The sequence below is a fragment of the Balaenoptera musculus genome, chromosome 17, assembly GCF_009873245.2.
Source record: "Balaenoptera musculus isolate JJ_BM4_2016_0621 chromosome 17, mBalMus1.pri.v3, whole genome shotgun sequence".
NCBI classification, from domain to species: domain Eukaryota; kingdom Metazoa; phylum Chordata; class Mammalia; order Artiodactyla; family Balaenopteridae; genus Balaenoptera; species Balaenoptera musculus.
The window spans coordinates 50,072,776-50,144,864 of NC_045801.1; positions in this window are offsets into that span (position 1 = coordinate 50,072,776).

Sequence of the window (72,089 nt, forward strand, 5' to 3'; positions counted from 1 at the left end):
AAAAGCCATGGACTTTTGTTTAATACAGCCCTCCCAACTGCCTTTTACCCTCTATAGACATGTTCTTCCCGTGCTGTGCAGGGACTTGCAGATGGTTTTCCATGTTTGCAAACCTCAAATTGCAATTTTCTGCTCATCCTGAATAAACCCATCTTTGCTAAAGAGATATCTAGCATGCTATTTGTTTCAGGTCAGCAAATGACAGTATGGTCCTTTCCAATATTTTTCCCACCATCTTTTTCCTCTTTCCTTCCTCCTTCATCACTGCAGGCTGTGCCTACAAGAAAGATAACAATAAGAAGCAAAAATAAAAAATAGAACTCAAAACCTCACAGTGATTTTGAGCAATAGCTCTTCCAATTTACTACAAAATCTTCCCTTGTTATCTGATGAAACTTAATCTTACAACTAGCAAGAGGGAACAGTACAAATCTATGATATATTTATACTTTAATTTAAAATTGTACAAACCCTTTAGTCTTTTCCTCCTAGATGAGATAAGATTTGAATTCCTCAGACTCTTTTTCTAAAGAACAGTTCTTACAAATCATGTATAAGATGTAAGGTGTCCTTTAACTGCAGTTAAATTTGTTCCCCAACCCTAACCCCCACATCCCCACCCCCAACCCCCGCCATGCACACGTATGTGTCCTGTGAAAGTCTCTTGATTATATGAGGCCTTGTGGAGACTGCAGATGCCTGGGAGTAATCAGGAATCTACATAGTCATATGGATAAATGTACATTTTAATGACTGAAAAATATGGATCAAGAAGGTTTTTTTTTACGAAGCAAATTTATTTGGTGACTTGTTTAATATTATTATTGAAGATCATGTAGGTTATTGGGTTAACACTGCTCTTTCAGATTTGTAGAAAATGTTGTCAGTGATATACTATGAGGCAACGGTCTCTACCTTAACTATATATATTAGAATCGCCTGGGGTGCTTTAAAAATGTACTGATGCCCACACTAGACCAATTAAGTCTGAATCTCTGCTGACGGTGAGACTTGTAAATTGCTACTTTAAAAAAAAAACAGGGGCTTCCCTGGTGGCGCAGTGGTTGAGAATGTGCCTGCCAAGGCAGGGGACACGGGTTCGAGCCCTGGTCTGGGAGGATCCCACATGCCGCGGAGCAACTAGGCCTGTGAGCCACAACTACTGAGCCTGCGCGTCTGGAGCCTATGCTCCACAACAAGAGAGGCCGCGATAGTGAGAGGCCTGCGTGCCGCGATGAAGAGTGGCCCCCACTTGCCGCAACTGGAGAAAGCCCTCGCACAGAAACGAAGACCCAACACAGCCAAAAATAAAAATAATAAATAAATAATAAATAAAAAATTTAAAAAACAAAAACAAAACACAAAAAAAAAAACAAACAGAAAAAAACAGGTGATTCTAATGTGTAATCAAAGCTGGAAGGTGTGGCCTTAAGAGAAAAAAGACCGGAAATGAGTATAATCCATGAAAGTACCAGCAATGTGTGGCAGTTCCAGAACTTTTAGGGTTCTTCTTTAAAAACACTTTATTTTGTTCCATTCTATTCTGTTTTTAGCCCATTTGTGGATAGCTTTTTTCTCTCTGTAGTAGGAAAATAACCCTGTTTTTTCAACGTCTTTCAGCATTCTGGTTTTAAACAGCTCCATAACTTAAAGTGAAGTATTTGAAGTAAGAAAGAGTGGCTTATGTTCATTGTAATGCATTGTACAAACTTGGAAGTACATAAATAACTGTGTGGCTTTCCCCATTACAGCCTCACACTGGTAAATCCAAATTTATGGAACACTTTTATCTAGTAGGTGACAACATCACTTTGCAATGATGGCCTTTTTTTCTGTTGAAAAAGAAACTGGTACAAATTGGGCAGCCTTAGGGGAGTTGGAAGCTCAGCTTCAGTTTATAGAGTTGGTGTATTCCTTAACATACCTATAGAATTGATCCCTATATAATTAATGCAAAACCCCAAAGCTAAAAGTTTTATTTATTCCATTTCCTTAAAAAAGCTCATATTCTTGATATATGGAAACTATAGAGAGTTTTCCTGAAGGCTTTTTGAGTATTCATTTTTATTTGAAAATAGAATCTTAATATAGTATATCAAACCAATGGAAAATTCCAGTTGTAACAGACATTATGAACTAACAGAGTTGAATTCTGGGTGCCCCCCATAGGAGACTGATTGATCAAAGAGCATCAATTTTGGCCATATATTGGCATCCTTAGCAAAAATAAGCTTTAACTTGACTGTCCTCTCTCAGTTCTTGGCTGATTTTGGTTGTGGATAATGGCTGCTCTTAGATGGATTCTCTCTTATTTTTTCCACAATCCCTGAATTACCAGATTCCAAGTTTATGAAGGAGTAAAATTATTATAACTAATTGAATATCTGTAATGCATTCAAGAAGAAGTATTTTATTACATTCTCAAGCTGTTCTTTAATATTATTATATTTTAAGCAAAAGTCACATTTTCATTTTAAATGATTAATGCAATAATTAGGTACAGAAATTTATTTAGTTTTTTATAAACAGTTATGTGCAGTATTAAATAATAATTTATTACTAATTAGTTTTTGCAGAAAAGTGTCATAGAGTTTTGCAGAATACACATCTAGGTAATACTAGGCAATCCTTAAAAATCTTGTTGAGGCCAGCCAGCAACTATTGTCTTAACATCTTTCTCCTTCTGAGTTGATATATAGATACTGTCATAGGTCTTTCTGGTGTTTTCTTAAATACTTTTAAGGGCAGTTGCCACTGTTAGAGTTATGAATAGTATTTCATTTTGAAGTTGCAAATTTATTTGTTATCAACAACAAATTGATGTTATTAACAACAGGTGTGTTAGTAACAACAGCAAATTTTATTGACTCATAAGCATTTTTGTAGGGTTGAGGTAGCTTGTTTAATGCTACAGTAGAGCAATAGGGTCTTTATAGTTGTTAGAGACCTTAGAAGTCCCAAGTAAAACCGTTTTTTTAAGAGATATTAACTGTAGGATATTTTTCAAAGTCACAGCTAATAAGAGTAATGGCTAGTGACCTCGGGTCTGCTGAATCAGGTCTCTGTTCACATTTCCTTTGGTAACAGTATTGAACTGATTCTCAGTTCAGACTGTACTTTAAAATTGCTGGAACAACTTTTAGAAAGAAGTTATGCCTGTGCCTAATCTCAACCAATAGAAATGGAATCATAGGACTGTGGCTTGGGACACATGTTTTCAAAAAATCTCCCAATTGATTTTAATGCACAGTGGTGATTGATACCTATATATTATAAACTTTTCACAGATAGGTAGATTGACTATCCACTAAATGAATGTATAATGAAAATGTAGTGTATATTTACAGTGGAATATTATTCAGCCATAAAAAGAAGGAAATCCCACCTTTAGTTACAATATGTATGGACCTTGAGGACATTATGCTAAGTGAAATAAGTCAGCAGAGAAAGACCAATACTGTATGATCTCACTTATACATATGTCAAATCCAAAAACAAAAAAACAAAAAACACCCAAATAATAGAAACAGAGAATAGAACAGCAGTTGCCAAGGGGACATGTTGGTCAAAGGGTACAAACTTTAAGGTATAAGTTCTAGGTATCTAAAATACAGCATGGTGACTATAGTTAAAAATACTGTATTATATACTTGAAGGTTGGAAAAAAGCAGAATATTAAATGTTCTCACCATACAAAAAAATGAGGTGATGGAAGTGCTAAGTAACTTACTGTGATAATTATTTTGCAATATATACATGTACCAAGTCATCACATTGTACAACTTAAACTTACATAACATCTCAGTATATCTCAATAAAGCTGGGAAAAATGAATAAGTTGATCAATGCTACCACCAAAAATCTTAAATGAAACTGAAGCTTCAGTGGTAAGGAAGTTGATGAGGGCATTTCTTTGCATACCATAGATGCCCAGGAGCACCACATACTTGTTTGTGGAGTACTCTGATTGGTTAACTTTAAGAGAGAGTAGAAGCATTTCAGCAAGAGAATCTTTCAGGAAACAGGATGACTGGTTTCAAGCTTGTCAGTATGCAGCAAAAAGTCATTTTAATATTAGGGTCTGTTTGATTCCAGAGTATAGGACACATTGATTGCTTAGGCATTTGCTTTGAGAGTGGTATTGAAAAGGTTTTAGTTAGTTTGTTTGTTTTAACAATGTCACTTCTCTGTCACCAGAAGATGTTGCAGATGGGTAGAACTTTCTAATGCAGGACATTTATTGCTTCAGAACCTATGATTTGATACCACCATCATAAATCACTGAAGTATGTAATTATGAGAACAAACAGAAAAGGAGCAGAGGGGAACACATAGGAAAAACCAACATCAACATTGCATCATGCTGAATCACAGCATCTCATAGCACACAGAAAAAACTTGTTTTTCTATAAAGAAATGGCTCCTCACCTTTATATTTCCAATAGATATTCTTCATTCTTAAGCAAGGTTTAATAATTCCAACTTCTGAGAATTTAGGCACTCTAAAAAGTAGCATTTTGAAATCTTACTTCTTGGTATTTTAGATTGCCAGCTCTCTTAAGAAAATTTCTCAATTTACTTTTTAATCCTCAAAAAGTTGAAATAAAGTATTAGTTTTGTAACTAGTAGTTTTGTAAATAATATAAATGAATGAACAATTTATGATTTAAAGTATTAAAAAAAACTCTTTAAAGTTTTTTTGCATCCTGAAATTCCTCAGTAGAATAGTCATTTATCTGGAGATCATTTCAAATATTAGAATATGATTTCTGGATTTCAAAATTAGTGAAATTTTTTTACCTCTGATAATTTTTATATACATTTGTCTCATATCTTTAAATAATATGTTCTATTCAGGGAATATTTACTGACCATCTATTACGTGTCAAAAATTATACTCTCTAGAAGGTGAAAGTACCTTCCAAAGTTCCCCATCTAGTGATAATAGTGAGCATATGTAGAAGGATGTGAAGTATAATGCCAACCATAATAAGTACTATTATTAGAAGTAGTAATAAACACTACAGAGTGGGGATGTCCTTTGAGGGCAGTATATTAGATTCTGATACCTCAAATTACCATTGACAAGTTGTGAGACAGAGATCAATATTTGCATTGAAAATATGTTCTTGTTTATTTGTTCATTCAAAAAACATTTGAGTTCTAAGCAATGTGTTAGGGATACAAATATGTGTAAGACATGTTACCTAATCTGAAATGGCTCAAAGTCCTTCTGGGAGAGGCAGACACTAAGGATATCTCTTACATGATATATTAATGGCAGCAACAGAGTTAGACATAAAGAATAAAGAGAATATTTAATTGTTGCAACTTTATGAGACAAAGCAAACTTCTTGGTTCTTTTTTAACTGAATTGCATGTTTACATTTTTATAAACTATATATAAACATATTTATAAAAGTAAATTGTGAGACCTTCAAGATGGTGGAGGAGTAAGATGTGGAGATCACCTTCCTCCCCACAAATACATCAGAAATACATCTACATGTGGAAAAACTCCTACAGAACACATACTGAACGCTGGCAGAAGACCACAGACTTCCCAAAAGGCAAGAAACTCCCCACATACCTGGGTAGGGCAAAAGAAAAAACAGAGGCAAAAGAATAAGGATGGGACCTGCTCCTCTGGGAGAGAGCTGTGATGGAAGAGAAGTTTCCACACACTAGGAAGCCCCTTCACTGGCAGAGACAGGGGGTGGGCAGGGGGAAATCTTCAGAGCCACGGAGGAGAGCATAGCAACAGGGGTGCAGAGGACAAAGAGGAGAGATTCCCACACAGAGGATCAGTGCCGACCAGCACTCACCAGCCTGAGTGGCTTGTCTGATCACCTGCAGGGGTGGGTGGGGGCTGGGAGCTGAGGCTCGGGCTTCAGAGGTCAGATCACAGGGAGAGGCTGCATGAACACAGCCTGAAGGGGGCTAGTGCACCAGAACTAGCCAGGAGGGAGTCCGGGAAAAAGTCTGGAACTGCCTAAGAGGGAAGAGACAATTGTTTTGGGGTGCATGAGGAGAGGAGATTCAGAACACCACCTAAACGAGCTCCAGAGACAGGCGTGAGCTGCAGCAATCAGCGCAGACACCAGAGACGGGCATGAGACACTAAGGCTGCTGCTGCACCACCAAGAAACCTGTGTGCAAGCACAGGTCACTATCCACACCTCCCCTCCTAGGAGCCTGTGCAGCCTGCCACTGCCAGGGTCCCATGATCCAGGGACAACTTCCTCATGGTGCACCTCATGCTGTTGCAACTTCACGCCAGCCTCTGCTGCCACAGGCTTACCCCGGACTCCATACCCCTCCCTCCCCTCGGCCTTAGTGAGCCAGAGCCCCCTAATCAGCTGCTCCTTTGACCCCCGTCCTGTCTGAACAAAGAACAGATGTCCTCAGGTGACTTACATGCAGAGGCAGGGCCAATCCAAAGCTGAACCCCAGGAGCTGTGTAAACAAGGAAGACAAAGGGAAATCTCTCCCAGCAGCCTCAGGAGCAGTGGATTAAATTTCCATAATCAATTTGTTGTACCCTTCATCTGTGGAATACCTGAATAGACAATGAATCATCCCAAAATTGAGGGGGTGGACTTTGGGAGTAACTGTAGACTTGGGGTTTTCATTCTGAATCTAATTTTTTTCTGATTTTATGTTTCACTTAGTTTAGTATTTAAAGTTTATTATCATTGATAGATTTCTTTATTGATTTGGTTGCTCTCTTTCTTTTTTTTTATATATAGATATGTGTGATTTTGTCTGTATAGCTTTCTTTTACCATTTGTCCTAAGGTTCGATCTGTCAATTTTTCTTTTCTTTTTTCTTTTTTTTTGTAGTATGGTTTTTAGTGCTTGTTAAAGTTGGTGGATTTAAGTTTTGGTTTGGTTGCTCTCTTCTTTCTTTCTTTTTATTACTTTTTAATTTTTTATTTTTAATGTATTTTTTTATATAAATCTTATTCTTTTTTTTAGTTAATTAATTTATTTTTATTTTTGTCTGTGCTGGGTCTTTGCTTCTGTGCGAGGGCTTTCTCTAGTTGTGGCGAGCGGGGGCCACTCTTCATTGCGGTGTGTGGGCCTCTCACTGTCACAGCCACTCTTGTTGTGGAGCACAGGCTCCAGACGCGCAGGCTCAGTAGTTGTGGCTCACGGGCTTTGTTGCTCCACGGCATGTGGGATCTTCCCAGACCAGGGCTCGAACCCGTGTCCCCTGCATTGGCAGTCAGATTCTCAACCACTGTGCCACCAGGGAAGCCCAATTTTTTTAAATTTTTAATAATGTTTTTTATTTGAATAAGTTTAATTTATTTTATTTTATTTTTCTTTCTTCATTCCTTTTTTTCTTACTTTTCATCTGAGCCGTGTGGCTGACAAGGTCTTGGTACTCAGGCTGGCTGTCAGGTTTGTACCTCTGAGGTGGGAGAGCCAAGTTCAGGACACTGGTCCACCAGAGACCTCCTGGCTCCACATAATATCAACTGATGAAAACTCTCCCAGAGATCACCATCTCAATGCTAAGACCCAGCTCCACTCAACAACAGCAAGCTACAGTTCTGGACACCCTATGCCAAATAACTAGCAAGACAGGAACACCACCCCACCCATTAGCAGAGAGGCTGCCTAAAATCATAATAAGGTCACAGATACCTCAAAACACAGCACAGATGTGGTCCTGCATACCAGAAAGGAAAGATCCAGCATTATCCACCAGAACACAGGCACTAGTCCCCTTCACCAGGAAGCCAACACAACCCACTGAACCAACCTTAGCCACTGGGGGCAGACACCAAAAAACAACGGGAACTACGAACCTGCAGTCTGCGAACAAGAGACCCCAAACACAGTAAATGAAGCAAAATGAGAAGACAGGGAAACACAAAGAAGATGAAGGAGCAAGGTAAAAACCCACCTGACCAAACAAATGAAGAGGAAATAGGCAGTCTACCTAAAAATGAATTCAGAGTAGTGATAGTAAAGAAGACCCAAAATCTTGGAAATAGAATGGAGAAAATACAAGAAACATTTAACAAGGACTTAGAAGAACTAAAGAGCAAACAAACAATGATGAACAACACAATAAATGAAATTAAAAATTCTCTAGAAGGAATTAATAGCAGAATAACTGAGGCAGAAGAATGGATAGATAACCTGGAAGAAAAAATAGTGAAAATAACTACTGTAGAGCAGAATAAAGAAAAAAGAATGAAAAGAATTGAGGACAGTATTAGAGACCTCTGGGGCATCATTAAATGTGACAACATTCAAATTATAGGGGTCCCAGAAGAAGAAGAGAAAAAGAAAGAGACTGAGAAAATATTTGAAGAGATTATAGTTGAAAACTTCCCTAACATGGTAAAGGAAATAGTCAATCAAGTCCAGGAAGCACAGAGAGTCCCATACAGGATAAATCCAAGGAGAAACATGATATGACACATATTAATCAAACTATCAAAATTTAAATACAAAGAAAAAATCTTAAAAGCAGCAAGGGAAAAACAGCAAATAACATACAAGGGAATCCCCTTAAAGTGATCTTTCAGCAGAAATTCTGCAAGCCAGAGAGAGTGGCAGGACATATTTAAAGTGATGAAAGGGAAAATTCTGCAGTCAAGATTACTCTACCCAGCAAGGATCTGATTCAGATTCAATGGATAAATGAAAACCTTTATAGACAAACAAAAGCTAAGAGAACTCAGCACTACAAAACCAGCTTTAAAACAGATCCTAAAAGAACTTCCCTAGGCAGGAAACACAAGAGAAGGAAAAGACCTACAAAAAGAAACCCAAAACAATTAAGGAAATGGTAATAGGAACATGCATATCAATAATTACCTTAAATATAAATGGATTAAATGCTCCAACCAAAAGACATAGACTGGTTGAATGGATACAAAAACAAGAACCATATATATGCTGCCTACAAGAGACCCACTTCAGACCTAGGGACACATACAGACTGAAAGTGAGGGGATGGAAAAAGATATTCCATGCAAATGGAAATTAAAAGAAAGCTGGAGTAGTGATTCTCATATCAGACAAAATAGACTTTAAAATAAAGACTATTACCAGAGACAAAGAAGGATGCTACATAAGATCAAGAGATCAATCCAAGAAGAAGATATAACAATTGTAAATATTTATGCACCCAACATAGGAGCACCTCAATACATAAGGTAAATGCTAACAGCCATAAAAGGGGAAATCGACAGTAACACGATCATAGTAGGGGACTTTAACATGCCACTTTCACCAATAGACAGATCATCCAAAATGAAAATAAAAAAGGGAACACAAGCTTTAAATGATACATTAAACAAAGTGGACTTAATTGATATTTATAGGGCATACCATCCAAAAACAACAGAATACACTTTCTTTTCAAGTGCTCATGGAACATTCTCCAGGATAGATCATATCTTGGGTCACAAATCAAGCCTTGGTAAATTTAAGAAAATTGAAATCGTATCAAGTATCTTTTCCGACGACAACACTATGAGACTAGATATCAATTACAGGAAAAGATCTGTAAAAAATACAAACACATGGAGGCTACACAATACACTACTTAATAACGAAGTGACCACTGAAGAAATCAAAGGGGAAATCAAAAAATACCTAGAAACAAATGACAATGGAGACACGACGACCCAAAACCTATGGGATGCAGCAAAAGCAGTGCTAAGAGGGAAGTTTATAGCAATACAAGCCTACATCAAGAAACAGGAAACATCTCGAATAAACAACCTAAACTTACACCTAAAGCAATTAAAGAAAGAAGAACAAAAAACCCCAAAGGTAGCAGAAAGAAAGAAATCATAAAGATCAAATCAGAAATAAATGAAAAAGAAATGAAGAAAACAATAGCAAAGATCAATAAAACTAAAAGCTTGTTCTTTGAGAAGATACACAAAATTGATAAACCATTAGCCAGACTCACCAAGAAAAAAGGGAGAAGACTCAAATCAATAGAATTAGAAATGAAAATGGAGAAGTAACAACTGACACTGCAGAAATATAAAGGATCATGAGAGATTACTACAAACAACTATATGCCAAAAAAATGGACAAACTGGAAGAAATGGACAAATCCTTACTAAAGCACAACCTTCTGAGACTGAACCAGGAATAAATAGAAAATATAAACAAACCAATCACAAGCACTGAAATTGAAACTGTGATTAAAAATCTTCCAACAAACAAAAGCCCAGGACCAGATGGCTTCACAGGCAAATTCTGTCAAACATTTAGAGAAGAATTAACACCTATCCTTCTCAAACTCTTCTAAAATTTTGCAGAGGGAGGAACACTCCCAAATTCATTCTAGGAAGCCACTAGCATCCTGATAGCAAAAGCAGACAAAGAGGTCACAAAGAAAGAAAACTGCAGGCCAATATCACCGATGAACAGAGATGCAAAAATCCTCAACAAAATAGTACCAAACAGAATCCAACAACACATTAAAAGGATCATACACCATGATCAAGTGGGGTTTATCCCAGGAATGCAAGGATTCTTCAATATATGCAAATCAGTCAATGTGATACACCGTATTAATAAATTGAAGAATAAAAACCATATGAGCATCTCAATAGATGCAGAAAAAATTTTCCACAAAAGTCAACACCGATTTATAATAAAAACCCTCCAGAAAGTAGGCATAGAGGGAACTTATCTCAACACAATAAAGGTCATATATGACAAACCCACAGCCAACATTGTTATCAATGGTGAAAAACTGAAATCATTTCCTCTAAGATCAGGAACAAGACAAGGTTGTTCACTCTTAGCAATATTATTCAACATAGTTTTGAAAGTTTTAGCCACAGCAATCAGAGAAGAAAAATAAATAAAAGGAATCCAAATCGGAAAAGAACAAGTAAAGCTGTCACTGTTTGCAGATGACGTGATGCTATACATAGAGAATCCTAAAGGTGATACCAGAAAACTACTAGAGCTACTCAATGAATTTGGTAAAGTAGCAGGATACAAAATTAATGCACAGAAATCTCTTGCATTCCTATACACTACTGATGAAAAATCTGAAAGAATAATTAAGGAAACACTCCCATTTACCGTTGCAAGATAAAGAATAAAATACCTAGGAAAAAAACTACCTAAGGAGACAAATGACCTGTATGCAGAAAACTATAAGACACTGATGAAAGAAATTAAAGATGATATAAACAGATGGAGAGATATATCAAGTTCTTGGATTGGAAGACTCAACATTGTGAAAATGACTGTATTACCCAAAGCAATCTACAGATTCAATGCAATCCCTATCAAACTACCACTGGTATTTTTCACAGAACCAGAACAAAAAATTTCACAATTTGTATGGAAACACAAAAGACCCCGAATATCCAAAGCAATCTTGAGAAAGATAAACAGAGCTGGAGGAATCAGGCTCCCTGATTTCAGACTCTACTACAAAGCTACAGTAATCAAGACAGTATGGTACTGGCACAAAATCAGAAATATAGATCAATGGAACAGGATAGAAAGCCCAGAGATAAACCTACACACATATGCCCACCTTAGTTTTGATAAAGGAGGCAAACATACACAATGTAGAAATGACAGCCACTTCAATAAGTGGTGGTGGGAAAACTGGGCAGCTACATGTAAAAGAATGAAATTAGAACATTCCCTAACCCCATACACAAAAATAAACTCAAAATGGACTAAAGATCTAAATGTAAAGTCAGACACTATAAAACTCTTGGGGAAAACATAGGCAGAACATTCTATGACATAAATCACAGCAAGATCCTTTTTGACTCACATCCTAGAGAAATGGAAATAAAAACAAAAATAAATAAATGGGACCTAATAAAACTTAAAAGCTTTTGCATAGCAAAGGAAAGCATAAACAAGTTGAAAAGAGAACCCTCAAAGTGGGAAGAAATAATTGCAAATAAAGCAACTGACAAAGGATTAATCTTCAAAATTTAGAAGCAGCACATGCAGCTCAATATCAAAAACACAAACAACCCAATCTAAAAATGGGCAGAAGATCTAAATAGACATTTCTCCAAGAACTTATACAGATAGCCAACAAACATATGAAAGGATGCTCAACATCACTAATCATTAGAGAAATGTAAATCAAAACTTCAGTGAGGTATCACCTCCCACCAGTCAGTATGGCCATCATCAAAAATTTGACAAACAATAAATGCTAGAGTGGGTGTGAAGAAAAGGGAACCCTCTTGCACTCTTGGTGGGAGTGTAAATTGATACAGCCACTATGGAGAACAGTATGGAGTTTCCTTAAAAAACTAAAAATAGAACTACTACATGACCCAGCAATCCCACCCTAGGCATATACCCTTAGAAATCCATAATTCAAAAAGAGTCATATACCACAATGTTCATTGCAGCTCTATTTACAATATCCAGGACATGGAAGCAACCTAAGTGTCCATTGACAGATGAATGGATAAAGAAGATGTGGCACATATATACAATGGAATATTGCTCAGCCATAAAAAGAAACGAAATTGAGTTATTTGTAGTGACGTGGATGGACATAGAATCTGTCATACAGAGTGAGGTAAAGCATAAAGAGAAAAGCGAATACCGTATGCTAACACATATATATGGAATCTAAAAAAAAAAAAAAAAAAAAAAATGGTTCTGAAGAACCTAAGGGTAGGACAGGAATAAAGATGCAGACATAGAGAATGGACCTGATGACACGCAGAGGGGGAAGGGTAAGCTGGGACAAAGTGAGAGAGTGACATGAACTTATATATACTACCAAATGATAAATAGATAGCTAGTGGGAAGAAGCCGCAAAGCAGAGGGAGATCAGCTCAGTGCTTTCTGACCACCTAGAGGGGTGGGATATGGAGGATGGGAGGGAGACACCAAGAGGGAGGAGATATGGGGATATATGTTATGTATAGCTGATTCACTTTACTATAAAGCAGAAATTAACACACTATTGTAAAACAATTATACTCCAATAAAGATGTTAAAAACAAAGTAAATTGGCATTTCTCACTTATATTTCTTTAAAAACTGGATTGAATATTAGACCACATTTTAATGCCTAAAGGTGGCCTTACTTCACAATCTTCAAAACCTTGGCTGCTTTGTGAATGTTTATAACCTTTGAATATTGATTAAACTGAGTGTGACCTATTTAGTTAACATAACAAGATCTATTTTAGCCCCATCATGTATTTTAGACCCTGGGTATCTGGAACAGCTTTTACTCACTGTCTCTCTTTCTCTCTACCTCTATTTCTATCTCTGTCTCTGTCTCTCTGTCGTTCCATCTCTCTCTCTCTCTGTTTCATACACATACACCTACACACACTCACACACACACACACACACACATTAAAAATATCAGAGACTTATCAGAGGAATGTGGAAACCCTGACATTCCTGCCCATTTCTTGCAAATAAGGCTCAGATAGGAGGGAGTGTTCTAAGGGTAGCAAGTGATTTTTTTTCTCTCTCTAGTGTTCCAGCTTATGTACCTGAATATTATTACAGACACTTTGTTATATTGCAATACATATATTTTTTAAAAATAAACATGTATTCTGTAAAATCATACACTGAAATTAATAGAACTTATGGGAAAAATAAAGTTAAGGACAGACCATTCAGAACCTGTGTGATGTTCTAACCAGAGCCCCAACTGACATAATACTTTGATGAAAATACTAGCACAATTAAAAAGACAAATTTCTAATAAATAAATACAAGTTTAGGAATTTATCTTTTTTTATAAAAAGATGAAAGTAGCTCATTAGAAAGGAGTATAAGGAAGGGTTGAGGCTGTTGAGTTATGGAAACAAAGGAAAAATGCCCAAAATTGGAGAGTAGCACAAAATAAAGCATTTCTGGACAGAGCACATGCCTGAATCAAGCCAAGAAAACTGGAGGTGAATGGGCATCTGTGGACATATTTCTCCTTGTGGCCTATTAGGTTTAGCTCAGTGTGAATTCTTCCTGTTCATCTGCAGTTATTTAATGGGACAAAATCCTAACTAGAAAAACAAATGCATGTGAAACTAGGCAATTTCCACTTTACTTTGACATCACACCTAAATTTATTATGGGGTATGAGTTGATTTGTAAATCAAAACCTATTGTACCAGAAGGTCTATTTTTGCACTATTACTCTTGCCTGGACACTTAAGTTACACTGACCTTTTTCACTCTGCTTTTTTACAGGTTTGATTAGATCTTGAGTACTTCCTAGCAATCTGATCCTGCCTGGTTCTTGACAACGCCCTTTTGGGTGGTTCAACTTTTATAAGTGAGACTGTATGTGTATAAATCAGATGAAGCCTTTAGAAATATGGTTGTAAGTCCTTTCTTAATTTTGATAATTCGATTTAATTTAAAGAAAGCAAGGGGAGGTTTCTTTCCTTTTCTCCCTTGCAAAGAAAACAGATTTTAAAATATTTCTATAGCATAAAGATCAGAGTATTAACAAGTTCTCAGAGGCATCAAAATTATACATTCTGCCTTTAGCATTTAATTTGTTAGAAAACCTCCCGATATTGGAATAGATATTTGCCACTAGTTGAACACAATATGTTTTTGTTCTGGTGTACTGAGTGCCCTGTGCCTAACTTTTTATTTATTTTTTTTAAAAAAGGGACTGGAACTGGAAGCTGGTGGTAGTTCATAGATGGTTAACATTGAGGAGTATTAAGCAACATAGTAACTATTAGCCCAAAGATCATGAGAGTTAAATAAAGCACAGTTTAACTCAATGACCTGGATATTTTGGGAGATAATAGACTTTTGGTGGCCTTAAGTATTAAAATGTTTTCCGTCATGGTCTTCTTCAATCTGCAAGTGTATGAGAAGTTACTGTCAGCATTCTGTGTTGTCATGCTTATGTGTCCAAAGGAACCAGAATTGCATGATGATAAAAGTGCTGAATACTTAGTTAAGCTCAGCTAATCTATATTATCATCTTCACTGTAAAATGCTACTGCTCCATAATGCTTCAGTCCCCTGAATAATTCTGACTATTCTTTTCTTCCTTGGCCTTGGATTACCTCAGGCAAGTTAATTTCACTAATCCAGAATATTACGACTTGTCTGACTTGTTTCTACTATTATCTTGATTATTATAAAAATAGATTTTACTCATTTAATATTTTCCTTGTCTTAAAACAAAGAAAATAATTTGTGCTTTAAAATAGAAATCCTGTTTCCTTTCCATCCCTCACTCTTCTGAAATAATGTTTTTTCAAAGAAAGAGCCCATATGGTGCTTAATGATCTCTCCACTTACACAATTAATGTTTAAGGGCTGTAAACTGTATGCTCAAATGCTTAAATCATTTTCAGTGTGTTCATAGTTAAAGATTTTATTGCTTTCTTCAGTAGCCAATTCCACATACTAATAATTCACTACTAAAGAAAGTTCTTCTAACTTCCCAAGCCTTGATCTTTTGGTAGTTTATAGCAAGATTTTTATACTTTGTCATCCAATTTTGTGATAATCATCTTCTGGGATTTTCAAATACTTTCACTGGCCACTTTTCTTTTAAGGCAAGAGGAATTAAATTCACCTCATGTTTCAGAAGTGGCTGTAATTTATTTTTAGCTTTGAGGCTTTTTAAAAGATTTGATTTAAAAAAATTCGAGCAATATTTAGAGTGACAAGTGTCTGTTAAGTCTTCTCATATTTTTCCATCTTTATCTCTTCAGTTGTAAAATGTTACAAAATATCCCATGAATTAAGATTTAGGATGTAATGAAGACCATTATTAAACACCACAAAAGTTCATTAAGGGACATCAAAAAGCTTCATTCATCAGTTCTTTTTTCTTTTTTTTTTTTTTTTGTTGCTAATATCTGAATTAACTTCATTTTCACAAAGCAGCAAACCTCTTTGCTATTTGCCTCAGTGATTTCTCCACATACCAAAACATTCTTATTATCATAATATTCTGCATTAATATTATCCACCTTACATTTTTCTTACATTGCTTTGCAGTTACTCTGAATTTCTCAGTTCCCCTTCAAAGAAACTCCTTAGTGGTATTTCTTTTACACACTTCTTCATATCCTATTTACTCCTCAACCTATTTAAATCTGGCTATTCTTCCTTCCCTCCCCTCTGAGAATTCTCACCAATGACCTACATCTTGCCAAAATGAATGACCAATTTCTTGCTCTTTTCTTACTTATCCTTGCAACTTTGATAGTTTAACTATCCCCTACTTCTTGAAATATATAATTTCATTTCCAGACTCCCCTGGTTTTCTTCCTATTTTGCTGGCATTTTCACTAGCTATTAGAGCTTTGTCCTTGTTTCTTCTATTTTCTTTTTATGTTCTCTGCTTAGGTGAGCTACTCTGTTGTGTTACTTCAAATAGTATTTATATGATGATGTCCCTTATATTTGTATCTTCTGAATGAATATCAAACATTTTTCTCAATATCTTCATTTTGATGTTCAATTGCATGGCAAATACTACATTTCTAAATGAAATACTTAATTTCCAACATCCAAATCTGCTGTCTCCAAAGTATCTCTATTTCCATTTCTATCTAGTTCCTCAGGAAAGGTATCAAAGTAGAAATTATTATTCATTCCTACCTCTTTCTCACATCTCACATCCAGTTCACCAGGCAAGTCCTTTTAGCCATCAATATATAGCCCAAATCTGACCACATGTATTTATATTCACAGCTACAGTGCTAAGTAGCATTATCTGTCACATAGGCTACTGCAATAGCCTATAATTGAGATCCTATCTCAATTCTTACCCTCCTACAGTCCATTCTCAACTCAACAGCCAGAGTGCTCTTTCTAGAACAAAAATGATTTTTCTGCTTGAAACACTTCACTAATATCCCAATATTTTTAGAATAAAATCTAAGTGTCTTGCCATGATGTAAAATAGTCAAAATAATCTGAAATTTGTGGAACTCTGAATAAAACATCTATTCCATTCCAAAGTGACTTTTACACATGTTTTTGTCTATCTGGAATATACTTGCTTCCTTTTCTTAAGCCCAAGATAATATTTTAAAGGTATCAAATCAAGTGTGGTTTTTAACCTGGTACTGCACTTTTTCTTCACTCTCCTCTGCCTTTCCTCTACATTTTCCCATAGTCACTCCTTATTCAAGCAACTAGCCATTTTGTATTCCTTGATAAAGATGAATAATACAGAAGAGCAGAAATGAGAGACCTTCCTACCCCATCCATATCCCCAAAAAGACTTGAAAAAGTCCCCAAGGCAGAATGGAGAGGAGAGATGGAGAGAAAAGGTGATGAGAAAAACATGGAGATAAGTGGGGCCTTAGAGAGATAGAATTGTACACAGTCATTATTTTATCTGGTCACAAATGAACACTTGGCCTCTTGAATAACCTGAGACTTTCCTTAGCCCCTGTCTTTCTTACTCCCTATGGATAATGTCTCCTGCAAATAAAAAAAGAGTGGGGGCCTAAATGGCAAGTAGACTGGTGGCTGTGATAGAAGAGGATGGTGGGGACCACTTGCTACACTTATGCCTATTGGAGAGCTATATGGAACACATACTAAATCTCCCTCTAGGACAATGATTTCTCACTATAACATATGAGTACTTGTCCAGAATACTGTTAATTTGTAAATCTGGGTACAACCTAGGTGTCATTATTTGACATAGTAATACTTTCATACTAGTCAACTATATCTTTTCACTTTTTAGTACCATTCAAGAAAACAAATAAATTTGACCCATCTCATATGATGTGGGAGGGAAGGAAACCTTCCTGCAGCAAACTGCCTCACACATAATCTATGTAAGTCTGCCAGGAAATTGCCCCAAACAGTATTTCTTGAAAACTAGACAAAGAGGAAGGACGATGGAAAGTAAACTACAAACCTAACCCTCCTTCCCTCAGAGGTAATTTTCTGAAAATATGCCCTTATAACTGTTTCTTAGGTTTTTAAAATTACTTCCTATTTCCCTTGTTATTGTTCTTCATTCTGGACTATATTTATAGGAGGCAAGTGGACATAGAAAAACTCATTTCAAAACTAGTTTTGTGCCCTTCATTGTTGTATAGGATACAATAAAAATACCTAGCCACTTTGATTCACACAGTTTGCTAAGGCAGATTTAATACATTTAAATTATTTTTAAAACAAGTTTGCTCTAAACTCTCTTAACTATTTAACAATGTGGGAGAACTTTTCTAATTTTCCTCTGAACCTGCATTCTTTAATCTGTACAATGAAGAAAATAGTGATGCAAATTTCAAGTGTTTCCTATGAATTAAGTAACATAATAAATGTCATTGTTTAGTAGAATACCCAGCTAAATTAGATACTGAATGACAGTCGGCCATTGTTATTTTTATTAGTTGATTTATGTATTTATATCTCTGGAAATTCTTCCCAGATTTCATTGTGGTTTCCTTTTCCCTTCTCTAACCTTATGTGTTAGCATTTTCAAACACGTGTTCTTAATACTTTCAACTAACATCTACAGATCAGTGGCTTAGGTATGTACTGTAAACTCAGACCTTTCCTCTCACTTTTAGATGCTTAGATTCAGTTGGTTTCTGGTTAGGTGCACCAGATGTACAGCAGCAACTCCAAACACAACCTGTTTTAATATGAATTAAGATTCTCTAAAACTTCTTTTGTCTCTACGTTCCAATATACTTTTGAATGATGTCACTCTTCATTTGGAGGTTTCACTTGACATTTTCTTCTCTTATTTGGTACATCATATAGGCCATAAAGGCCTGAAGTTCCATAACATAAACATTTTTATCCCCACTGCTGTTGCTTTGATTCAGGACTTTATCATCTCTTACCTGTGCTATTGCACTTGATACCTATCTGTATCCCTGATCTTATAAAGACAACCTTCAGAGCATTCTCCATACAGCTGCCAGAGATGAGTTAAAAATATGAATGTGCTAATCATTCTCCTGAAAATTTGCAGTGGTTCTACTGAGTGTAAAGTTAAACTCTGGCTCTTTATGATTTATGTCAATTTCTCCTGGCTCCTCGTTTGCTATGGTGGTTGTCAATGTGCCACCATATACTGTATGCCAGACAGCTTGCAAGTTCACAAACACTGCTTTATGCTTCCACTCCTTGTCATAATTCTTTAAGTCCTTTTTCTTGCTGTGCCTGCTTGACAAATACTTACTAATCACCCCTACTCCCTCCAAATCTACCTTGGAGTTGTCTTCCTTGAAGAATGTCATTATTAATTCTTTTCATTGGCAAGGAACGCTTTGTCATTAGCATTGCCTTTTTGTGTTCCTCCTGTACATAGTTGAGTCTTCCATCTAGGTACCAACGAGTGGACCGTTGACTCCTCTTTGTGTAGCAGCAAGGTGATTAGGGTGATTGACCAGATTGATGGGAGGCTCTTGATTGGTCTAGGCTTCCAATGAAAAGTTTTTTCTTTTTGCCAGAGAAAGACTGGCCTAAGATATTTTGGAATTTTGAAATTGAGAAGGTGTCTCCCTGGGGACTTCTGGGAAGTAAATTTTCTTACTTTTAAGATAGAGACATGGAAATCTGGGTTTCCTATTTTACTGAATGTGAAAGAGGAAGTATGCTGCTGGTAACAAGCTGAGGACAAAGCCACACAAGAGAGAGGGCAGAACTAAAAGGAAAACAAAGAAACAGGACAGAAGTTCAATTAAACTGTTTTCAAATGTCACTGTGCCTCTAGACTTTTAGTTATGTGAACCAATATTACGTTATTGTTAAAGAAGATTGAATTTGATGCTTTGGAATGCAAGTAATCAGAAAAACTCAACAGAAAGAACCTGCAACAAGTCGCTATATTATTTAGTTAGATATCTGTCTCTACTTTCTACTTTCTTGAAAGCAAGAACTCTATCTACTTTATGTCACCCCAAGTCATATTTATGTCACCCCAATTTGAGTTTGGGGAATTGTATTTGGTCAAAAATTGTTTGATGATTGAAAAAATTGATTTTCTGGGTTCCTATTCTGTTTAAGGCATTGGTGGGAGGATTTTTCACATATATTATTTCATTTAATGTTTATAATTAATTGATTGTGAAAGAGCTATTAGTAATTTCGCATGGATCCTAGATTATCATGAAATGAATTCAGAAACGTCCATGTCCAGATGATGACATGGCAGAACAGTACTTACAAATTTTATTTTTGTTAATTGACATGCATGGAGAAGATGTCTTCACAGGGAAGAGAATGAAGTGTAGAGACCTAGGACCATTGATGAGGGTGAGAATAAATGACACCCAGTTGAGACCTATAAAATTGGAACAAACCCTGGGCACTGCAGGGAACACTGTCATAGAAACAGAAGGAGCTGTTGACACAAGAGACTATACAGAAACTCGGGTCACATAAAGTGAAATTTGGGGGTCTTAGTAACAAAGACCTAGACTTCTAAAAGAATGACATTTTCCCCATTCTGTGAAATACACAGCATGACTCTAGCATAGTAAAGAAGATTTTGAAGGTGAGAACATATAGAATTTCCTGATCAAACCCAGAGTTCTCAAAAAGGCATCAGCACCACTAGGAAACATGGATTCACAAAAAGTGGACACTAACAAAGGGATAGGATGAAGGAAGAGAAGATCGTTTGTGACTACATGTGAGACTCCCTTAAGGATTCTTTCTAAATACTGGGGTAATGTTCAGCAGTAATGTGGTTGGACTTTATTTATATCTGTTCAGGTAAATTTTTTTATTAAATACCCCCAGACCGATGGGTCCTAGGAAAATTAAGTAACACTTGGTAAGTAGTGTTTAATAAAATTACAACCCAGGTTACTTTTTGGAAGGCAATTTGGAAGAAGAATGAAGTAGGTCAGGCTTTGAAATATTAAAGAGCTGTGACATGGCCTATACTTCCGTTAAAGTATATATTTATAATCACTCACATTCAGTGGGAAGGAATACACAAGGACATGAATACTGGGAGGTGGGGATCATTGGGGGTCAACTTAGGGTCTTCTTATCACAATTACCATTAAAATTTTTCTCTATGGAAAAAAAACTTGAGTTATAGATCACTTACTAGTTTAACAGTTTACAAGACAAAATTTTAGTCTTGCAGAGTAAGATGACTAATTCACAGAATATGCTAAGTGTTTATTTTAAATTACTTTATCTTTGAAGATTCGGTGCTTTCATGTGCTATCTTTTGATCATATCCAATCCATACTGCTAAAATTCTGTTGAGGATCCCCCCACCATGCACATACACACACACACACACACATACACACACTTAACATCATTACTCATTTCAAGTTTTATTTCAGATCGTTCTTTCTAGCTAGATTTTATCTTTCATGGTCTTACTTGTATTTGTCCACCATTAATAATTCGGTGGTTGTAGGATTAGAAAATGACACCTTGCCTCAACTATCACTTCACAAATATCCCAGAAAGAATCAATAATGACTATTTATAATGAGAGTTTGCAATCATGTGAGTAAAATTGAAATATATCATTTCCAAAGTAATACTCTATAGCATTCATCATTCATGATTCTTGCTTCCCATGGAGTACTAAATGATAAAAGTATAGAGTGAAGGACAAAAATGGGATATGATAAAATGTCTCAATAAAATAAGATTTGTTCCTTCATTATTGTAGAGCAGTGGTTCTCAAGGCATAGTCTGATGATGCTTGGGGGTTTCTAAGACCATTTCAGGGGTCTGCAATGTCAAAACTAATTTCATTAAAATGCTAAGATGTTACTGACCTTTTACACTACCTCTCTCTCTGAGTGTATAGTGAAGTTTTTCAGAAGCTACATAAAATATAATGATACCATTTCTCTGATGGCTTTGTATTCTTTTTTTTTTTTTCATACTGATGCTTTTTTTTGTTTGTTTTTTATTGGGGTATAATTGCTTTACCATGTTGTGTTAGTTTCTGCTGTTCAATGCAGTGAATGAGCTATGTGTATAAATATATCCCCTCCCTCTTAAACCTCCCTCTTACCCCCCATCTCACCCATCTAGGTCACCACAGAGCACCAAGCTGAGCTCCCTGTGCTATACAGCAGGTTCAAAATGTCCATTAACAGATGAATGGTTTTGTATTCTTGTGTTTAAATGTCTCAATTTTGTTTTCCAACACATTACATATTGATAGATAAAAATAGTGCTATGCTGTTAACTGTTTAAAAGCAGAATATTTGGACCCCAAAACACCAAACCCTGATTTATAGTGTTTACTGATTTTCTGTGATGTAGATACTCCCAGGATGGTTGATTTCAAACTAGCAAAGTGATGTCATTGAACACAGAGTAAGGAATAATCACACACAGTCAGTTCTTGTGAGTCAGTGTAGGCTGGCTCCATTGCATGACTGGATATAACCCAGATAAGCAAAAATGCTCTGGAATCAATCATATTTTAAAAGTGTAAAGAGACCCAAAGATTAAAAAAAAAAAAAAGTTTGAGAATCTCTGATCTATCCTTTGTCCTAAATGATTCACTGGTAGAATTGGTGTAAGCAAAGTTTTCTCAGGTACAACAGCCAACCATTTTCATGATTTTGTTTTCTCCTTTGGACTGTGATCCTTCATTAAATACCACAAATTTAATTAGTTCTCAGTTATAGAGAAAGAAAATGTACCTTCTACTGTGGTCCCAAGGCACATTTTTCTTATCTCAAATGCAACAGATAATATTGAATTTGTGTGTGAAAGTGTCTATCTGCCTCACCAAATAGTAATCCAGGACTTCATTGTTTCCTTTGTATCTGCTTTGCTTTATCTGCTAAATTAATGAATAATAAGTATAAATTAATATTTTATGATTTTGGAGCATTTACATTTTAAAAGAAAAACCAAAATGTGGATAATCCATTCTGCATAGAACGTAATAGAACTTAATAGTGAACTTATATTTTGTAAAGTTGAACTGGCTGTAGAGTATTAGATATATTTGTAGGAAATATTACATGATAGTTACAAGTTAGAAAAATTCATACATTGAATTTATACTTATACTTTTTTCTGTTCTTAGGAGAAAGCTTATAGTTTGTTAGCATTAAATAAAAAATAATTACTAAAGAGGTGGGAGGGAAATTTTGAAAGTGATGGATATGTTTATGGCATAGAGAATGGTGGTGATTTCACCAGCATATACTAAACTCCAAATTCATCGTTTTATACATTAAACAAGTACAGCTTTTTGTATCTCAGTCAAAACTCAATTAAGTGGGTTCAAAAAAGAAAAAAAAAAAGTACTCTGTCTGAATAGTGCATAAGAGTACACATTATTTCTCATAATGCCTTCATAGGAATTTTCCCTATAATACTAAATGACTGAATATGTAACTACCATTTATGAATTTGCTAGACAATTTAGTTCTTTCTTAGATATTTAGCCTTTTTTTGTAATGATTCAGTTATTACCCTAAGAGACCATAGCTAAAATAGATGAAAGAAGTAAGAGTAGAGAAAAATATGTACAATAAATAATTTTTAATAGTAGTGCAACAGGTTCTTTTTCTTCTGGAAATCCTAGGGTGGAAATGTTAGTGTTCATTTAAAAAATACTTAAACTACAACAAAATAGCCAGATATGACATCTCTTGCTGACAATTTGAGGAATTCATATCTACTTGTCTTACTTTAAAGACTATTAGGTTTTCTTTAGACTCCAGAATCTTATTCAACATTTTTGACTCTATGGTGCCATTTGTGAATAGATATATCCTTCCACATATTCCACATAATTCATTTTTCATGGCTCTTCCTTCTCTGGGAACTTTTCAATATTGAGAATAGTTTTTATTTCATGAATGTAATTATTGGGTAAATTTCTCAGCCAAAGTTCAAAGATGCAAATGAATTATATCAGTGGGTTAACTAGCCAGAGTGGGTAAAGATCATGCTCTTCTAGCTTCCAAAATGTGTTCTGTAAAATATGGATTCCAGAAATTTTACATAAATATTAGATAGACACAATTATATGTGTTCAAAAAAATGTATTTGGGGATGTCTTGGCTAAATCAAATTTAACAAATTGCTGAGGAGTTTCTCAGAATAATTACTGTATTATTCTGATTGTGAATCTTCAAGGGAAGGTGTTGTTTTCCCTTTTTGACTTTGAAGTACATTTTCCACAGAATACCCTACAGGAACACACTATATGAAACTTCCTTGTATGTATGTTCCAAATGGAATATCTTATGAGTGAATGAGGGCATTAAAACAATTTAAAATATTACTTTGAAATATTAATTGGTTAAGCAACAAATTTGTTTTTATTTGTGGACCTATAAAATTATTCTATTCAACAATGATTTTTAAAATAAAATTATTAATAACATAAAAAGAATGCATATTCACACACGTTAGAGTAAAAAAAACTCTCATTTTACTCATTATTTGAACTTTAAAAAATAACGTAATAGAATAATTATTCTTCATACATATTCATATTATTTTGATTAGTTTATTAGCGGTATTTTTTCTAATGTCATTTTTTCATGAATGTATTTTAATATGGTCTCATTATTTTTAAATCTTATGAAATTGCAAAATTTTTCATAATTACATTTTATGAGTAATATATTTGAAATTGATGAAATCTTTGATTCTTTTCTGAAAACTATATTTCTGAGAAAATTATATTTTTTAGGTGCCTTGTAAACTCAGAGCAAATTCTTCCAAAAGTAATTTATTTTTGTAATTTTATTTTGTAGTTAATGTACAAATACCTTAGGACAAATGTTTTCCCAGGTACTCTTTTGTCACCATTTTGAGTAACTGTTCTTGACAATTTTTAAAAAAAATCAATCTTATTAAATGTTTTATTTATTTGTAACTCTTTTGAATGTTGTAGATGCTGAAAAATCATAGACTTTCTCAATTTTATTAATTTCCAGTATCAATGATCAATTTATACACTTAAAAATAAGTGCTCCATCACAGTTTTTCCTAAAAATCAAGATATTCTGGAGTACAACTATAGAATTTCAAAATTAAATGTGTATTCCACTTCAGAATTCATAATTTGTTCAGTTTACTGCTTTTTCCTTGATAAATTTGAATGTTTTGCAATTTTCAAATATCTTTTTGATATTGAATTTGCTGAAAGCTTCAAAAACTGCAGGTTGGTTTATTTTTTTCCACTATTTTTCTGGATTACTTTAATTGTAAATTTCCAAATCATCTGAAAAAATGTGACTAAAATTTAGAAGATATATAAAATTTAGAAGACATGTAAACAAGACATAAAAATTTGGAAGACACATAAGACATTTTGACTTACAAAGTAACTTCTCAAAGGTTCAAACATGTCTATGTTTTAACTGATGAATAGCAGCAAAGAGAGAAAAATCATAGCATTATGCTCTTCCTGAATTTTTTGTTTGTTTGTTTTCAGCATCAGCTTCTTCTTATAGTGTATATTTACTGTAGTGAATATATATAAAACATATGTAATTTTTGACATAGTGACTCTTCTTTCAATTAGTAAACATTTGCAGATTTTTGACATATAATTAGTACCTTATATACATTTAATTTATTAATAACATTCTTTATCCTATCAGGCTGGATTCACCAAAAATTTTATTTATCATTGCAAAACAATCTTATCTTCTATGTTGAACTTTCTACTATAGAAGCATATTTGCAGTAATATTAGACATTTAACTTAAATAGAATGAAATTCCAAAAGACTTATTTGATTTAAAATTTGATGAAAACTGAACAATTTTTAAAATTACATAAATTGATTTTCTATTTGAAGCATTAGATAATGACACGAACATAAAATTTGTATCATCTAAATGTTTGTTGTTTTCTATTAATGAAGAATCATATTAGTATCAATTGCTTTGTAATTTTGTACATGCATAAATAAATAACAAAGTTAATTTAAAAACTATCATTTGAGCTAAATAAAATGCTTACTTCACAGAGTATTATTAAACATGAATTCTACGGCTGTACTTTCTCTCCTTTAATAATCTTCTTAAAATATTTACTAACTTTCCAATTAGACGTTAATGCTTCTTCTGTAAATTTTGTCCTTCAGGTGATACGTAATACTCCTCCCTCCCATTTTAGTGTATGTTAAATGTGTTAATGATAACAAACAGTTTAGGCAAATCACATTTTCATTGTCAATTTTCTTTAGAAATGAAAATTCTTTATTTTTAAAATTAAAATGACCTTTTTAAGGCTCATTCTTGCATAAAAAGTTTATAATGTAAAAATGTTAATGAAAATGGTAGACATTTTAGATTTTAACCATGGAATGTCTGACAAAATATCCGTAGCAGGAAATGTAGATACAATCTAAGACAGGGATGCCCAGCATTTATTTCCCATATACCTGCCACATTTTCTACTGACCCCACAGACAAGGGGGATGGCAGTCTGTTCATCTGACAGGGTTGGCATGATCCACGGTATAACTGGTTGGCACATCAAGTAGCCGGAAGGAGTAGCAGCATCAAACAACTTCAACTCTCACCAAAGACCAGAAGGTACTAGTTTTTCCTAGCTTTTTAGGTTGAAGAGCACTTTATCAGCTATTCTTGAAAAGGGGGTGTTTGTTAGATATGATGCTAAATCTAGATCAGATCAAGAAAGTGAGTCCAGTTTCCTCCTGCAGGTTTTCCCTGTGTGAAACTGAGGGCTGTTACTGCACATATAGCTCACATCCATGGCAGAATCTGGAGACACAAAATGGAGGCTCATCAAAAACATTTGAGAAGTAAATGATTAGCATGCTGGTCTGTGATCTATATTTTCTTTGAAGTTTGGGGAAGCACCCTCAAGAGAGGATGACCCTGTCAAATCTCCTTGTAAACATGCAATGTAGTCCTACTGGCAAACAAAATAATGGTTTGTTGGAGAGTTTTTATTTTTGGAATACTTTTAACTGGATGGGTCTCATTTATCTAGGATTGCTTATGGTAAACAAACCTGAAATCTACAGTTTTATAGGGTATGGCTCCCTGAGAAATGTCATATTATGTATGTAATCACATGAAGATGAATGGAGATGTTTCCCAGCCAAAATGGCTCCTTCTGTGTAAGATACTGTATATTTGGCACCAGAGTGCATTCTGCTGCAGCAAGAAAGGACCTGGGGAACTGCATTAGAGAACCTAGACTGTTCTTGTTGTGACAGTGTCTTGCAATTGCTTATGTCCTTAAAATTATTAGTAAATCTTTATGCTAAGTAAAATCTTAGATTTATGTCAGTCTTCTTGGAAAATGTAATCCTTTGTTATCATACCATTTCAGACGATTTTATTACAACTATGTGCATTAATTATAATACTTCCTTAAAGTGAAGAATATGGAACAAACTCGTTGGGACTCTGAGTCAACAGGAATAAGCCAGAACTGTCTCCTCCTTATACCTGGAAGAGAGCAGACCTCTAAAGGAGTCTGGTCTCCAAGAGAGAAATCTGCCACCAGTGACTTTAACAACAGACATTCTGACATTTGTCACTCAATATTATTCATATTGAGACTTTCCTCTTTCTGGACACCATCTGTCTATCTGCATGGGATGGACTGACTGGCTGTTGCTTAGCAGTAGTTTCTGAACAATTGTTTGGTGTTGGTCTCACATTTCATTTCCTATTTTAACCATAAGTAGGTCATAAATCCAATTTGGTGAGCATTAATAAGCATTTTATTTTTTTAAAAATAGAATAGAATGGAATACAATAGAATATATAGAACAAAATAAAAATAGAAAAAAAAATCAAGGCACATTTACTTATGTAAGTTTAGGTATTGTTTCATTATAGTTTTGTTTTGGTTACTTGTAAGTGTGTGTGTGTCTGTGTGTGTGTATGTTTGTGAGAGAGAGAGATTGACAATATGAAATGTATTTATGCCTGAAGATCATAGTAAAAAAGAAAAACTAAATACCATGACTTCTATTATGGGATAATAGTCTAGAATCTTAAGCAGTCTCTGTAGAGAGTACATTTTTTGGACCACTTAAGAACCATAATCTTGCTTTGTATGGGAGTTGCTCTGATATAGTGTAGTATAAATGTAGATAGACATTGAAAGAAGAAATTTGCAAGGCTGACATCAAACCTGGAGACTTGAAATTCAAATCTGAAATTGAACCTTGAGGGTTCAGATTAATTTCCGACTAGCGAATGCAATTTATTTTTTTTAAGTCACCATAAAATTATACAAAAAAAAAAAAAAAAAAAAAATCGAACAGCTTTACCAAACGACAACTTGAGTACAAACCAGTCACTAGATGTGAAATACATTTCCCATAGCATACCCAATTAAAAACTTGCTTTTTAATTAAAAGAAAGGTACTTGTAAAATGTCAGTGTGTATTTTGTGCAACCTCAAATGTTTGGGGGAATTTTTTTTTTTTTTTGCTTGGATGGTGCAAAACACAGAATGTGTTGCTTACCTCTCAATGTACACTGTAGCACAAAAGAAAATTAAGACACTGGAAGGTTATTATGAGAAAGAAGAAAGTCAAATTGTTCATTTAAAGTTTGACTCTGACCAAAGCTCCAATCTTTATAGTTTGTAGTTTCTACAATGCCGTTATTATTATTTCAACACAACAAAACAAGTTATTGAAACACTGAACTGGAATTATGATTAATATACTACAATCAATTACATGTAAAATGTAAGAAATATTTATTCCATCAATCCATGAAGACAAGGCTTTCCCAAAACCAGGAGTGCAGGAGGTCCTCAAAGATGATCACAAAAACCTCTCAGCCTTCTGTTGTTATGGTATGAAAGCAGAAAACAATGTACATATTCAATTACTTTCCTAAAAATAAGTACATTATAATTCTGATGCTGAGCACTAATATTTACAGAACATTTATTCTGTACCTGAAACTCTGCTAAATTTTTTTTGTAGATTATCTCATTTAATGCATGAAACCACCTTCTGAAGTATTTAATATTATTATCCTTATCATATGGATAAGGAAACTGGGAGAAATAAAACTTTTTGTAGGCTCCAGAAAACATGGCAACTATCTGAATCAACTCAGACCTACATGGATCAACACTGTAGACTTTCTCTTATATCATGTTTCCTCCCTCCCTCTTTTCTTCTTCTCCCTTTCTTCCTTTCTTTTCATTTCCTCTCTTCTTCCCTTCTTCCTTCCCTCCTTTTTTCTCTCTCTCTTTCTTTCTCCTTCTGTGACTCTATCTGAAATTTTAGACTCAATGCCATCTTACTCAGAGGACATTTGACTATCTGTTTCTTTCCTCTTACCTGTTCTCCACCCAGACATGTTAGCAACTACTCACAATCTCTCCTATACTGTACAATAGTACCTGTCATATAATCTAAGGCAACTATGGGGAAACTTGAAAATTATAGACTTTCACATTTGCTTGAAATTAACTTCAGGTGTATTTTGTGGAACTACTTATCTAATATTTAAATATTTGTTAACCAAATGCTCAACCATTTTGACAGTTAAATCTTCCAGTAATAGGTAGCTTACTTTGAGCATGGCTATTAAAACAAATCTTCATATTAAAGTGAAATGTGACTTTATGGCTTCATTCATTTGTCAAACAAATATTGAGTGATTATCATATGTCAATCACAGTTTAGGTCCTAAGGATACATCAGGGGAAAAATAAAAACAAAAAAACAACCATCCGAGAATTTGCAGAGCTTCTACTTTCTTTTCAGTTAGGCCATAATAAGAATATTTACATTATTTTTGTCATGTTCATCTTTCAGGTGTTAAATGATAGGTCTTGTGTACATCTTTAATCTTCTTTTCCCTAAATAAAATACTGTCTGTTAAACGGATATATGTGGAACATATTTTAAAGCCTTACCATTTACACTTATCTGAAGCTAAGTATTCCTCAGAGTGGCACAAAAGGAGTATATCTTAATGTCAAAGTAAAATAGAATATTGATATGTTTAATCCAGATAATCCATAAACAAAATGAGCTGTTTGAGTTTTGGATGTTTTCTTATACAAATGTACTAGATTTAAGGACTGATGAATTTGGTGAGTTATTGGATTAGGTAACATTTCTTAGCTAGCACATGTCTCTTTTATTTTTATAAAACTTGAGGTTTTTATAAAAATAAATCCTGAGTGGTGATTATTCATAATTAGTTCCTATTCATCTTATCCTTCTACCCATGAGATTTTCCCCCACAACTATTCAACTATTTTAGGTAAAAAAATTCTGTTCTAAGTATCAATTGATTCCTTGCAATAGATTTGCATGCACAAACACAACTACAAGGGGACAATGAATGAACAAGAACTATATACTCTGTCCAAGTTTGTTCTATCATTTTTCCACACTGAATAGTCTTGATACTTGATGAAAGGGAGACAGGACCTTTGAGGAATAAATCCTTAACATCCCTTGTGTCAGGAACACTTTTCTGTCAGTGACATCAATTTTTTTGGAAATCATCGCTCATCTTTAGCTTAACCCATGCCCTTCAGAAGGGCATGATTCAAGTGTCAGAAATGCATGTTCTCCTCACACACAAAGTGAAAGTCACCTTGGAATGAGAACTACAAGGTGTGTTTGAGGCCATAAAATACAGAAACATGTTGACCAAAGATTTTTCTAAAAGATCTGAGATCAACACGTTAAAAAATATATGTATAGAGGGACATATGTACTAAATGCATATAAATACATTTATATGTATCAAATTTTTTCATCTCTTTATTTTTGAAACTGCCAATTCTGCTACCAAGGAGAATTCTGAATCCAATGACTGGTATCTTTATGAGAAGGACATGTGAAAACACAGAGTGAAGATGACCATGTGGCTACCGAAGGCAGAGACTAGAATGATATCGCTCCATTCTTTCCCTATCCCAGGGGAATATCTATTCTTGCCTGTATAACCACTATATTTTGGAGCAGATAACTTGCTTTCTAGGTCCACAGATGAAGAGGAATTTTGCTCCAGGATGGATCATTTCCAGAGTCTCACCTAGATCTGATTTAGGTGATTTTGATGGTGAGATATGAAACTTTTGAGTTGATGAAATGGGTGAAGACTTTCAGGGCCATTGGAATAGAGTGAACATATTGGGAACAAGGGACAGATGTGAATTGGGGGGGTCAGACTATACTGGGTTGAATAGTGTACTCTCAAATATATGTTTACCTGAAAACTCAGAATGTGACATTATTTGGAAATCGGGTGTTTGCAGATGTAATTAGTTAAGATATTGATTGGTGTCCTTTTAGAAAGCCTATGTGAAGACACAGAAGAGGATGATGCCATGTGATGAAGACAGAGATAGGAGTTATGCAGCCACAAGCCAAGAAATCCAAAATATTGCTGTTAACAACCAAAAGCTAAGAAGAGGTAAGGAAACATTTTTCCCTAGAGACTTTAGAATGAGCATGGCATTGTTGACACCTTGATTTTGAATTTCTAGCCTCCAGAACTGTGAGAAAATATATTTCTATCTTTTCTTTGAATTTTATTTTATTTTATTTTTTATACAGCAGGTTCTTATTAGTCATCAATTTTATTCACATCAGTGTACACATGTCAATCCCAATCCCCCAGTTCATCACACAACCACCCCCAACACCCCGCTGCTTTCCCCGCTTGGTGTCCATACGTTTTTCTCTACATTTGTGTCTCTATTTCTGCCCTGCAAACTGGTTCATCTGTATCATTTTTCTAGGTTCCACATATATTCATTAACATATGATATTTGTTTTTCTCTTTCTGACTTACTTCACTCTGTATGACAGTCTCTAGATCCATCCATGTCTCAACAAATGATGCAATTTCATTCCTTTCTATGGCTGAGTAATAGTCCATTGTATATATGTACCACAACTTCTTTATCCATTCGTCTGTCGATACGCATTTAGGTTGCTTCCATGACCTGGCTATTGTAAATAGTACTGCAATGAACATCGGGGTGCATGTGTCTTTTTGAATTATGGTTTTCTCTGGGTATATGCCCAGTAGTGGGATTTCTGGATCATATGGTAAATCTATTTTTAGTTCTTTAAGGAACATCTATACTGTTCTCCATAGTGGCTGTATCAATTTACATTCCCACCAACAGTGCAAGAGGGTTCCCTTTTCTCCACACCTTCTCCAGCATTTATTGTTTGTAGATTTTCTGATGATGCCCATTCTAACTGGTGTGAGGTGATACCTCATTGCAGTTTTGATTTTCATTTCTCTAATAATTAGTGATGTTGAGCAGCATTTCATGTGCTTCTTGGCCATCTGTATGTCTTCTTTGGAGAAATGTCTATTTAGGACTTCAACCCATTTTTGGATTGGGTTCTTTGTTTTTTTTTAATATTGAGCTGCATGAGTTGTTTATATATTTTAGAGATTAATCTTTCATCCATTAATTCGTTGGCAAATATTTTCTCCCATTCTGAAGGTTGTATTTTCGTCTTGTTTATGGTTTCCTTTGCTGTGCAAAAGCTTTTAAGTTTCATTAGGTCCAATTTGTTTATTTTTGTTTTTATTTCCATTACTCTAGGAGGTGGATCAAAAAAGATCTCACTGTGATTTATGTCAAAGAGTGTTCTTCCTATGTTTTCTTCTAAGAGTTTTATAGTGTCTGGTCTTACATTTAGGTCTCTAATCCATTTTGAGTTTATTCTTGAGTATGGTGTTAGGGAGTGTTCTAATTTCATTCTTTTACATGTAGCTGTCCAGTGTTCCCAGCACCACTTACTGAAGAGGCTGTCTTTCTTCCACTGTATATTCTTGCCTCCTTTATCAAAGATAAGGTGACCATATGTACGTGGGTTTATCTCTGGCCTTTCTATCTTGTTCCACTGATCTATGTTTCTGATTTTGTGCCAGTACCATATTGTCTTGATTACTGTAGCTTTATAGTATAGTCTGAAGTCAGGGAGTCTGATTCCACCAACTCTGTTTTTTTCCCTCAAGACTGCTTTGGCTAATCGGGGTCTTTTGTGTCCCCATACAAATTTTAATTTTTTTGTTCTAGTTCCATAAAAAATGCCATTGGTAATTCGACAGGGATTGCATTGAATCTGTAGATTGCTTTGGGGAGTATGGTCATTTTCTCATTATTGATTCTTCCAATCCAAGAACATGGTATATCTCTCTATCTGTTGGTATCATCTTTAATTTCTTTCATCAGTGTCTTATAGTTTTCTGCATACAGGTCTTTTGTCTCCCTAGGTAGGTTTATTCCTAGGTATTTTTTTTTTTTTTTTTGCAAAGGTAAATGGGAGTGTTTCCTTAATTTCTCTTTCAGATTTTTCATCAGTAGTGTATAGGAATGCAAGAGATTTCTGTGCATTGATTTTGTATCCTGCAACTTTACCAAATTTTTTGATTAGGTCTAGTAGTTTTCTGGTGTCATCTTTAGGATTATGTATGCATACTATCATGTCATCTGCAAACAGTGACAGTTTTACTTCTTCTTTTCCAATTTGTATTCCTTTTATTTCTTTTTCTTCTCTGATTGACCTGACTTGGACTTCCAAAACTATGCTGAATAATAGTGGTGAGAGTGGACATCATTGTCTTGTTCCTGATCTTAGAGGAAATGTTTTCAGTTTTTCACCATTGAGAATGATATTTGCTGTGGGTTTGTCATATATGGCCTTTACTATGTTGAGGTAGGTTCCCTCTATGCCCACTTTCTGGAGAGTTTTTATCATAAATGGGTGTTGAATTTTGTCAAAAGCTTTTTCTGCATCTATTGAGATGATCATATGGTTTTTATTCATCAATTTGTTAATATGGTGTATCACATTGATTGATTTGCATATATTGAAGAATCCTTGCATCCCTGGGAAAAATCCCACTTGATCATGGTGTATGATCCTTTAATGTGTTGTTGGATTCTGTTTGCTAGTATTTTGTTGAGGAGTTTTGCATCTATATTCATCACTGATATTGGTCTGTAACTTTCTTTTTTTGTAGTATCTTTGTCTGGTTTTGGTATCAGGGTGATGGCGGCCTCATAGAATGAGTTTGGGAGTGTTCTTTCCTGTGCAATTTTTTGGAAGAGTTTGAGAAGGATGGGTGTTAGCTCTTCTCTAAATGTTTGATAGAATTCACCTGTGAAGCCATCTGGTCCTGGACTTTTGTTTGTTGGAAGATTTTTAATCACAGTTTCAATTTCATTACTTGTGATTGTTCTCTTCATATTTTCTATTTCTTCCTGGTACAGTCTTGGAAGGTTATACCTTTCTAAGAATTTGTCCATTTCTTCCAGGTTGTCCATTTTATTGTCATAGAGTTGCTTGTAGTAGTCTCTTAGGATGCTTTGTATTTCTGTGGTGTCTGTTGTAACTTCTCCTTTTTCATTTCTAATTTTATTGATTTGAGTCCTCTCCCTCTTTTCCTTGATGAGTCTGGGTAATGGTTTATCAATTTTCTTTATCTTCTCAAAGAACCAGCTTTTAGTTTTATTGATCTTTGTTATTGTTTTCTTTGTTTCTATTTCATTTATTTCTGCTCTGATCTTTATGAGTTCTTTCCTTCTGCTAACTTTGGGTTTTGTTCGTTCTTCTTTCTCTAGTTCCTTTAGGTGTAAGGTTAAATTGTTTACTTGAGATTTTTCTTGTTTCTTTAGGTAGGCTTGTATAGCTATAAACTTCCCTCTTAGAACTGCTTTTGCTGCATCCCATAGGTTTTGGATCATCGTGTTTTCATTGTCATTTGTCTCTAGGTATTTTTTGATTTCCTCTTTGATTTCTTCAGTGATCTCTTGGTTATTTAGTAACGTATTGTTTAGCCTCCATGTGTTTGTGTTTTTTAAGTTTATTTCCCTGTAATTGATTTCTAATCTCATAGTGTTGTGGTCAGAAAAGATACTTGATATGATTTCAATTTCCTTAAATATACTGAGGCTTGATTTGTGACCCAAGATGTGATCTATCCTGGAGAATGTTCCATGTGCACTTGAGAAGAAAATGTAATCTGCTATTTTTGGATGGAATGTCCTATAAATATCATTTAAATCTACCTGGTCTATTTTGTCATTTAAAACTTCTGTTTCCTTATTTATTTTTTATTTTTTTCATTTTGGATCATCTGTCCATTGTAAGTGAGGTGTTAAACACCCCCACTATTATTGTGTTACTGTCGATTTCCTGTTTTAGAGCTGTTAGCAATTGTCTTATGTACTGAGTTGCTCCTGTGTTGGATGCATATATATTTATAATTGTTATATCTTCTTCTTGGATTGATCCCTTGACCATTATTTAGTGTCCTTCCTTGTGTCTTGTAACATTCTTTATTTTAAAGTCTATTTTATCTCATATGAGTATTGCTACTCCAGTTTTCTTTTGATTTCCATTTGCATGGAATATGTTTTTCCATCCCCTCACTTTCAGTCTGTATGTCTCCCTAGGTCTGAAGTGGGTCTCTTGTAGACAGCATATATATGGGTCTTGTTTTTGTATCCATTCAGCAAGCCTGGGTCTTTTGGTTGGAGCATTTAATCCATTCACGTTTTAGGTAATTATCAATATGTATGTTCCTATGACCATTTTCTTAATTGTTCTGGGTTTGTTTTTGTAGGTCCTTTTCTTCTCTTGTGTTTCCCACTTAGAGAAGTTCCTTTAGCATTTTTTGTAGAGCTGGTTTGGTGGTGCTAATTCTCTTAGCTCTTGCTTGTCTGTAAAGCTTTTGGTTTCTCCCTCAAATCTGAATGAGATCCTTGCTGGGTCGAGCAAATTTGGTTGTAGGTTCTTCCCTTTCATCACTTTAAGTATATCATGCCACTCCCTTCTGGCTTGTTGAGTTTCTGCTGAGAAATCAGCTGTTAACCTTATGGGAGTTCCCTTGTATGCTATTTGTCATTTTTCCCTGGCTGCTTTTAATAATTTTTCTTTGTCTTTAATTTTTGCCAATTTGATTACTATGTGTCTCGGCGTGTTTCTCCTTGGGTTTATCCTGTATGGGACTCTCTGCACTTCCTGGACTTGCGTGGCTATTTCCTTTACCATGTTAAGGAAATTTTCGACTATAATCTCTTCAAATATTTTCTCTAGTCCTTTCTCTCTCTCTTTTCCTTCTGGGACCCCTATAATGCGAATGTTATTGTGTTTAATGTTGTCCCAGAGGTCTCTTAGGCTGTCTTCACCTCTTTTCATTCTTTTTTTTTATTCTGTTCTTCAGCAGTGAATTCTACCATTCTGTCTTCCAGGTCACTTATCCATTCCTCTGCCTCAGTTATTCTGCTATTGATTCCTTCTAGTGTAGTTTTCATTTCAGTTATTGTATTGTTCATCTCTGTTGTTTGTTATTTAATTCTTCTAGGTCTTTGTTAAACATTTCTTGCATCTTCTTGATCTTTGCCTCCATTCTTTTTCTGAGGTCCTGGATCATCTTCATTATCATTATTCTGAATTCCTTTTCTGGAAGGTTGCCTATCTCCACTTCATTTAGTTGTTTTCTGAGATTTTATCTTGTTCTACTTCACCTGGTACATAGCCTTCTGCCTTTTCTTCTTGTCTATCTTTCTGTGAATGTGGTGTTTGTTCCACAGACTGCAGGATTGTAGTTCTTGCTTCTGCTGTCTGCCCTCTGGTGTCTATTGTTTTTAAGGTACTGAGTTTGTGAAAATGCGTTACAGTAGTCCAAGAAAGTTAATATTCAAACATACAAAAACCTCTTTCTTTATGTTTTTTCTGTGGAATATCACATGATGAGCTTATTTCCTGTTAATATGACAGTGCATCCAATGACTATTTTCAACTTTTAGTTTTGCCTTTTCTATGCTAAAATCAACAAGTTCCTTTCAACATTTTTGATGTATTATAATTACATCTTAGTTTCTGTACCTCAAAGACTCACAGTTTGCCACCACTTTTTAAAATATCACAACCAAGACTAAACATATTCCAGATGTGGGATATCCAAGGGAAGGTAAAATATGTCTGAATTTAATCTCTGAAGAGAACAGTTCTATTATTTCCATGTAATAATAATGTGAGCCTTTTAAACAGCCATTACAGTGTTGAAACATATTAAGTGTGTAATCTACTAAGTTTTATAAATCTTTCTCTTATGAACTTTATCAAATTCTGGTCATATCCAGCATACACTTGAGCAAGATTTGGGAACCAATATACAGATTATTGTATGTTCCTGTTAAATCAATCTCAGTTTGAGGCTATACATTTAGCTCTAGTGCTTATTTCTAATTTGAATATTGAATTTCAGTACATAAGATCAATCCTCTAAGTTTGCATTTCTTGAGAATTTGATAGGCACGCTGTCAATGTTTCCATTAAAATTGCTGATAGAAATGCCAAGTAGGTTCGGATAAATTTTACAAAAATACGATCAAATACAGAGTTCAGTGGCATGTCAATATAATATTTTCTACAACAAAGCTTCAACAAGTTAATCAAATTTTTTTAGGAAACTATTCACTTAGAGGAACCTACAGAATAATATTAATATTGGCCAATATTTTATCATATAGTCCATTAGAAAATTACCTAATGTCGCTTATATTTGGCAAACATTTAGCAATATTTACATTATTAAATTAATTTCCCAATTAAATGACAATTTAAAAAATAAAATTAGGTTATTTTGTCTCGATTAATTTGAGGAAAAATTTCACTAAGTGTTCACCAAATATTTACTAACCAGTTATTTAATATGATATTCCAAATTATTAGTGTTCTGAAAGATATTAAATACATTATTGGAAGAAAATTAAAGTCTCTCTATATACATATATTTGAGAAATATTCATTTCCTCTTGATGTCTCATTGTATACTAGATAATACATTAACATTAGTAAGGACAATAAATTCTGCAGCAAAAGAACCTCTTTAATTTTGTGTGATGAAAAGTTTCATAGAATTACATAAATGGAAAATATTTTTACTCTAGAACAACTTTTAACATCTATTCCAAGTAATACATTTGAGAAAGTGTTAAGTAAGCCATTAGTACTCAAGACGTTAATATGAATTACTTGATCATGTGAGTCAGAATGACACAGAAATGCTCTCTCTGGATCCTCTGAAAGAAAATCTTCTACACAGTTGTGGAGAATGCAGTCAGCACACTGCCTCTAGTTCACAGCTCTAGACAGTGCTATGCACAAGTCCACAGCTCCTAGGGGAGTCGGCATGTGGTGACTGAACAAAGTAGGGGTACACAGTTTTGGTCATTTACGCCCAATGTAACACAGCTCTGATGGGCAGTGTTTGTTTCAGAGCTCCCTGCTGGGTTGGCGGAAGTTATCCAGCCTTCATTTCAATTCAGCTTATTTTTCTGCCTAATCCTACCTCCTCCCCTTCTTCTTTCAAGTGTTAATCCCATATCTTGCACTCCAAATTTTATCTCAGCATTTGCTTCTTGAAAACGTCTATAGGTTGAAAAGCAACATATTTTTTAAAAATTATTTGACATAATTTTCTTTGGGCAAATATATTTTAGTGAAAAGTAGAAGAAGGAAATTTCTACCATAGAGGCAGTATTAGAGCAGAGCAGCCTGGAGAGGTACCCTCCATTGTGGATTTGACACATGAACAAGTAAACCCTAAACTACCTATGTATCAAGGCAGGAACAGTAAGGAGAAGTAAAGAAAAAGAATGATTCCAAAGACAAATATAGTTGCAATTTAGCTACATTCTTTTGGTTGACCTAATGATAGGTCTAGCATGAGGTGTTTCTCTGGTCTTGGGGCCAAAGACAAAGCCAACCTTAATTTTAAACAAGACTATAAATTAAGGTCTGGACCAGATTGTCAGTACACTTCACTATCTTGCCTAATCTCAAACCTCTGCTGAAATTAGCTTCATGACTAGCTGAGGGAAGTGGTGATACTGATTCAGCAGAAATATTTTTGCACTGAGATTTCTATGAAAACAAGTCAACTAGTCATTCGGGGGAAAATAAAATACCTTTAAACCCATTGTTGGGATAAATTGAATCAATTCATTGGACCATCTAACCAAGAAAGCAGTTCTAAAATGTATGAAACTATTATGGAAATAAATATATACAAAGTCATATCTAAAACAGATTTAAAATGCTACTTCAGCTATTACATGTTGAATCAACTCCTTAATTTGGTTCTCAAGTACACCATGTACCTGTAGAACAGTTTTTTCAGTGCACCCTATTGGCCAACAAAGTGAGTCTCTCCTTGACCCCTATGCAGAAGTCTCTCTCAAAGAGATATATGTCATTTGAAATATTTAAGAATACTGACTGCATTTTCAATCAGGCTTGTGTCTTGAGAGAAGGAGATGCCTTATTTCTTCTTTGGTTAGATATCTAGATACTGAATATACTTTCATAGATCTAGAAAATAAACCAGTTTACTTCACTTCAAAAACTAGATTTAAGAATTAGTAGTTTAATTCATATTTTTTTGAGTAAATTTTATTTCTTCACAGCTAATAGACATGAATCAACTCAGAAACAATCAGAGACTTACAGAGTTTAGTTATTTGCCTATTCACAAATTTGAAAGTTGAATATATTTTCAATGAAAACTAAACCTAGTGAAACTTAATAATGGTCCCTCTCAGAAAACTAAACAAATTTTCTACTTCAAATCTACTGTCTCTCCTATATTATACTCTCAAAGGATTTCTGTGGATATAGAGTATGAGAAGTGATTTATGAAGATTTATAAAAATGCAAGATGTCACAATGCATTGTAATTATTTGTTCTTGGAGTCAAACTCAGGTTCAGCTCTAAGAAAGACTCTTTTGTTCCTTTGATAGTAGACTTTATAAGTACCTTTACTGAGTGATTTCACTGTTGTTCTAAGAAATATTTTGAGGCCCATAGCTGCTGAGGAGATATTGAGCCTCTGGGAACACACACAGGCTTCTAGGGAAATTACTTGGAAGAAGAAGAATGTTACTCTATTTATAAAGATGGATAAGATATTTCAGTTATCATGACAACAACAGAGAATGGAAAAGAAATTAACGTGTTCTCACAGTCTTCTAGGCCTCTGTTAGATCTGTTACATATATTATTTCAGTATCCTTATCAATTGCAATAAACTAAATAGGCGGTAGACCAAATTTTAAGGTTAGGAAATTAGGTGTATAATATTCCCGACTTCCTATTTTCTAATTTGTAGAGATTTGATGTGAACTTGTAAAATTGGTGTCCTTTCTACTTCATTAAGCTGCCTCCATCAATAATGTGACGTCCATCAATAACATTTTATGTTTAAAACTAGTTTTTTTTATATTTAAAACTAGTTTTTTTATATTGTATGCTTATCTAGATTTATTTTCAGAGTTAAAAAAAGAAAAAGCTTGATAGGATTTTTTTTTTTTTTTTTTTTTTTTAAATTTTTATTTATTTATTTATTTATTTATTTATTTATTTATTTATTTATGGCTGTGTTGGGTCTTCGCTTCTGTGCGAGGGCTTTCTCCAGTTGTGGCAAGTGGGGGCCACTCTTCATCGCGGTGCGCGGGCCTCTCACTATCGCGGCCTCTCTTGTTGCGGATGGAGCACAGGCTCCAGATGCGCAGGCTCAGCAATTGTGGCTCACGGGCTTAGTCGCTCCGTGGCATGTGGGATCTTCCCAGACCAGGGCTCGAACCCGTGTCCCCTGCATTGGCAGGCAGATTCTCAACCACTGCGCCACCAGGGAAGCCCTTGATAGGATTTTAAAGTTGTCAAAATAAAAATCTGAAGAGAGAGCATTTTTTTATATTAGTACTTTTATTTCTTATTTTTTAAGTTTAATTTAATTTTTAAAAATTTTTATTGAAGTACAGTTGATTTACAATGTTGTGTTAGTTTCAAGTATAAAGCAAAGTGAATCAGTTATACATATACATATATCCACTCTTTTTTAGATTCTTTACCCATATAGGCCATTACAGAGTATTGAGGAGAATTCAATACTTGTGCTATACAGGAGGTCCTTATTAGTTATCTATTCTACATATAGCAGTGTCTATGTATCAATTCCAATCTTACAATTTATTCCTCCCCGCCATCCCCTGGTAACCATAAGTTTATCTTCTACATCTGTAACTCTATTTCTGTTTTGTAGATAAGTTCATTTGTACCTCTTTTTTAGATTCCACACATAAGCAATATCATAATTTTATATTAGTACTTTTAAATCTATGTTTTTAATTTACTGGTAGTTAATGAACAATGTATACATTTGAGTGAACAAACCAATATATAAATTTTTACTATAAATCAACATTTTAATAATGAAACAATAAAGAAATCTCCTGAACCATAATGCATTATAATAATTGGTGGCAGCGGTTGTTGGCTGCTACTTCAGTCAATTTTATTAAAACTGTGCCAGTTATTTGACTTCTCTAATACTCTTCTGTTGGGAGATATTTCTCCATAGACCTCTTATGTTTCTGCATGTCTTGAAAGAAAAGGTACTGACTTCCTTTATATCACACTCCCTTTCAAGAATGTTTGTATACCAAACAATCTTGGAAGATAGACATGGTATATCTTTCTAGAGCAAATGGCAGATTTTCTCACAGCCTGTGTATATAAAGACTTTGCCTCTTGCGAAAGCAGGAGGCAGGCACACTTACTGAGACCAGATGCAGATTCACAACACTCAATATCTCTGGCAGTCAAGGAAAGACTGATATCTCTTCCTTCCCGCATCACCATCACCACAAAAAAGAAAGTCAGCACCTTATTGGCCATGTTGCATATTGAAGATAGAATGTGCTTGACTTGGGAATTCTACTTGGTTCTTTATACTGGCTATCTCATAATTTGACAACTGTTGTCTGAGGTCCACATAAGTAGGTTGCATTGGAAGAGGTTCAGCAAGCCCTGACATGATCTTTAACTTTGGAGCTCTTTAGCCATAATAAACATTTTGACCTATAACTCTTTGACTAATGATTTTGCAGATCAGAGCCTTTGGTAAAGGAAGGTAGCCTCCACCTAGAGAAACCTCTTAGGATGCTGTACTCATTGCCTCCCTGACACAGCTGTTAGATACATACCATCTGAAAAGGAGTGTTGTTATGAAACTTGCTACTGGGCTGTTATCAAAACAAAATACCTGCTCCATGGAGGCTTTGTGACTCTCTGGTATAATATTCTCATTTTGTGGTGAGTCAACTTAAACTCAATGACTAACAAGTTAAAAGGGCTCCACAAGTCGCACTGGTGAAGTGGAAATTCAATATTCGGCAATACAGCAGGCCTGGCCTTAGTGGTATCTTGACTTTATCTGAAAAAAATAACAGCTGTCCCTTTGGAGAAAATTTGTGTTCCACTCTGTCACCTGATGCATAGCCTCTGTCTCAATGGAGTCTTTGATTCACAGAGATTTACCTAATGCTTAAGCTTGGTTTGCTGATGGTTTGACTAAGCTAAAACTAGAAGGTGTAAACTAGGTTGCCATACAATTTCAACTTACTGTCAGCTATACAGAAATAATGTTGGACCTGGTTATTCCACTCATGGGTAGAACTCTACTATTCTTATAACTCTGGGCAATACTTTCTTTGATGAACCTTATTACATTTTTAATGAGTTTTTAAGTCTTGCCAATGGTGTAGCTGTTTGGTCTGCCACTTGGAAAACAAAACACTGGCAGATTAAAGACAAACACCCTTCTTCTTCTTCTTTTTCTTTCTCTTCTTCTTCCTCCTCTCCCCTCCTCCCACCTTCTTCTCCTCCTCTTCCCCTTCCTCCTTCTTCTTCTTCTTCTTCCCCTCATTCTCCTTCTCCTTCTTCTTCCTCTTCATCTTCTCCTCCACTCACCCCCCTCCTTCTGGTTTTTCAAAAGCCACTCACAGTGAACTGATATTTGACTCAGGATATTTGATCAACTTTTCATACCTCCTATCACACACAGGCATCTGATTTTGTCTTGTGTTAAAAAAGCTTACTTAAAAATAAAATAACAAAAGACGTCTAAAGCTACTTTTCTCACATCTTCCTGGTCCGCACACTTCAGTAAGGCATTTTTTGTTCGTTGAATACAGCTGTCCCCAGAAATGGGTCATCTCCTCTAGTCTACTTCCTGGCTAATTCTCATGACAAAATGGGTGGAGAGTTATATAGACCTATTTTTAAAATTTGAGATTTAATCCATTCCTGAACATAATAGTTCTTTCTTGTCCCTAACAACAGCTCCAGGCCAGTCTGGTGGGTTGGTACACCAAGTACAGCCAAAGAAGGCCTAGGGAATTCAAAATAATTCTGGTACAAGCACATGGATTCTCTTTTTGAATTGATATAGTTCTAGATCATAACTACAACAGAACTTAGTTGACTACATTGGATCCTAAGTCTCCCAATAGTGGCCTTCGTGGGTGGCCATGAAGTGGTGTACAAAATGTATGTCTTTAAGTTGTATATAAACCTTGTCCTTCTTGCACCTGACCATTTTGGACAAAAGATCTGCATTCAAGCAAGAGATAACTGAAGAAAAATTGAGCTTGTAGCTGCTAGAATGGGACATATCAAATTTGGGGGTGTGGGCAATATAGGGAGAAAGCAATCATGGTGGTACATGGGAGGGAAAACCTCAGACTCTAGAAAACACGATGATGTGGCTGACATTAATGATCTTTTTCTTTAAGGACCTCCCCTGAACATCACTCATTAAGAAAAACATTCTGTTGTGGTTCCCACAAACTGCAGCATCAAGCACCTAAAATTAGTTGACTGCTATCTTATGTCAGGCAACTCTGATCATGATTTGATTACTACTCTGTTTAATCTTACAAGAAGTCTATCAAAACTGCAGAGCATGGCCTTAACTCTTGCACCTTCCATGTAAAAACAACTGTCAGAGCCTTGAAATATTTTCCCAACCTCCATTTCCACAGCTGTTGTTCATTCATTTTCTGAGTAGACAAATGTCTCCTGCCTGGTGGCATGAACAAACAGAAAAGAATAGGCTCCCTTCAGGAAGTTTTCTTGAAAATAAGGTTTAGTCATAATTATTCAAACTGAAATAGGAACTCTAAAATCTACCAGGTTACTGGGAGGCCACAATGAAAGCTCTGTCAACCTGGCCTCCTGTTGATGTAGGTCCCACTTGGAGTCTCAATAACTGGAAAACCCCTCTTTTCCCAATGATCCCACACCATGTACACCCCCAATACTATACTTCTTGTCATTAACTTGTCTTTGTCCCCAAATCGTAATTTATAGCTTAGTAAAGATTATAAGAAACTTTCAACTATTAAAGAAATACCAGTAGATTATGTAACTCTCAGATGAGAGTTACATCTGAGAGGTCTCTTGAAGTGAGACTACTCTTGATTACTCAGGGGAGCTTCCAGAGGTATAACTGACTTGATATCTATATACAGATAATCATCCCTATGTTGGGAGTCATACAATTTGAAATGATGGCATGAAATTTTTGTCTGAGTTTAGCTGAAGTGACAAGACCTTGTCCTTGAAAGACATTTACATCAGTATCAACTCACTGCCCTAGGATTTTTTATAGATGATAAAATTGCCCTAGGCATTCTTGCATGCCAAGGCAGAGTCAGTTTAATTACTAATATATACTTCTGTTGTTGGATTATTTCCCTCAGGGAAAATGAAAAGGTTGATATAGGAATGTAAGGAGAAAGCCACCTGGATATTGAAGATAGCTTGTGATGGTTTATGGGATTTGTTCAGCTGGAAGTGTTCAGGATCCTAGGATCATGCTTGATGTCAGTGTTGTAGGTTACTCTCACTCTGTTGCTTGGTGTCCTATTGATAGAATTTATAATTATGTAATAAAAATTACACAATTTGGTTTTATATTAATCATATTATTTTATCACTTGTGTTTGTCAAAGTGGCTGATGGAGTAGGAAAATTCAACAGAAGCCAAGATAGTATAAAAGAAGCTATAAAAATGAAGGGTGCATATTGTTAGGAGACATGGGTCTTTCACATGGTCTATTACATTTCCACTCATGTTGTGAGCAGAGGTACTGACAGCTATTATTCCTGACTGTTTTTTCAAAGATGTTTGTATAGTGAACAACTTTAGAAGATAGAGATAAAGATTCCCTCTGGAGCAAAGGGCTGGTTTGCTGACAGCCCTAAAAGACATAGGTAGTCTAGTTCTGCACCAAAGAACAACTTGCTTACTGCTTGTTATAAAATACTTAGTTTCCCTGAGCTCAGCGTTCCTCTCCTGTAATATGTGTCACATTGCCTTCTTCATGTGACCCTGTGGGAATTGGGGCTTGAGGACCTGGCATAAAAAGATACTGATTATCTTGCTATTTCTAATGTTATGTGTACTTAAAGTCCTTTGTCTCTGGCCCAAGACTCTTGTGTATTCTGTAAGCACCCATAACCTGGTGGCAGGATAACTTATTTGCCTTAAAATAGAGTGAAATAATACACATTTTATTGTTCTTGACTATATAGTTCTTGACTTAGGATAGCAGCACAAGTAACACTAAAACACTGGTCCTCTTTAGCCCATGTGAAAATGGGTGTTAAGAGGGAATCAGTAATTCCCCTGATATACAACTGCTAGAGGGGTAAATTATTGGGTAGCTGGGTACTTAGTACCCATTTTTACTTGGACTCCAATCAGAAAATGAATCGTGCTGACAAAGGGGATATACTCTACCAGCTTCCCATTATGAGTACCAAGTAAGAAAAAAGATGCAGTTAGGAGAGAGAGCAAATAGCAGGGCAATGTGCTAAGGGATAGAAAAATGAATATGTATGCCTAAGTAGACTAACACAAATCATCACCAAGTTAATTGGTTAAGCAAATTGCCAGCATTTTGAGGAGTGAATTTAAGGGAAGTAAACTTTTAATGAAGTCATTTTTCAGAAAAATTTTGAGCATTTGAAGGTTATTATCTACAAACAAAAATAAGGGCCCTAAAACAAAGCAATGATATATCATTACAGAATGTCAGGGAATAAGAGATTGGGGGGCACAATGAAGATTCAGAGCTGGTCTACAGCAACTCAGGAAAAGAGAAGTCCTAATCTCAAATTTTGACAGCAATAATTCCATAGAATCAGTCATTTTCAGCAAACTGGTTTGTTATCTTCATAAAGTCAAGAATGAAAGCACCTCTCCAGTTATCGCTATACAGAGGTATCTCATGGCAGGAGTAAGCACAACCAGATAAGTAAAACAGTGTCTCACACTGACTCATTGATCAACTCAAATGACTGCTTGATGTCAACCAACCCAAATATGCGGAATATAAAAACTAAGTGAATGCTATACCTTCATCAATACCGAGTCTTTTATGCTGTGGTTAGCCTGGTCAGGAAAGACCTCTTTAAGGAGGTGGCATTTGGGATGAGGTGACCATGTGAAGAGGAAGCATATTCTGAATAGCAGGAAAATCAAGTACAATGGCTCTGAGACAGGCTGTATCTACTGTACTTTCTTTTTCCTGTTTGATATGGAGAATTAGAAACATGGGCTACTTAAGGGACCCATTGTTAACTGTGATATTCAAGCTCTCTCTCTTTCTCTCTATACATGCATATATATACACACATAAATATAACACATATATTTAAGTATAGTTGATTTGTAATATTATATTAGTTTCAGAAGTACAACATAGTGATTCAATATTTTTATAGATTATACTCCATTATTTACTCCCTTATTTATTTTATACATAAGACTTGGTACCTCTTAATCCCATACCCCCATTTTGCCCCTCCCCCCATTGGTTACAACTAGTTTGTTCTCTATATCTGTGAGTCTGTTTCTGTTTTGTTATATTCATTTGTTTTATTTTTTAGATTGCACATATAAGTGATTACAAAATTTTTGTCTTTCTCAGTCTGACTTATTTCACTCAGTATATATATATATATATATATCTCACATCTTCTTTATCCATTCATCTGTTGATGGACTCAGGTTGCTTCCTATCTTGGCTATTGTAAATAATGCTGCTATGAACATTGGGGTGCATATATCTTTTCAAATTAGTGTTTTCATTTTCTTCAGATATACCCAGAAATGGAATTGCTGGATGATATGGTACTTCTGTTTTTAGTTTTTGAGGGACCTCCGTACTGTTTTCCATAGTGGCTGTTCCAAATTACATTACCACCAACCATGTACTTGGGTTCTATTTTCTCCACCTTCTCACCAACATTTGTTATTTTTGGTCTTATTGATGACAGGAGTGAGGTGATATCTCATTTTGGTTTTGATTTGCATTTCTCTGATGATTAGTGATGCGGAGCATCTTTTCATGTGCCTGTCGGCCATCTGTATGTCTTCTTTGGAAAAATGTTTATTTAGGTTTTCTGCCCATTTATTAATCAGGTTGTTTGTTTTTTTGATATTGAGTTGTATATGTTGTTTAGATATTTTGGGTATTAATCCCTTATCAGTCATATCATTTGCAAATATTTTCTCCCATTCAATAGGTTGTTTTTTCATTTTGTCAATGGTTTTCTTTGCTGCACAAAGCCTTTTAAGTTTGATTAGGTCCCATTTGTTTATTTTTGCTTTTGTTTCCATTGCCTGAAGAGGCAGATGAAAAAAATATTGCTACAACTCATGTCTAAGGGTGTTCTTCTTATGTTATCCTCTAGGAATTTTAAGTTTCTCGTCTTACATTTAGGTCTTTAATATTTTTGAGTTTATTTTTGTATACAGTGCATAAAATTATTATAATTTTATTCTTCTACATATAGCTATACAGTTTTCCCAGCACCACTTACTGAAGAGATTGTCTTTTCCCCATTGTATATTTTTGCCTCTTTTGTCATAGATTAATTGACCATATGTGTGTGGATTTATTTCTGGACCCTATATTCTGTTCAATTTATCTATGTGTCTGTTTTTATGCCAATACCATACTGTTCTGATCACTTTGTAATACAATTTGAAACCAGTACATGTGATTCCTTCAGCTTTGTTCTTCTTTCTCAAGATTTCTTTGGCTATTCATGGTCTTTTGTAGTTGCATATAAATTTTAGGATTAATTGTTCTAGTTCTTGAAAAACGTCATGGGTATTTTGATAAGGATTGCCTTAAATCTGTAGATTGCTTTAGGTATTCTGGACATTTTAACAATATTAATTCTTCCAATTCATGAACATGGGATATCTTTCCATTTCTATATATCATCTTCAATTCCAAATTATAAGTATTTCTCCTTCTTAGTTAAGTTTATTCCTAGGTATTTTATTCCTTTGATGCAATTTTTAAAAGGATTGTTTTCTTGCTTTCTCTTTCTGATAATTCATTATTAATGTATAGATAAACAAAATATTTCTGCATATTAATCTTGTATTCCACAACTTTACTGAATTCATTTATTATTTCTAATAGTTTCTGGGTGGAGACTTTAGGGTTTTCTATATATAGTATCTTGTCATCTGCAAACAGTGACAGTTTACTTCTTCCCTTCTAATTTGGATGCCTTTATCTATTTATTTTTCTTGTCTGACTGCTGTGGCTGGGACTTCCAATACTATGTTAAATAAAGGTGACAGGAGTGGGCATCCTTATCTTATTCCTAATTTTAGGAAAATCTTTCAGCTTTTTACCATTGAGTATGATGTTAGCTGTGGTTTGTCATAAATGGTCTTTATTATGTTGAGATATGCTACAACTTTACCAACATAGATAAGTGTTTTCATCATGAATGGATGTTGAATTATGTCAAATGCTTTTTCTGCATCTGTTGAGACGATCATATGATTTCTTTGTTTTGTTAATATGTTGTATCACACTGACTGATTTGAGGATACTGAACCATCTTTCTATCCCTGCAATGAATCCCACTCGATCATAGTATATCATCATTTTTATATATTGTTGAAATTGGTGTGCTAATATTTTGTTGAAGATTTTTCTATCCATATTTTTTAGAAATATTGGTCTGTATTATTTTTTTGGTTTCTTTGGTTTTGGTATTAGGGTAATTGTGGCATTGTAGAATGAATTTGGGTGTGTTCCATCCTCTTCAATTTTCTGAAATAGTTTGAGAAGGATAGATGTAATCTGTTCTTTATATTTTTGTTAGAATTCCCCCGTGAAACCATCTGCTCCTGGACTTTTGTTTTCTGGGAGCTTTTTGATTACTGATTCAATTTCACTCTTAGTCTGTTCAGATTATCTATTTCTTCCTGATTCAGTTTTGGAAGACTGTATGTTTCTAGGAATTTATCCATTTCTTCTATGTTGTCCAATTTGTTGCCATATAACTGTTTGGGGTATTCTCTTGTGATTTTTTTGTATCTCTGTGATATTGGTTGTAATTTCTCCTCTTTCATTTCTTATTTTGTTTATTTGGGTCCTCTTTCTTTCTTAATGAGGATGGCTAAAGGCTTACCAATTTTGTTATTTTTTTAAAGAACCAGCTCTTGATTTCATTGATCTTTTCTATTGCATTTTTGTCTCTAATTTATTTCTGTTCTGATTTTTATTATTCCTTTCCTTTGCTGACCTTGGGTTTTGTTTGTTCTTCTTTTTTTTTTTTTTAATTCATTTAGATAGTAGGTTAGATTGTTTAGGGAATTTCTTTTGCTTGAGGTAAGCCTGAATACAGTTTCCTCTTAGAACTACTTTTGTTGTAGCTCATAGATTTTTGGGAGTTGTATTTTTATTTGTCTAGAGGTATTTTCTGATATCCTCTTTGATTTCTTTATTGACCCATTTGTTTCTAGATAGCATGTTGTGTAGTCTCCATGTGTTTGTGCTTTTCCCATTTTTCTTCCTGTACTTGATTTCTAGTTCCATACTGTTGTGGTTGGAAAAAAATATTTAATATAATTTCTAACCTCTTAAATTTGTTGAGACTTGTTTTTTGGCCTAGCATGTGATCTCTCCTGGAGAACATTCCAAATGCACTTGAAAAGAATGTTTATTCTGCTGTTTTGGGATGAAATGTACTGTAGATATCTATTAAGTCCAACTGCTCTAATGTGTCTTTTAAGGCCACTGTTACCTTATTGATTCTTTTTGTGGATGATCTGTCCATTGGTGTAAGTGGGGTGCTAAAGTCCCCTACCATTATTGTATTATTAACTATTTCTTCATTTTTTTCTGTTAATATTTGCTTTGATATTTAGGTGCTCTTATGCTAATTGCATATATGTTAAGAAATGTTATATCCTCTTATATGGATCCTTTTATCATTTTATAATGCCTTTCTTTGTCTTTTGTTATAGACTTAGTTTTAAATTGTACTTTAACTGATATGAGTATTGCTACCCCAGCTTTCCTTTTGTTTCCTTTTGCATGGAATATCTTTTTCCATTCTCTAACTTTAAGTCTGTGTGTGTCTCTTGTACTCAGCATATAGATCGGCTTATTTTTAATTCAATCAGTCACCCAATGTCTTTTGATTATACCATTTAGTCCACTGACATTTAAAGTGATTATTGATAGGTATTACTTGTTGCCAATTTGTTATTTGTTTTCTGGTTGTTTTTGCAGTTTTTCTGTTTTCATTTCTTCTTTTAGTCTCTTCCCTTGTGGTTTGATGATTTTCTGAGTGCTATGCTTATGTTCCTTTCTCTCTATTTTTTGTGTATTTATTGTAGGCTTTTATTTGTGATTACCACGGACTTTGCATTGTTGACCTATAACTGTATCCACATGTTTTAAACTGATAGGCATTTAAATTCAAACACATTCTAATAGATCTACATTTTTAAATTCTCTTTCCCCATACTTTGTGTGTCTGATGTCACATTTTACGTCTTCTGTCTATCCCTTAACAGTTTATTGTAGTTATAGTTGATTTTACACTTTTTTTCACCTCCTTTTTTTTAAAGTCTTTATTGAATCTGTTACACTATTGCTTCTGTTTTATGTTTTGGTTTTTTGGCCACAAGACATGTGGGATCTTAGCTCCTTGACCAGGGATCGAACCTGCACCCCCTGCATTGGAAGGTGAAGTCTTAACCACTGGACCACCAGGGAAGTCCCTACAGTTTTTATCTTTTAATTTTTGTACTAGCTTAAGTAGTTGATCCACAGCCTTTACTATACATTTGCCTTTACTAGTAGGCTTTTTCCTTTCCTATAAATTCTCACTTCTTTTCTCTTCCACTTAAAGAAGACCCTTTAATACATCTTGAAAGATCAGTTTAGTAATTAGGTGAAGGAGTTACCTATCGCAGTCTTGAAGTGGTGTCCATGTGTAGGTGCATCCCTATGCAGTCTGCACATATCCCGTGGCTCTTGTGGGAGAGCTGGCTCTGAAGTGAGCACAGGTCACATATTTCTCTGGGGTGTGCTGGAAGGTACCATGCTGATGGGAGGTAAGGCTAGAGATGGAAGGGCTAGAGCTAGAGCCATGTGTGAGCTGGGGTTTCTCCTGTGCTCAGTGACAGTTACTGACTTATCATGTGTGGGGTTGGGCCCAAGGGGCTGGAGCAGAAGCCCTGAGGTTTGGGTCTCAGCTGGTTCCACTTCCTCTAACTGTGTGAACTCTCCTTGGCAATGGCAGCCTCCACCCTAGTGGAGAGCAGTTCAAGTTAAATATATTAAAAGTTTAAAGCTGTTTTGGATCCAGATCCTTAAATTACATTTGCATTTTCCAGTGAATTTTACTATATTTGCTTAGTGATAAATTTGAAATCACTTTTCACATTCCTTCCCTTAAAAAAAATACCAAAAATACTGTATTTATCTTTTTTCTCCACCAGCTTAAATATATATTTTTTACATATTTATTAAAAATTAATTAAATTTATATATAAACATTATATATTATATACTTATAAAATATATAATTAAAATATATTTATATAATATATATATATAATTTGTATAATATTAGTAATAACTATTAGAGGATTTGGAGTAGCATGGAATGAGGTTTAGATTGGCAGTGAAAACAAAGAGTTTTCTGCCACTTATCATCCAATCTCAAAATCCTACTTAACCTCTTTGAGGTAATATTGGCTTCTTTTGCTTACCTCACAGGGTTGATATAGAGATCATGCTTGATAATGTATGTAAAAGCATCTGGAGTATCTGAAGTATTTTTTAAATGTAAGGGAGTATTATTACTAATAAAAGGGATAGCAGACTTTTTTTTTGCTTCATAGCTAATTTGGGTAAATTTTTCAAAAACTTACCTAATCTTCCCTTGACTTCAGGATACATTCTTGAATCAAATTTCATAAATATTATTTTTACCTGTTATATTTTATATTATTACTTTGGTTTTGACAGTTTAACTACCACTTTTTTTCCCATCAAACAGGGTTTTCTCAGATCTTTAAACAAAAAACAAAACACTTAAGACTTATATATATGATGATATTTACCTACTTCCAAATTATGAAATAAAAATGAAGAATACACAGTTCGTATATTACCTTCAAGGAAACATCTATCCTAATATTCACAAGTTAAGAGAAGTATTTTAACACATTTACAATTTAGGGTAGAAAAAATTATTCATTGAAAATATTAAAAATTTGTTTCCATTTCCACATTTAAAATGAAATACAACTCTAGAATTCCTGTACATAATTTTTGCTGACTCCAAATGAACCTTCAGTGAACTAAGCTTTGTGTTTCTGCAAACATGCAGTGTAAATGATTGCAAATTAAAAACATTGATTTAAATGACCTTCATTGGTTTTCTTTAAGCTACTCAGTGTTGATCACTTGTTTTTCCTGAATAGGCAGAAAACTGGTGAGGTTGCAATAGTTGCATAATGCAGAGAAAATGTCTGTGGTGGAAAAAAAGGAAAGGAAATCTTCATTTAAAATAATGATTAATTGTGTCAGCCATAAAGAAAAAAATCCAAGTAGAAAATATATTAAAAAACAATCAATTGTATACAAAAATGATAGTATCTTAAATAGTTTATTTTGGGTAACAAGTACATTTGAAATATTCTTATTTTATAGGTAAGATAATCTGGTTTCACCCAGCTTGAATATCAACAGTAGCAGAAGCATATCATCATCATTATAACATCAATAGCCAACAACAGAAACAGCAGCAAATGCCATGAATGGAAAGTTTACTGTCACCTCAATATTTTTATATTTTGTTATAATAACTTTTTCAGATAGATAATATATTCATTTGATAGAAATGAACTCAGGTAACATGGTTCATTCCTAGTCCCCCAGCTGAAACTTCATATATTTTCAACCCAGAAGTCAAAGATAAATTTGGATTGCACTTTCTTCATTCTTTATACTACACTGTGAAGCCTACATATAAAGTATTTTTTTCTTCCTGTGTCTTATCAGATACTTGCTAAAAGCTAAATTCTCACTGTACATTACAGGAACAAAAGCATTTTTTTTTTTTTTTTTTGGCCACACTTTGTGGCACTCGAGATCTTAGTTCCCTGACAAGGTATCAAACCTGTGCTGCCTGCATTGGGAGTGTGGAGTCTTAACAACTGGACCACCAAGGAAGTCCCCAAAAGCAAATTTAAAAGCATGTAACTAATACTCTCAATCATGATCATAAAAACTAGGACGGATTGAATTCCATTTGCCATGCTCTGGCTGTTGAGGACATAGCTTAGTTACCAAGAAGAGCTAGCCAAGTGTTAGGGTTGCATACAATTAGATTATAGAGGTTCCGTTGTACTAGCTTTTTCTTTTTATTATACCAGTTATCAATTATCTATTTGTGATTTGTAAGTGCTACAGATTGTTTCCTCTCTAGATAGAAATGACATCACAATCAAATTTAGTCATTCATTTTCTAATTAATTTATTCATTTGTCACACATTATTCTTGGTGTTGGAGAATTAATGGTGGACAATGTTTCCTGTGGAGGGACTAGATATTAATTGTGGGACTGCATGGTGTTCTGAGAGCAAGTAAGAGCATGTAATGGGATAATAAAGCTATTTATATACATCTTCATATATAACTGTAAAGTTTGATCTAGATCTGAAGAAAGAGAAGGTGATCTTGCACAAGTGGTGGCAATGAAGGAAAAACTTTTCAAGAAGAGGAAACATCATATGTAAAGGCCCTATGGCAGGAAGTAACAGATATTCAGTAACTGAAGAAGGATCATGTGGCAGACTCCAGAGTGGACTGCATGGTGTGAGATATTAAGTATTTTGGGCTTCACCTCAGAGTAATGATCAATTATTCAAATGTTCTGAATATGGGAAGAATGCAGGGGTCAGGAGAATTCAGATTTGTGTTTCAAAAAGATCACTCTATTTGGAATATGAAGATTGACAGAGGTAGACATTAAGAAACTGACCATAAAAAAATAATGAAATAATGTCATTTGCAGCAACATGGATGGACCTAGAGATTATTATACTAAGTGAAGTAAGTCAGACAAAGACAAGTATTATATGCTATCACTTATATGTGGAATCTAAAAAACTGATACAAATGAACTTATATACAAAATATAAATAGGCTCACAACAAAGAAAAAAATCTTATGGTTACCAAAGGGGAAAAGTGGGGAGGGATAAATTAGGAGTTTAGGATTAGCAGATACACACTACTATATATAAAATAAATAAACAACAAGGACCTAATCTACAGCTCAGAGAACTATGTTCAATATCTTGTAATAACCTATAATGGGAAAAATGGAAAAGAATCTGAAAAAATATATATATATATAGTATTGAATCACTTTGCTGTACACCTGAAACATTGTAAATCAACTATTTTTCAACAAAAAATGTAAGAAAACAAACCAGTCAGAGATGCCTATAATTGAAGTTGAAATATCTTTTGGGCGTTTGAAGAGGAGTCTGACTTTCTAATTATATTCTGCTTAGTTCAGTAATTCAAAGGTATTTGTAGTCTCACAGCAGAGACACAGAGTGTAAGTCTGTGCTTAATTTTTCAAGTTTTACTGAGAAAATAACTCCCTGGGAATAATCAACAGTTACAGTATATTAGGTGCATTGATATATTTTGAAGTACTACAATATTCTTATTTTATCTTATCTTTGGTGGTATAGTTGTAGTGGAAACTATTTCAACTAATAATTGACAGAAATAAGGTAAAGGAAGTGGTATTTTTAGTAACAGGGTTGTGAACAATGTAAGTCACAGTGTCAGTGGGAAAAGGTATTTGTTAGATATGTGGAACATTGTGTTTTGGCTTAGAGGAATAGACACCAAGAAGAGTAAGTTAAGCTGAGGAAAGAGCTTGACATAAAGTAGGCAATCCATGAATGAAGAAGAGGATAAGCCTTAGGTTATGCAACCACAAATATACTAAATTCAGTAGGAAAAAAATGTATTCTATGTTTCCATTTTTTCTCCTTGAATGGTGACAAGTAACATATATGTCAATAATTTTTCATGTTCTATGAACATAAACTCTGAGAATTTTAAACATTAGAACATTAAAATAAAGTCAGAAATGTAGAAGACATTGAAGCACATGAGAACTATTTTAAATTAGACTATAATGACAATGGAGAGCCAAAGGAATGCCCAGGAGAAAAGATGGCTGGATTATCAATACTGCCAGACATGAAACAAAACTATTCTGGTAAATAATTAAATTAAGTGATGTGTCAAAGAATTTACATTGATAAGTGAGAACAACTGGTTTCCATTAATCAGTCAATTCATAATTCTTAAAAGTTTAATTAGGAGTAATGAGGAAGAATTGAACTTATTGTTTAAAGGTCTATTTTGAAAAATGTATTATTGTATTTGTCTTATTATTTGTACTCCAAAGTTGACAATGTCTTGATGGCAATTTTCACTTTGTTGACTTGTAGATTAGTTGTGTCAGTCCTCTAAGAAATGGTACCTATATGTAAACAAGAGCTCAGATGTCTTTTCTAAGGATTCCAGAAGACTGAGTTCATGTTTGTTCTCTCCTGCATGCATTTCTATGGCTATCATTACTGCTTATCTCTTTTTGTGTGTAAAGGTGCAGATTTGGAATCAGATAATCACATTTGGAGTCAATTGTTTCATTACTAATTATATGATTTTAGGGATAATAATGCACTTCTCTAAGCTATTAGTTTTTTCATTTGTAAAATAAGAATTATTCTGTCTTGCAGACATTGTTTATTCTTGGATTGATTCATTCATTCACTGACAGATACTGATTGAATAATAATCCCAAATGTTGGAAATGAAATGGTGAGTAAAAGTAGACATGGTCCATGCTGTCATAGAGCTTAAAGGCTAGTAGCAGAGAAAGACATTAATCATATAATCACACAAATATTACAACTGTGATTAATCCTAGAAAGAGCAACACATGATATCTAAAAAGAATGTAGAACAAAGAAATTTGACATAATTAAAGAGTCATCTAAGGTTTCCTTGAAGAAATAACTTGATGTTAGAAAGATGAAAAATGTTCACCAGTTACGTGTGTTCATCAAGGGCAGATTTGAAGAAGAGAGAATAGCATGTGCAAAAGCCCCATGGGAGCAGAGAGAATGATATGGTCATACAACTGACAGAAGGTCCTGGAACACAGAGAACAAGTGGATTGTGATACAAGTTGAAGTTGGAAAGTGAGATAAGGGTCAAATTATGCAGAACTTTAAAGCTTTTTTGTCATTCTCAAGATGATGAGCATCTGAAGCAGAGGAATGGCAAAATCAGGCTTGTGTATGTTTATACATATTTAGTCATCAATAAATATCTTATCCATTTCCATGTAGCAACAATCTCTACTGGACTGGTGATATGTTGTACCAGCACTAAGAAATAAATATTCCCACGTGATACAGTATGATGAGACAAAGGCTATGCATTCATTGATACATCGAAGCAGAACCACTACATCCATTATGCTGACCAAAGATACTCCAACATCAAAAAAATGCAGTATCAGCCACAGAGAGAAATCTAAAAATTTTGTTTACTATATTTTTAATGTAACAGTGTTTCAAATAGTGTATTATGAATATGACTGTAATGCTGTATGCCATAAAAATTTTTATAATAATTTATTCATTGGTGTATAGACTGGTCTACTGTGAAACAATCATACTGATTACACTAGGTTATTATAAAGTAACCATATTGTTGTTTCTTCATCATCAGTGCATGAACTGTTATACCTGTACATAAACATAAATTTCTTTTTCACATTATCTTTTCATTTGGTATGTCTAGTGTTAGTAATATGTATAACATCTACAGTGTTTTTTATCATAAAAGACAATATTGATGCAGGGTACTGACAGACAAATGATTCATCTTGTAAACAGATGCCATAAACTTAGGGTATTGATAAATATAGTACGGTATTTTAAATATATTTTTTTCTTATGATTTCCTTAATAACATTTTCTTTTATGCAACTTATTTTATTGTAAGAATACAGTATATAATGTGTATGTATATATAACATACAAAATAAGTGTTAATCAACTTCTGTTATTGTTAAGATTTCCATTCAGCAGTAAGCTATAAGTAGTTAAGTTTGGGAGGAGTCAAAAGTTACATGTGAATTTTCAACTGTGTGAGGGATTGAAGTCCCTAACCTCCTCATTGTTCAAGGGTCGACAGTATATAAATGTACAGATAGATTGAAAATGAAAGGATCAGAAAAATGTATACCATACAACCACTAATAATAAAGCTGGAGAAGTCAGATTAAAAAGACATCAGAAGAAGACAAATTACCAGGATAAAGAAGGATACTTTGTGATTATAAAGAGCTGAATTTATTAAGAAGTTATAAAAATCTTAAAAGAGAATGCCACCAAAAATAGAGCTTAAAATACATTAAGTAAAACTGACAGAACTGAGAGAAGAAATAAATCCACAATTATGGTTGGTGGTTTAGACACTCATCTCTCAGTTACTGATAAACATGTGAGCAGAATAGCAGGATATCTGCTTAACAGCAGCAAAATCAATGTCATTTTTCAAGTGCACTGGAATGCCAGCTGATGCAAACTGGTACATACTGTCAATAATTTAATATAATTAAATAATATAGAGTGTATTCTTTGTTCACATAGAAACCAATAACAAAAAAATAGCTGAAAAGAATCCACAGTTTTTTTTAGAAATTAAACAGAACAATTCAAAATAAACCTTTGGTAAAAATAAAAACAAAAATAAAGGTAATTACAAAATATTTTGAAAATAGTGAAAAAATGCAATGCAATAACCATATATTAAAATTGTGGAATACAACTTAAGCTGTTCTTAGTAGGAAATTTATAGTTGTAATGCTTATTTTAAAAATCAATAAAGGCCTAAAATAAATAAAGAAACACAATAAGAAATTTGTTAAAGAATACCAAATTAAACCCAAAGTAAGCAGAAAGAAGGAACAATAATGATAAGGGCAGAATTCAGTGCAAGAGAAAACAGACAAATAATTTTTAAAAAATCTTTGAAGCCAAAAACTAGCTCTTTGAGAATCCATCAGTCTGACTGATCAAAAAAAAGAGGAGAGGAAACAGATTACCAGTATCAGGAATGAAAGGAAGATGATGCTATAAAATCTATAGATACTAAAAAGACAATAAGGGAATCATATGAATAACTTTATATCAATACATTGTAATACCTAGATGAAAGAGAGAAATTTGTTGATAGAATTTACTAAAACTGAATCAAGAAGAAAAACAATCTTATAGTCCTAGAGCAGTTTATGGAATTAGTTCATATTGAAGACTTGTCACTAAAGAAAATCCCAGGCCAAAATGATCCCACTGGTGAATACTATAAAATATTTAACCAAAAATATACCAAAATTACATAAAATCTTTTAGAAAATAGAAGAGAATAAAATACTTCCCTTTCCATTTTATGAGACAAGTATAATCTTGATCTTAAAATCAGACAAGAACAATATAATAAAATAAAATTATAGATTATTATTCCTCATGAACAGAGCTGCAAAAAGCTTAAAATATACACAAATCAAATGCAGCAACATACAACAGAACATGAACAGATGAGTTCTCCCATCTCCCAGGAATGAAAGATTAGATTTACATTTGGAAGTAAATCATTATAATTTGCCATTTGGTCAAAGTAGAAGAGAAAAACAAAAGCAAACAAACAAAAAAACTATGTTCAACTAAAAAAAAAAGTAACTGGGGAAATTCAATACCAATCATGGTAATATCTTTCAGTGAAGTAGAAATAGAAGACACTTTTCTCATCCTTTCAATCATCATGATAAACTTACAGGTAAAGTCATACTTAATGCTGAAAGACTGAGACTTTGTCACCTAGGATTGCAAGCAAGACAATGATACTTACTCTTACCATTTTAATTTAATATCATATAGGAGGACCTAGCCACTGAAATAAACCTAAAGAAAAATCTAAGCATATTTGAAAGGAAAAAGAAAAATTTTATTCGTGGGTGACATGATTGTATACATAAAAAATAAGCAATCTACAAATAGAGCAATTACAACTAATAAGTAAATCACCAGATTCATTTGTTACAAAGCCAATAAAAATTTACTTACATTTTTATATACCAAAATCAAGCTGGATATTGATATTAATAAAGCAATAATATTTACAATAACATTCAAAACTATGTAATACTAGGGGCAAATTAAACACTGAAACATATAAAACTTGAGAGCAGTTAAAAACCTTATTAAATAAAAGCATATACTATGTATCTGATCAAGAGTTTCAGTATTGTTAAAATGTTAATTTCCCCAAAATTTAATAAAATTTAATTTCAGTAAAATTGAATTTCAAATATCAGCAGTTCCTTTTGTGGGTATAACAAACTGATATTTTTAATGGAAACATTTATTAAATTCAATTCAGCAAAAGACTAAAAAATCAAAGATTTGTAGCTCGGAGGAAAAGTGGAGAAAGGGAGTAAAGTCTGTTAAAGCTGAAAGTCCATGATGTGACTCTGTCTCTAACTGGGAAAAGTGTTTTAATTTTGTTATTTGGTTGGCAGTATCCAGGAAGATGGATTAGGTAAGCAGCAACACACTGGGCTAGCTGTTGCTGTTCTACTGTAGGTAAGGTGCTAGAGTCTAGGTTATTTCTCTTATTTAGGTCTGCACAGGTGTCTACAGGGCTAGTTGGCAAGGATAGAAAGGTTAAATGATAATTTTCAAACAGCTAAAATCATGATGCCCATACAAAGTTATTAATTAATGAGGGAACTAGTAAGACGTTAAAACCAGTTCAAATGGGGATTTGACTTAGACTCCTCTTCTCTACTGGACAAAAATGTATTTGCATAGTCATGAACAGAACTTATTTCCATTATTTGAACAGTACACGTGTATTACCATCAGCTTTTTACACATTAACTTCTGTCTCTATAGGATTGTAGTAGCCTATTCAAAGACAAAGGCCCATATTTCCATAGAACTATATGACAGCAGAAGATACCAGTATAGAGATAATGCCCAGTATTCCATTGAAAGGGCATCTACTAATATATTTGCCCATTTCCAAGACCTTCTCAATTTTTCCTAACAGAAAGTATTGCCCTGTTGCCCAGGCAAGACCTGATTACTTGAGGTAAAAAAGCCAGACTTTCCTCTAGCGCAACCAAGTGATGTTCAAAGGACAGAAAAAATATCCTCCTCTGGGGCAGTCACTGTCCACATCTAACTGCCTCATTACAGAGCACCTGGTCTACAAGAATATTGAAAGTACTGTCCCCAAGTGATTTGCTTTTTTAAAAATTTTATTTTATATTGTAGAAGAGTTGATTTACAGTGTTGTGGTAGTTTCAGGTGTACAACAAAGTGATTCAGTTCTACATATACATGTATCTATTCTATTTGACATTTTTTCCCATTTATGTTATTACAGAATATGGAGCAGCGTTCCCTACCACTATACAGTAGGTGCTTTTAGGTTATCTATTTTAAACATAGCAGTGTATATATGTCAATCCCAAATTCCCAATCTATCCCTCCTCCCCACCTGTCCTCGCTGGTAACCATAAGTTGGTTCTCTGTCTGTGAATCTGTTTTGCATATAAGTGATATCATATTTGTCTTTCTTTCTCTGTCTGACTTACTTCATTAAGTATGATAATCTCCAGGTCCATCTATGTTGCTGCAGATGAAATTATTTCAGTCTTTTTAATGGCCACGTAGTATTCCATTGTCTCTATATATGTACCACATTTTCTTTATCCCTTCATCTGTCGATGAACATTTAGGTTGCTTCCATGTCTTGGCTATTGGAAACAGTGTTGCAATAACCATTGGAGTGCACTTATCCTTTTGAAACATGCTTTTCTCATGATATATGTCCAATAATGGGATTGCTGGGTCGTATGGTAGCTCTATTTTTAGTTTTTTAAGGAATGTCTATAGTGTTCTCCATAGTGGTTGTACCAATTTACATTCCCAAAAACAGTGTAGGAGGGATCCCTTTTCTCCACACCCTCTCCAGCATTTATGGTTGGCAGATTTTTTGATGATGTTCATTCTGACTGGTGTGAGGTGGTATCTCATTGTAGTTTGTGGGGTTTTTTTTAACATCTTTATTGAAGTATAATTGCTATACAATGGTGTGTTAGTTTCTGCTTTATAACAAAATGAATCAGCCCCTCTTGCGTCTCCCTCCCACGCTCCCTCTCCCACCCCACTAGGTCATGACAAAGCACTGAGATGATCACCCTGTGCTACGCAGCTGCTTCCCACTAGCTATGTATTTTACATTTGGTAGTGTATATATGTCCATGCCACTCTCTCACTTCGTCCCAGCTTACCCTTCTCCCTCCCTGTGTCCTCAAGTCCATTCTCTCTGTCTGCGTCTTTATTCCTATCCTGCCCCTACATTCTTCAGAAGCATTTTTATTTTTTTTTAGACTCCATATATATGTGTTAGCATACGGTATTTGTTTTTCTCTTTCTGGCTTACTTCACTCCGTATGAGAGACTCTAGGTCCATCCACCTCACTACAAATAACTCAACCTCGTTTCTTTTTATGGCTGAGTAATATTCCATTGTATATATGTGCCACATCTTCTTTATCCATTTATCTGTCGATGGACACTTAGGTTGCTTCCATGTCCTGACTATTGTAAATAGAGCTGCAATGAACATTGTGGTACATGACACTATTTGAATGATGGTTTTCTCGGTGTGTATGCCTAGTAGTGGGATTTCTGGGTCTTATGGTAGTTCTCTTTTTAGTTTTTTAAGGAACCTCCATACTGTTCTCCATAATGGCTGTGGCTGTACCAATTTACATTCCCACCAACAGTGCAAGAGGGTTCCCTTTTCTCCACACTCTCTCCAGCACTTATTGTTTGTAGATTTTTTTTATGATGGCCATTCTGACTGGTGTGAAGTGATACGTCATTGTAGTTTTGATTTAGAATTCTCTAATGATTAGTGATGTTGAGCATCCTTTCATGTGTTTGTTGGCAATCTGTATATCTTCTATGGAGAAATGTCTATTCAGTTATTCAACCCATTTTTGTATTAGGTTGCTTGATTTTTTAATATTGAGCTGCATGTAAATTTTTGAGATTAATCCTTTGTCAGTTGCTTCATTTGCAAATATTTTTTCCCATTCTGAGGGTTGTCTTTTCATCTTGTTTATGGTTTCCTTTGTTGTGCAAAAGCTTTTAAGTTTCATTAGGTCCCATTTGTCTATTTTTGTTTTTATTTCCATTTCTCTAGGAGTTGGGTCAAAAAGGATCTTGCTGTGATTAATGTCATAGAGTGTTCTGCCTATGTTTTCCTCTAAGAGTTTTATATTGTCTGGCTTTACATTTATGTCTTTATTCTATTTTGAGTTTATTTTTGTGTATGGTGTTAGGGAGTGTTCTAATTTCATTCTTTTACATGTAGCTGTCCCGTGTTCCCAGCACCACTTATTGAAGAGGCTGTCTTTTCTCTACTGTATATTCTTGCCTCCTTTATCAAAGATAAGGTGACCATATGTGCGTGGGTTTATCTCTGGGCTTTCTATCCTGTTCCATTGATCTATATTTCTGTTTTTGTGTCAGTACCGTACTCTCTTCATTACTGTAGCTTTGAAGTATAGTCTGAAGTCAGAGAGCCTGATTCCTCCAGCTCCATTTTTGTTTCTCAAAATTGCTTTGGCTATAAGGGGTCTTTTGTGTTTCCATACAAATTGTGAAATTTTTTGTTCTAGTTCTGTGAAAAATGCCAGTGGTAGTTTGATAGGGATTGCATTGAATCTGTAGATTGCTTTGGGTAGTAGAGTCATTTTCACAATGTTGATTCTTCCAATTCAAGAACATGGTATATCTTTCCATCTGTTTGTATCTTCTTTAATTTTTTTCATCAGTGTCTTATAGTTTTTTGCATACAGGTCTTTTGTCTCCTTAGGTAGGTTTATTCCGAGGTATTTTATTCTCTTTGTTGCAGTGGTAAATGGGAGTGTTTCCCTAATTTCTGTTTCAGATATTTCATCATTAGTGTATGGGAATGCAAGAGATTTCTGTGCCTTAATTTTGTATCCTGCTACTTTACCAAATTCATTGATTAGCTCTAGGAGTTTTCTGGTAGCATCTTTCGGATTCTCTATGGATAGTATCATGTCATCTGGAAACAGTGACAACTTTACTTCTTCTTTTCCAATTTGGATTCCTTTTATTTCTTTTTCTTCTCTGATTGCTGTGGCTAAAACTTCCAAAACTATGTTGAATAATAGTGGTGAGAGTGGGCATCCTTGTCTCATTCCTGATCTTAGAGGAAATGCTTTCAGTTTTTCACCATTGAGAATGGTGTTGGCTGTGGGTTTTGTCATATATGGCCTTTATTATGTTGAGGTAAGTTCCCTGTATGCCTACTTTATGGAGGGTTTTTATCATAAATGGGTGTTGCATTTTACTGAAAGCTTTTTCTGCATTTGTTGAGATGATCATCTGGTTTTTTCCTTCAGTTTGTTAATATGGTTTATCACATTGTTTGATTTGTGTATATTGAAGAATCCTTTCATTCCTTTGGTAAACCCCACTTGGTCATGGTGTATGATCCATTTAATGTGCTGTTGGATGCTATTTGCTAGTATTTTGATCAGGGTTTTGCATCTATGTTCATCAGTGATATTGGTCTGTAGTTTCCTTTTTTTGTGACATTTTTGTCTGGTTTTGGTATCAGGGTGATGGTGGCCTCGTAGAATGAGTTTGGGAGTCTTCCCCCCTCTGCTATACTTTGGAAGAGTTTGAGAAGCATAGGTGTAAGTTCTTCTCTAAATGTTTGATAGAATTCGCCTGTGAAGTCATCTGCTCCTGGGCTTTTGTTTGTTGGAAGATTTTTAATCACAGTCTCAATTTCAGTGCTTGTGATTGGTCTGTTCATATTTTCTATTTCTTCCTGGTTCAGTCTCAGCAGGTTGTGCATTTCTAAGAATTTGTCCATTTCTTCCAAGTTGTCCATTTTATTGGCATAGAGTTGCTTGTAGTAATCTCTCATGATCGTTTGTACTTCTGCAGTGTCAGTGGTTACTTCTCCTTTTTCATTTCTAATTCTATTGATTTGAGTCTTCTGCCTTATTTTCTTGATAAGTCTGGCTAATGGTTTATCAATTTTGTTTATCTTCTCAAAGAACCAGCTTTTAGTTTTATTGATTTTTGCTATTGTTTCTTTCATTTATTTTTCATTTATTTCTGATCTGATCTTTATGATTTCTTTCCTTCTGCTAATTTTGGGTTTTTTTTGTTCTTCTTTCTCTAATCGCTTTAGGTGTAAGGTTAGGTTGTTTGAGATGTTTCTTGTTTCTTGAGGTAGGGTTGTATTGCTATAAACTTCCCTCCTAGAACTGTTTCGCTGCATCCCATAGGTTTTGGGTCATCGTGTTTTCATTGCCATTTGTTTCTAGCTCTTTTTTGATTTCTTCTTTGATTTCTTCAGTGATGTCTTGGTTACTTAGTAGTGTATTGTTTAGCCTCCACAGGTTCGTATGTTTTACAGATTTTTTCCTGCAATTGATATCTAGTCTCATAGTATTGTGGTCAGAAAAGGTGCTTGATATGATTTCATTTTTCTTAAATTTACCAAGGCTTGCTTTGTGACCCAAGATATGATCTATCCTGGAGAATGTTCCATGTGAACTTGAGAAGAAAGTGTATTCTTCTGCTTTCTGATGGAATGTCCTATAAATATCAATGAAGTCCATCTGGTTTAATGTGTTATTTAAGGCCTTTTTTTCCTTACTGATTTTTTGTCTAGTTGATCTGTCCATTAATGACAGTGGAGTGTTAAAGTCCCCTGCTATTATTGTGTTACAGTCGATTTCTCCCTTTATGGCTGTTAGTAATTCCCTTATATATTGAGGTGTTCCTACTTTGGATGCACATATATTTACAATACTTATATCCTCTTCTTGGATTGACCCCTTGATCATTATGTAGTATACTTCCTTGTGTCTTATAACAGTCTTTATTTTAAAGTCTATTTTTTCTGATATGAGTATTGTTACTCTAGCTTTCTTTTGATTTTCATTTACATGGAATATCTTTTTCCATCCCCTGATTTTCATTCTGTATGTGTCCCTAGTTCTGAAGTGGATCTTTTGTAGGCAGCATGTATACGGGTCTTGTTTTTGTATGTATTCAACCAGACTCTGTCTTTTCATTGGAGCATTTAATCCATTTACATATAAGCTAAGTATCAGTATGTATGTTCTTATTGTCATTTTGTTAATTGTTTAGGATTTATTTTTGTAGGTCTTTTTTCTTTCCTTCCTCTTTTGTTCTCTTCTCTTGTGAATTGATGACTAACTTAATATTGTCTTTTTATTCCTTTTTATTTTTTATGTGTGTATCTATTGTAAGTTTTAGGTTTGCATTTCCCATGAGGTTTTAATTTAACAGTATATATATAAACAAGACTGTTTTTAGTTTCTGGTCTTTTAATTTCAAATGTATTTCCAATATCCTGCATTTGTGCTCTCTTCTTCTCCCAATTGCTGTTTTTGATATTATATTTGTGTGTGGGTGATTTCCTACCTTTACTGTGTATTTGCCTTCACTGGTGAGCTTTTCCATTGGTAATTTTCTTGTTACTAGTTGTGGCCTTTTTAAAATTTTCTGCCTAGAGAAGTTCCTTTAGCATTTGTTGCAAAGCTGGTGTGGTGGTGCTGAATTCTCTTATCCTTTGCTTGTCTCTAAAGCTGATGATTTCTCTGTCAAATCTAAATGAGAGCCTTGCTGTGTAAAATATTCTTTGTTAAGGTTTTTCCAATTCATCATTTATAATATATTGTGCCCCTCCCTTCTGGCCTCCAGAGTTTCTGTCTTTAATTTTTGTCAGTGTGATTAATGTGTGTCTGCACTTCCTGGACTTGGTTGACAGTTTCCTTTCCCATATTAGGGAAGTTTTCAGCTATTTTCTCTTCAAATGTTTTCTCTTCAAATATTTTCTCAGGTACTTTCTCTCTCTCTTCTCCTTCTGGTACCCATATAATGAGAATGTTGGTGAGTTTAATGTTTCCCAGAGGTCTCTTAGACTGTATTCATTTTTTAAAGTTCTTTTTTCTTTATTCTGTTCTGTGGCAGTGGTTTCCAACATTCTGTCTTCCAGATCACTTATCTGTTCTTCTCAGTTATTCTGCTATTGATTCCTTCTAGTGTATTTTTATTTTTTTTCTTTTAAAAATTTTAATTGTTTATTTGTTATGCTTTTTACTCATTTTATATTTATTTTTTGTTTTTAATTTTCATTTTTATTGGCTGTGTCTTGCAACTTGCAGGATCTTAGTTCCCCAACTAGGTATTGAACCCATGCCCCCTGCAGTGGAAGTGCAGATTCCTAACCACTGGACAGCCAGGGAATTCCTTTTATTAAGTTTTATTTTTTCTAGTGTACTTTTCATTTTAGTTATTGCATTTTTCATCTCTGTTTGTTTGTTCTTTAGTTCTAAGTATTTGTTAAACATTTCTTGCATTTTCACCATCCTTTCCTCCATTCTTTTTCTGAGATCTTGGATCATTTTTTGCTATCATTATTCTGAATTATTTTTCTGGTAGGTTGCCTATCTCCACTTCACTTAGTTGTTTTTTTGGGGTTTTAACTTGTTCATTCATCTGGGGCATATTCCTTTGCCATCTCATTTTGTCTAACTTTCTGTGATTGCCGTTTATTTTCCAACGACTGCAGGTTTGTAGTTCTTCTTGCTTGTGCTGTCTGCCCTCTGGTGGATGAGGCTTTCTAAAATGCTTGTTCAGGCTTCCTGATGGGAGGGGCTGGTTCCTGATTACTGTTGGTTGGAGCTGGGTCTTGTCCCTCTGGTGGGTAGGGGCATGCTCAAGAAGACTTTTAGCAGCCTGTCTGCTGATGGGTGGGTCTGTGTTCCCACCCTGTAGTTTGCTTGGCCTGAGGCATCCCAGCCCTGAAGCCTATAGGCTGTTTGGTGGGGCTAATGGAGGCCTCCAGGAGTGCTCACACCAATGAGTACTCCCCAGAACTGTAACTTCCAGTGTCTTTGTCTCCACCATAAGCCACATTTACCCCCAACCTCTGCAGGAGACCATCCAACACTAGCAGGTAAGTTTGGCTCAATCTCTTATGAAGTCACTGCTTTTTTCCCCTGGGTCCTGGTGCCCATGTGACCTTGTGTGTGCTCTCCAAGTGTAGAGTTTCTGCTTCTTCCAGACCTGTGGAATTCCTGCGATCAAACCTCACTGGCCTTCAAAGCCAGATTCTCTGGGGGCTCTTCCTTCTGTTGCTGGACCCCCAGGCTGGAAAGCCTGATGTGGAGCTCAGGACTTTCACTCCTGTGATAGAACTTCTGTAGTATAATTGTTTTCTAGTTTGTGGGTCACCCACCTGGCAGGTATGGGATTTGATTTTGTCATGATTTTGCACCTTTTACTGTCTCATTGTGGCTTCTTCTTTGTCTTTAAATGTAGGGTATCTTTTATTGTATGTTTGGGGTTTTTTTTGTTTTTTTTTTTGTCAATAGTTGTTCACCAGTTAGTTGTGATTTTAGTGTTTTCATAAGAAGGGTTGACTGCATGTCCTTCTATTCCACCATCTTGAGCCTCCCCAGGGCCCAGCACAGAAGCCATAACAAGCTGATTTTTAAATTTATATGACAAAGCAAAGGACCTATGATAAGATAATAATTTGAAAAGTAATAACCAAGTTTTAGGTCTTATGTTACTTAATTGCAAGACTTTATAAAGCTATTGCAATCTAGTGTAACACTAATGTAAGAATAAACATGTGGATCAATGGAAAACAATAGAGAACCCAGAAACAAGTCCATACATATATAATCAATTGATTTTTTATATAGGTGTCAAAGTAATTTAGCAGGAAAGTTGATTGTTCAACAAATGATGTTATAAAAACTGGATATCCATATTCATAAAAAAATAATAAGCCTTAACCCTTACCTCACTCACACTTTACAAAAGAAGATGTTTGAAATAAATCATAGACTTAGTAGAGATGTTGGGTTGAGAGCAGATATAGGCTTTAGTTTTATAATAGGGTATTTTAAGAATGTTGATTATATATAAAGATATTATACAAGATGAGATTATTAAGAGAGCGTTTTATAAATATAGAAGTCTAAGATGAAGTTTTGGTCAAACCTTTAGAATTTGGTGAGATGAGAAGGAACCAACAAAAATGTATGGAAAGGAGCAGCCAAGGAATTAAGAAAACCAGGAATGACTTTAATTCAAGAGAGGGATTATTTCAAGGAAGGATTAATTTTCAACTGTGTAAATCTTATTCATAATTGAAATGTTATGAGAGATGAAAATTGCCTAAAAATTTTGTAATTGAAATATCATCAATGATCCTGATAAGAGCAATTTTGACAAAATGGTGGGTGGGTCAAAATAGATGGATGAATTGGACCCAAAAGTTAGTGGAAGACATAGAGTTGGAGATCTTGTCTATAAATCCACTTCACAAATGTATCTATGCATGGAAGAGAAGATTGGAGGGCATATAAACTTTGGTGGGGGGGGAAATAAGATGGCAAAAGATCCATGTTTAAGTTTTGATCATCCTTTGGGAATCAGATTACAGCTAAAGTTTTTTTTTTTTTACTTTTGTACTTTTAATGTTTCTCTAAATTTAAGTTGTCATCACTAAACATACATTATTATAGATTGAAGAAAATTAATTGTTTAAAAAATAAGTAAAACAAGTTTCTTCTATGATAATGGTAACTTGGTGGGTTATTGTTGAGACAATTTCATACTGTAGCTGATGAAATTAATAATGTGCAAGAGACCTGTCTTGTAAGAAGTTTGGTGTTCACAGGATTGATGTGGACTGCTTGTCTGAGAATGAAGTTCACACCTCTAGGAGGAAGCTGTCTTCACTGTTCAGGTTCTATCAATTGAACTCACAATGGAAAGCCTCTAGGGATATTCCAGAGAAAAGCCTTTTATAAAACTGGGTCATTTTATGAGGCTCTTCTCTGGAATTAGTCCTCTGTCTTAGATGGATATCCACTCTGTCTCTTGTTTCTGTAACAAGAGGCCTTGACTAGCTATAAACCTAGTCTTGTCAATAAACTTTCTCACTCCATCCTCTCCTGTTGGATTCCAGTTTCATCTTTTTTTTTTTTTAATCTTTTTTTTTAATATATAAATTTATTTATTTATTTAATTTTTGGCTGCATTGGGTCTTCGTTGCTGCATGTGGGCTTTACTCTAGTTGCAGAAAGTGGGAGCTACTCTTTGTTGTGGTGCACGGGCGTCTCTTGTTATGGAGCACAGGCTCTAGGTGCGTGGGCTTCAGTAGTTGTGGCATGTGGGCTCAGTAGCTGTGGCTCACAGTATCTAGTGTGCAGGTTCAGTAGTTGTGGCACATGGGCTTAGTTGCTCCGCGGCATATGGAATCTTCCTGGACCACGGCTTGAACCCATATTACCTGCATTGGCAGGCGGACTTTTAACCACTGCACCACCAGGGAAGTCCCTCCAGTGTCATCTTTCAGAATAGAAGCTAGCATGTACAAATGAGACCTCTTTCCTAACTCTTGAGAGCCAGCTGCTCAGACAGAGCAAGCAGTTCTTGTCTGCCCAATTCTGTCTTTTCATGTTGTAAGTTTTACAGAAGTACCTCAACATGGGGAAGCCTAAGTTTTTTCATCGTGATCATCACTTTGTTCATTATTCTGACAAATTCTGGAGTTTAGAGATATATTATGGCCACTCATTAAGCTGCAATTGCTAATGTGACTACGAGCTTTATTATTAATACAGGTGATCGTATCATTTCCATCTACCTAACTCCTGATCTACTTTTTTTGTTTTAACTTAACAGACTTTGATTTTTATAGAATAGTTTTATGTTTACAACAAAAAATGAGCAGAAAGTACAAGGAACTCCCACATACCCCTACACACAGTTTAATCTATTATTAATATATTAGTATGGTAATAACCTACAGTTGATGAACCAATATTGATACATTTTATTAAATATTATTATTATTTAAATATTATTTAAATTTGCAGTTATGCAGGTTTGCTTAGTTTTTATCTAATGTTGTTTTTCTGTTCCAGGATTTCATCTAAGACACGACATTATATTTAGTTGTTATGTCTCTTTAGCTTTCTCTTGACTGTGACAATTTCTCTGACTTTCTTTGTTTTAGATGAACTTGCAGTAAGAGGAGTAGAGTTTCTCAAGATTAGACTGGGACTATGGATTAAGGGAATGTAGATCACAGAGGTAAAGTGTCATTTTCATTACATTATATCAAGGTTACATACTATCAACATGATTTATGACAGTTGATGCTTGGTCACATGGCTGAAGTAGGATTTGCCATGTTTCTCCACTTTCCCCCCATTTAACGGATAATATTAAAAATTAATATCTTCTTTTAAATAGAGAATATTTTAAAATACTTTAAGATTATTGAGAGGGACAAGTGGTGAGGGTGATAAAAAGAAAGGATAACAAGATTACAAGTTTCAGAGAAAATGAGAGGGTTTCTGGGCAATGATACAAATGGACAAGATTACCTTGGCTTGAGTTGGAGCACAGTTTTCCCTGAGACTGTGGAGAAAGATGCTAGGAATAATGAATCTATTGTAGTGTTTGAGCAAGTCTCATATATGCATTTTTTAATGGCACAGTTTGTTTGGTTTGGTTTTGCTTAGCTGAGTGAAAGGAAGTGGCTGAGACTAGCCACATAGGAAAACAGAAATTTTAGCAAACCAGAAATTAGTGAAAAGACCACTAAGCAACAGTTGAGGGTCTATTTCAGGTTAGAAACTATCAGTTTTTCCAGATTATGTACTTTTATGCAGATAATGCAAATAGACCATTCGTTTGAACCAGAGTTAGGAGTTGGCAAGAGCAAGTATAGTGGAAGATCATAGAGATATGAGATTCTAGTGAGAGTGAGCTGAAATACCTGAAAAAAAAAAAAGGAATTGAAAGCATAAAGCAACTGGAAGATGGTGATATTTAAGAAGAAGTAATGAATGGGTTCAAAATTTGAATTCAATGCAATGATTGAAAAAGGGTAAAAGAAGGATGTTCAGATGAGAGAAATTTCAAATTGCAATATGTGGAAAATAGTGTTAAAGTTTTCCTCCAGTTTGTAGCCATATGAAAAGTCTACTAAAGTAGACAGATGATTTTAAAAACACATTAAATGACAGGATCTAACCATATGGTGGGCTATGATGGTGATAGTAGTGCGTATTGATATTCCAATGATGGTAGCTAATGAGGTTGATGAAAAAGTGAGTTAGGTATAATAATCTTTTTAAAATATCAAGTTGTAACTCTATGGTTAATAGATCATTGTACAAGAATAAGAAGAGGGAGAAGTACTTGAGGTTTTGTGAGAAGAATGATAGTTGACAGGGAGTGTGGAACCAGAGGAACGTTAAACCATTCCAAACTTTCTTTATGATGATGGAAATAATAGGAAAGGAATGGCCTGCTTTTAAGAGGAAAGCAAGAGGAGTGAAAAACGTTTTAGCTAATGAGACATATGGTACATTAGAGGAAGATATGTATTTTAACCCAAATCAAGATCATAAAAATTCACAGAGTGTAGTAATTTATGTACTTTGGTTTTATTATCAGTTTAGATTTGGTATAATGGAATATAAATTTATCCTTCTTGATATTGAGTAATAAAAGTTGCATAAATGGTAGTAAGGGTTTTGATGATACTGATATCGTCATTATTGTATGGTGGGGCAGCTATATATAAGCAGAAGAAACAACAGCAGAAGATGGCAAAATTAGTGTGGTTGGCTGTGGCCCTAAGTTTCAAAGCTCATCAGTGGGCTGCATATGAGGAAGATTAAAAAGAGACTTCTACCTATAATTTTG